Raw genomic sequence first — 58,108 nt, forward strand, 5'->3', positions numbered from 1 at the left:
CTTGGGAAGGAAAAGGCCGGCGTGCGTGTCCGAGCGTCGAGCTCATTCGCCCTGGACAAGCGACAGAGGTCCGTCTGTCCGCGGAACCGTTTCACTCAACCCGGAACGCCATGGAGGAAGGATTGTAGCGCAAGGACAAACACTGAGCTCGTGCGCTCGTCCGATTCCCTTGCGGTGCGGCTGGACGACAGGAGGTCGAATCACCTCGCGGGGACGCTCATAGCCTAGTACCCTCATCTCATGTCTTGGGAGGGCTGAGTCGGTTTGGTTGGGGGCCGGAGAGATGACAGGAGGTAATGTTTGTTGACCGCCAGAATTCCATCCTGCGCTTTAATGTTGTCCTGACGGGACGCGAGCGCAGCTGCCTGATCGCTCGTGATTTTCCCACCGATCTGTATAGGATCTCTATCGCCAGCATAGATAGCCTGGAGCGCTCGAACGCCTCGCTCGTCGGGCCTCCGCCGAATGGTATGCTGCTCGAAGCGCAATTCCCGCACGCCCGGCTCTCCAGACAACGTCTATCTTGTTACTATTGTGCACGGGACCGGAGACGAGGCGATAGAGAGTGAAAAAACGACACCGGTGCGATTCGCCAAAAAGCGCAACGGTCGAGCGATTCCCGAGAGAGAGTGCAAAGCGAGCTGCCAGGGGTCGAGCGTTGAAAGTGAGCAGGTCAGCCAGAGAAGCAAGCGAGAAATCAGAAACGGTGCCTGATTGTCAATCTTGCAGGTTGGGTTTCTCAAAGCGGATCGAAGGGTGATTCAGAGCCTGGATCCCGCAGCGAGACCCTTTCTGAAACCCTTTCGCGCCCCCGTCCTCCGAGTTGATCCCCCGTCCCCCCTTCTCTACTTTGCCAGCCATTTCGCCTGGGTTGTATACGAGTCAGACCCGCCTTCAGCCCTCGAGCGGGAACACCCATTTTACGCACTTGCCAGCCGCCTCGAGTCGAGCCCGCCCCGCTGTGACTCAGTTTTTTTCACTCATCGCCTTCTGCAGCAGCGTTCTCCTGTCTTTAGCCGATCTCGATCTCGCCGCCTGTTCCCGCCGCGCTCGCCAGTCGGGTTCACGATCGCCTAGTAGCACCCCTCAGAGGCTGTCGACGTAAACAGCAGGAGTCTCGGACGCACACGAGCGTCGCGAACGCAGCCAGCTCGCCGAAAGCATCCAAGTCGGACCTTCGTCGTGAGACTGATCGGCTCCCACCGCGTCGAGGCCACGGACCGCAGACTGCCCAGCTCCCACAACCACCGCGTACCCGGACCGCCGATGACCTATTTCGGCCTCGCGTCGCCGTTCACGATGACGGCTCCGTCGACCACCTCGTCGTCGTCCCCTTCCTCCTCCTCTTCTTCATCCGACTCGTCCTACACCTCGACCGAGTCGCACTCGCTCCCTTCGCACACAGCACAACCAGCCCCGCGGATACCGTCCGCCGATCCCGCCTACTTGTTCCCGTCGCGCTCGCCTTCGCCTATTCGCGCACCGACCTCGACTACTCCGCCTCTCCCGCCGCCTCGATCTCCCCGTCGCGCACCCTCGCCTCCGTCGTCGATCGACGCAGACTACCACTTCGACCCTTCGACGCAGCCGCTACCCGCGCCCCTCTCACCGCCCGCCAACTCGTTCGCACAAGCTCAAGCCGCCATGGCTGCAAACAACTCGTCTCACTCGCAGAACCTGATCGGGCACATTATCAACAACTCGTCCAAGGACACCCTCTCGCACCTCGAGTTTGTCTCGATCCTCGGCCTCGGTGCGTACGGTGTCGTGTACCTCGCGCGTGACATTGCCGCTCGGCCTCTCGCCCAGCCCGCGTCGCGTGCGCATCCGCAACTCGGCAACTTGCCCCTGTACGCCGTCAAGTGCCTCAACAAGGTCGGCCTCGACAGCCGCCAACGCGCGTTCCAGCGCCGCGAGATCGCCCTCCACGGTCTCGCGAGCCGTCACCCGAACGTCGTCTCGCTGCACAACGTGATCGAGGAGGAGACGTGCATCTACGTCGTCCTGCAGTTCTGCGAGGAGGGTGACCTGTTTGGCATGATCACCGAGCGCCAGCGCTACCTCGGCAACGACGAGCTCATTCGCCGAGTGTTCCTCCAGATCATTGACTCGGTCGAGTACTGCCACTCGAAGGGCATCTTCCACCGCGACCTCAAGCCCGAGAACATTCTCTGTCTCGACGATGGCAAGAAGGTCATGCTCGCTGACTTTGGGCTCGCGACGGGCGAGAAGGCAAGTGGAGACTTTGGCTGTGGATCGACCTTCTACATGTCGCCTGGTGCGTTCCTCTTCAGTGTCTGCAGGTGCGAGATGTCGACTGACTCGTGTTTTGTAAACAGAATGCCAAGGCGGTCTCTTCCAACGTCTCGGATCGTACTCGACCCCGCACAACGACATCTGGTCGCTCGGAGTCATCCTCGTCAACTTGACCTGCGGGCGTAACCCGTGGAAGCAGGCGTGCCCTTCAGACGAGACCTTCTGCGCGTACCTCGGCAACCCGGATTTCCTCCGCTCGATCCTGCCCATCTCGGAGCACACGAACCGCATCCTGAAACGTCTGTTTGCATTGAACCCGGCCGTGCGCATCTCGCTCGCCGAACTGCGCCGCGAGATCATGAGCGTCAAGACGTTCGTCATGACCGAACACGAACTCCGACATGCCACTCGTGCGACTCGCGAAGCCGCTCGAGCGTTCGCCGCGAGCTCAAAGGCGAACCAACAGCGTCAAGAGCAAGAGGACTACCGTCAGCAACAACAGGCCGAGCAGGTCCTGTACGAGGAAGGAGACGATATGGACGAGCTCGATGAGGAGCCGCCAATGGAAGTTGACGAGACAGTCGAGAGCACCTTCTCGACGAGCACTAGCGAGATCGATCTGCTCAACTCGCCCTACCTGTCGCCGTGGTCGAGTCAAGGTGAGCCTTGTCCATTCTTTCCCTTGCTGTTCTGCAGAGACTGACTTTTGTTCCTTCTTCTTTGACGCAAAGCAGGACCCTTCGAGGCCACTCCGACTCGACCAGAGCCTGTCACTCCGGTTGCGGCTGAGTCTTCGCGACGAACACCGCTCACACCGCCAGCGACTCCAAGACGCAGCGGCCGCACCGCGGCAGCACAGAATGCTCCCGCCGCCGCTTACCCGTCGTACTCGTCGTCTTCGACCCTCGCAACTTCGTCGAACGAGTCGTACTCGACTGCGAACAACCGCTACGCGACCCCGCCGCAACCGACAAAATCGGTCTTCTCGGCCTCGTCCGAGGAGTTCCCTCCGCATGCGCAGCAACAACAGGCCGTCGTCACTCCCCCTTCACCCGTGACGCCGAGTTCGAGACGGCGACGCTCGTCGGTCGTGACTCCTCCCCGTTCGCATCGTCGCAAGCCCTCGGCCGACTCCTCGTCCTCGTCTTCGGGCGCTTCGTCGTCGCAACCGCCTACGCCAACGGGCCCGGTTTCGTTCGCACACGCTCAAGCCGCTGGAATCGCGATCGATCCGTCCGCCGCGTCTTCGCTCAGCTTCAACCTCGGCAACGCCGTTCGCATCGCCGGCACTGACGATCACCACATCCTGACGTCCCACCTCGACGATTCGCTCAGATTCTCGAACTCGTCCTCTGCGCTCGACGGCGCTTCTTCGGTCGGGTACGCCGCATCCGTCTCGCAGTCATCGAACGGATCCAAGGCGTCGTACACGGCGTACTACCCGCTACTTGCCGATTGGGCCGACGCGGCGTCTTCGCAGCAAGCCAACTACAACGTCGTGTCGCTGCCGCCGCCGGTGATCCTGCCCGCGCCGGTCGATGTCAGCTCATCCGAATGGCCGGTCCCTCCCACCGCCACCGCCGCACCTGCACCACCTGCGCCCGGCTACTACACACGGGAAGAGAAGAAACCGGTCCGCCGACGCCTCTTTGCTCGCTCGTCTCCTCGAGTTCACTAGATTTATCCGCATACGGACAATCTTTCGCCACGAACATCGCATCTTCAAGATTCTCATCATGTCTCTCTTATCGCATCTCATCGTCGCTCTGTATCTCGCATCGCTTCTCTCATCTGTTCACTACTCGACTCGTCCTGTATCTACATCGAAAATGCCTCTTTTCACTGTCTCGATTTCTCATCACATGTCGTCGTTGTCCCTTTATATTCCCTTACATCAGTTACCCTTATTCACTCCCAAACCCCTTCTTACCGGAAAACAACACCAGTCCTACCCATACTCTTAATCTCTTCTTGTCTTTCCTGGGTCGGACCCAATTTTCGGTTGTCAAATCATTCTCTTGTCTTCTTTATCGATCTGTTGTTCTTTTCTTGTTGTCATCTCTCTCTCCTCCCTTGTATGTGGATTCGTTTTTCTACCTCTTTGATAGAATGGAAAAAAGAGATCGAATTTATTGAACTTATCCTCTTCAGGGACAGGAGCGCGAGTAACACGAGAGAGGAAGTTTGTCTTCACGGTCCAGTTTTTAGAATATAGAGAACTTGTTTTCGTACAGCTTCGATCCAAGAGTTCCACGGAAACGGGTTCACGGATCGATTTGATTTCAACATGGGTAACTGTGAATCACGGATCAGCTGCAGAAAGGGACATCCTGAGTCCTCCCCCTCTGCTCGGCATCGCACACCGTGGCACGATCAGATTTCGGTCACACCGAGGTTTCGTCGGGCGGGCTGATCAATCTTCGGTATGCCAGGTTGAGCGATAATCAAGACGTCTCGGTCGTTTCAAAACCGATTGTAAATGATTCGAATTCGAAACTCGAGACAGAGCGCTCTCGAAGAAATGGGAATCTGTTATCAACCGAGAATGATCCGCGTCGTCTTGGCAGGTCCCGGCGAGGTCCTGGTTGATGCGTACATGGATTCGAGTTGTTGAATGGCTCTGGATCGGTAGGCGAGAGTCTGGAAAGAATGTCGGGAGACTTGCGACGAGACAGGTCCTCCGTGGGTGTGGCTTGTACGGGCGTTCTAGAAAAGGCACTCGCAGGGCGTTGTGCGTCTACGTAGCATGGAAGACTTGAGGGCCGCGAGATCGAGACGCAATAAACTGATTCACTGAAGAAGAGAACATCGAGATTGCACGCGATCAAGGGGAAGAATCTACGCTCATTCCTTATACGCCGTCCTTGATGAGGTACTGCTGGAGACTCGAGAGCAGGGAGGCACCTGAGAGGGAGCGATTTTATGATGAGGCAACCCAAGGAATTCGCGCGCGCGTTTCGTTTCTCGATGAATTACAGTACATACTCACCTTGTTCAGAAAAGAGGCTATTCAAGACTCTCGTATTCAGGGAAAGGCAAGATGCGAGAAGAATTGCATTGACAGAAACAAACAAACTCCTTCCGAGAGTTTCAACAGAAACGAAAGGATCAGCCCAGTAAACCAACACACTCTTTTGTTTATAAAACAAGGTTAAGAGTTCATGGCGAGTGTGAGACCTCACATCGGTACTCCTCCCGCCTGTCCTCGACCAAAAGGACCCTCAACCCGGCCCAGCTCACGAGGAGCAGGTCCTGTAGGGGTCGAGGGGGCGAAGGACAGGGTGAGAGAGAGACGATTAGGCAAGACCACGAATGGAGAGTAACATCAGAGGAGTTTTGTTAAAACTCGGAAGGATGAAGAGAAAAAACAGAACGCGAGCGAGCGGCGGCGCGAGGTACTCGAGACGGAATTTGCGTGAATTCGACTCGAGATGCGAACGGCTTGTGGTTACCCACTGCCGAGCGAGGTTCGGCGCTTTTTTTTCCCCTCTGCGCGCCCGCCGCATTGCGCACCGCCAACACGCAAGCTCGCTCGCCTTTGCGCCCAGCTTTTCGCGCCGGCTCACCCGCAGTTCCGGGGCAGATTCGGATACTCGGAGATCCACCAAGAGTCGGACGATCGTACCGAGAAGTGTCGACAAACATCTCGCCGATCACACAACTCGCCCCTCGTTTCGTACTCAGGATCGGCAGAATCAGCAGCAGCATTCAATTTGGGATTCAGAAGAGCGTCTGTGAATGTAAGCGGCTCGTGGTCGTGGCCGGACTCGCTAGAATCAAATGTTCGTTCACTGATCAATCATCTTCTCCTGCTCTACAGCCTCTCTCTGTCGCCATGCTACTTCCTCGAGTGCTGCGGTGCAATGCTCTCAGTCGACTGCCTCGGTCTGCCCGACTCGCACTCGCGTCCGCTCCTTCGCCTCGATTTGCTTCGACTGCCACCGCCGCTTCCTCGCTCGACCTGCATCGCAATCGTTCGCCACTCTACACTGTCACTCCGTTACCTCCAATCCCACCGCCATTGCCCGCCGATGCCGCTGCGTCCGACACGCTTGGCTCGACAAATTCTCCTCATTCGGCTGACCCGGACCAACACACTCTCGACCATGGCCTGAGCCTGACGCAACAGTTCCCCGCCGCGAAGGAACAACTTGCCGTACTCAACGCGTGTCTCGCTTCTGGAGACATTGCCCGTGCCGAAGACGTTGCGAAACGCATTCGATCCAACTGGACGAAATCGGGCGAGATCGGTTCCATGTCGACCGTGTTGCCGTCTCGCGTTCACGCCGATTTCTTGAAAGCGTACTTTGTCAAGGCACTGCAACCGTTTGCACAAGCAGCGGATGCATCTGGAGCGTCGAATCGGACAAAATCATCAACAGCGACCGAAGGACGAGGCTCCGACGAGTCCGAGTTGCCTTCCCTGCTCGATCAGATCAAACATCCGCGATCGAGCGTCAACACGCGATCCAACATTCAGGCGAGCCGGTACATCGCGAAAGCGTGGGCGTACTTCGACAGCCTGCACGGACCCCAGTGGGACGCGTACGATCCCACGACTCGTCGTGTGCAACGAGGGGTCAACGGTGCGGTCGATGCCGCCGTGTTTGCCGCCATGTTCAAAGGTCTAGTTCAACTGGGGTCGAACGTGTACAACCCTTCGTCGTTGACCGATCCCGATCGAGTGTTTCGACCGATCACGTACCTCTTGCCGGCGATGCGCAAGGCCAAGGTCGACCTCGAAGCAGTCATGCGCGACAGCGTGTTTGATGTCGATTTGCCGAGTTACCTTGGGAAACTCGATCGAGAACAAGTACTCGATGCACTGCAGGAGACGGGTCGAGGTCGGGAGGGATGGGACGAATGGGAACGCGTCGTCGATGAAGTTCGAACTGTGTTGATTCGTATCAAGGAGGGCAGGAAGAAGGAACAGGACAAACAGCAAACTCCCGCTCCTGAACTCGCTCCGGTCATGTCTTCCGTCAGTTCTCTCTCTCTCTCGCTCTCCAACTTCTCCACCTCTTGTAGTACTGATATGTGTGCCTGCTCGCTGTTCAGGGGGACCAAGTCAACGTTTCGCTTGAAACGCTGCGCACGAACCTCTCGACGCTCTCGATGCCGATCCTCGCTGGCGACATGACGCCGACGACTCGACAACGGTTGCTCGAAGAATCTTCGTACGACGCCGCACGACAACTGTACCTGCACGAGATGGAAACGCTCGCGAAAGTCGGCAAGGACAAGGAGATTGGCATGCAGTCAAACTGGTTGCAATCGCTCATGCACGACTGGATGCGCATCCTCGAACGCGACCTCGTCAAAGCTTCGTTGGAGACGGGTCGACAGAGCCCGTGGGGCAAGGAACCCGACATTGAACCGTTCATGCGCCTCCTCGCTCCCGACAAGTTGGCGCTCATCACGATCGTCGAACTCATGCGATTGTGCGCCGGTAGTGGAGTCAGTGATGGAGTCAAAGCGGCGAGAGCGATCTTGCACATCGGACGAGCGGTCGAGAGCGAGTACCACGCTCAAGTGCTCAAACAAGGGTACACGAACAAGCAGTTTGAGCGCGAGATGGAACGACTAGGAGAAGGTTCTGGGAAAAGTACTCTTGAAGGTTCAGGATCTGGAGGCAGGAGCGCTCGCGAGAGTCTCGGGATCCTATGGAGGCGAGAACTCGCGAAGCGGGAGAAAGAGGGTGATCAGAGTTGGAGACCACAATGGACTCAAAGCATTCGCGCCAAAGTTGGAAGTATCCTCGTTTCGGCACTCATGGACGCGGCCAAAGTCGAGCGTTCGGCGAGACATCCCCGGACGAACGAGTTGGTGTGAGTTCTGCTTTTTGGAAAACCCGCTGACCCATGCCAACCCCCTCCAGAAGTTCTGACTTTTCGCTCTTGGGCACAGTACCGAGATCCAGCCGGCATTCTCCCACGCTTACCAGTATGTCCGAGGTCTCAAACTCGGCATCATCAAGGTCAACCCAGTCGTCGCCGAACGCATGGACCAAGATCCGCTCCGCGTGACTCTACACCCGAGGTACCTGCCCATGGTCGTCAAACCGAAACCATGGCTGACCTGGAACAGCGGTGCCTACCTCGTGCACAACAGTACGTCTCGCCCCTCCCTGGACACGAAATACCAGCGGGGTTTTCGAGACTGATTTCTTCTTACCTCGAATTTTACAGCTCAAATGGTTCGGACGAAAGACTCAGAAGAACAGCTGCGGTATTTGCAGCAGGCTTCCAACGCCGATACTCTCGACGACATTTTCAACGGTCTCGATGCGCTCGGCTCAGTTTCGTGGAAGATCAACCGCAAAGTGTTTGACGTCGTTTCGACCGTCTGGAATTCGGGAGAGGCGATCGCCGACATTCCTCCGAAAGATTCGCTCCTCGACCCGATCGAAGCCGAGGTCCCACCCGATGTCGACACCGATCCTCGTGCTCGAGACACGTACCGTCATCGCCTCAAGACCGCTCTGCAAGCTCGACGATCCGCGCACTCGAACCGCTGCGATCTCAACTACAAACTCGAGATTGCGCGAGCGTTCCGAGACGAGACTTTCTACTTCCCCCACAACCTCGATTTCCGAGGTCGAGCGTACCCGATCCCGCCCAACTTGTCGCACATTGGTGACGACATGTGTCGAGGTCTGTTACTGTTTGGGGAAGCAAAAGTGCTCGGGGAACGGGGATTGCGGTGGTTGAAGATCCATCTCGCCAATTTGGCCGGATTCGACAAGGCAAGCTTTGATGAGCGAGAATCATTCGCGATGCAACATCTAGAGGACGCCATGGATTCTGCCGACAAGCCCCTCGAGGTCAGTGTCTTTCCCTCACGACCCTTCTCTATACATTCCCTCACAGACGACGATACTGACCTGTACGGACCATTTACAATTCGTTCAGGGTAAACGATGGTGGCTCACAGCCGACGACCCTTGGCAGTGTCTCGCAACCTGCATTGAGTTGACGAACGCACTCCGCTCGGAGAACCCAGTCGAGTACGCGTGCGCTCTCCCGATCCACCAAGACGGTACTTGCAACGGTCTACAACACTATGCTGCGCTCGGAGGTGATCTCAAGGGCGCACACCAAGTCAACCTCGACGTCGGGATGCGACCGGCCGATGTCTACACGGGAGTTGCCGACATGGCGAACCGGGTGATCGCGATCGATGCCCAAAAGGGCGTCAACGAGGCAATCTTGCTCCAGGGCAAAGTGACGAGAAAAGTCGTCAAGCAGACGGTTCGTTTTTTTTTCAGCTCCATTTCGATCACATTACTCTGGATTCCTCGACTGTATCGCTGACGATCACTGATTTTGATTTTGCGTCCTACCAGGTCATGACTACGGTGTACGGCGTGACATTCATCGGTGCCAAGAACCAGATTCAGCGTCAACTGAAAGACCGCGGCGACATCCCCGCGGAGCACCTCTACATGTGCTCTTTGTACCTCGGACGACTCGTACTCGACTCGATTGGAGACATCTTCAAGGGCGCGACCGGCATCCAGACCTGGTTGAACCGCTGCGCTCGTCTCATCTCGAAATCGATCCCTCCTGCGCGAATCGAAGCGGCGATGCAAGCCGAAAAGACGAATGCGAGGTCGAAGAAGGCGGTTCCCCTCGGCCTCTCGCGAATCCCGAAAGAGCAGATGACGAGCGTTGCCTGGACCACCCCTCTCGGTCTTCCCGTCGTGCAGCCTTACCGCAAAGCCAAGAAACGTCAAGTGAGCCTGTCGTCTGGCTGACATTCTCCTCGTCAAAGTCAAGCGCTAATCGTCTTTCGAGTACCAGGTCACAACGACGCTGCAAACTATCTTTATTACGGATCCGTCGATCCCTACCGAGGTGGATCCTCGCGCGCAAGCAACTGCGTTCCCTCCCAACTTTATCCATTCCCTCGATGCAACGCACATGATGATGACCGCCCTCGCCTGCAAGGTGAGGCTTCTCGGGATTTCTGGCCTCACGCGTTTTCTTCCACCAAACTGATGTTCTCTCTTGTTGACCCTCGCAGGACAAGATCGCATTCGCTTCGGTTCACGATTCGTACTGGACACATGCATGTGACGTCGACGAGATGTCGGTGATCCTCCGTGACACTTTCATCGAATTGCACTCGCAGGACATCTTGGGCAAACTCCGTAACGAGGTACGGGATCCCGTTCTTGACCGATAACCTGCTGTGCAGGGCCCGCAATCGATTGCTGAACGATCTGTCTCGCCTTTGCCGTCTAGTTCATCACTCGGTATAACGGCCATGTTGTTCCGGTCGCCAAGATTCCTGCAGGACTGCGCTCTGTCGAGCCAGGAGATCCGATTCCTGCGCCGCCCGCCCCAACCGATCGCGATCTCTCGTCTTCGGCTTCGTCGAATGCATCGATCACGGACTCGTCAGCATCGGAGTCCGATGTGAACGCAGTCATTCAGGAACTCGAGGCGGAAGACGGTAGCGATTCGCTCTCGATCTTTGCGCAATCGAAGAAAGTGAAACGCGCCTCGTCGGGCGTGATCAAGGCTCCGTGGGACGATATCGAAGCCGACGAGGGAGAGGACGGGCCTGGCGCCGTGTGGAAGTCGACTTCGAAGAAGACCGACAGCAAGTTGGTCTACCTCGCCGACGTGCTTCCGCCTGCGCCCGGCAAGGGCGACTTTGATCTCAACCTCGTCCGAAGCTCGCCGTACTTGTAAGTTCATGCCCTCTTTCTGCTGCGATCGACTCGCTGTCTTTGCATCGGGCTTGCTGATCATTTCCGTCCTTGTGCCAAACAGCTTCAACTAGACTATGACTCACCCTGCTCGCTTTCGCACCTCTGGTGGACGGATACTGCACTGGCGCAAAGCTCTGGAATCCGACTGTTGTTGTAACCCTCTTCCACCATTCACAAGTAGCCGTACTGCTCTCCAATTGAGGAGTTAATCCTATCTCTACACGATCGACCCCGAACCCTGTCACCCAACTCTCTTGCTTGCCAAGCTGGCGGAGCCTGTTTGTCGCAACCTCAATACCCTTTGTCGTCGTTACTCCTTCTCATCTTTCTCGCGATTGCCTCTTTGCATGCATCTACAGAGGATATCACCCCTTTCTTTCAAAGCGACAGAATTCGATCGTTCCGTGTCGAGAGGTTTCTTCATTGCAGTTGAAGCATTGCAGAGAGAGGAGTTGCTGCATACTTTACATGCATCTCAGACAGGTCCATTCTGCCGAAAGGATCAGGTGACTGCCAAGGGTCGGGAACATATTTCTGAGTCGAGCTGGAATTCCGGTTTCGAGCTTTCGCACAGGCAAGCCGTTTTGCGATTTGCCGCGAACCGTTGGGGCGGATCACTGTTATTAGCTTTGTGAAGGGGTGCTTTCGCCCTGTACGTCTCGCCCTTCAAGCAAAGTCATCGGACGAGAACTCGCCCGTCATTGCGCGGTCGAGATGCATCCTTTCAAATCTGCAATCCAGAAAACCCCTTCGTTGCATTTTTATTGTCTTACAGGGCCGAAATGCAGATTCGATAGTAGTCTCGGTTGAGCACAACAAGTGTTCCTAGACTCCGCTCATTACTGAATCAAGAATCGACCGAGCGGGTGCACGAAATCAACGACAGGCTGAGCCTGAAAGGGTCGCACCGGCTCGTTCTTTTTCGCATTGATCTTGCAGATCAGGGTCGCGTTGATCCTGAGTCGCGTACCTCTCGCATTCTCGCTCTCTCTTCACTGTCGGATACTCAAGCGAGAAAATTCTAGAGCGAGGAGCTCCAATCAAGCTCAATCGATACTCGTCGTCCGAGCATGATTTGCTCGTCGTCTGTCGCTTAGCTGCAAGGTCATGGCCGGGCAACTGCAGTCGCGAGTCCATGCGAAGAGCTAAAAAAACGAGAGATTGAGGTGGCAAAATCCGGCAACACGAATTGACATTGCGATGCAAATTGACATAGGAAAGAAAAGCGAGACATCTACGTACGCGCGCGCGCGCCTCGCGTCATATCAACAGTCCATCACTTTGCACCTCGATACCGAACTCGACTTGAATCTGCTGGCAGAGCCCTTCTACGAGATCTTTGTGTGATCCTCATCCGGAATGGCCGCGCGCCGCTCGGCGTCCGCAATTGGCCGTTCGAATAGCGGTTTGAACGACGGTCGCAACGACTCGAATCGCTCCAGCGAGACTCGCCAAGACGCTCGGGTACACTTGGAACGAGATCGTGCAGGTCGTGTGCCAAGGATGGCTCGCATAGCTTCATCAACTTCGTCTTCGTCGTCTGCATCGCCCCCACCTCTTCGTCCTCGCCGCCAAACGACTCGACCACCGAGAGACCCGACGACAGAAGACGAGGAAGATGATCCCGATTTCGGCACGAGCCTGAGGAGAGAAGTCGCGCGAGACAGCGAATTATCGCACCAGAAGGGACGGAGACAAGTACCGGACAGACGCGACACAGACGACAACTATGGCTCGATTCGACGTACTGCGTCCGTCCCTGCCCCGGCGACGACCGCGAAGAGGAAAGGGAAAGCAAAGAAGGAACTGGATATCAAGCCAGAAGAGAGGGCACTCTTGCTTGGCATCGAGCCAGGGAAAAGCACCACGATGACTCGCTTTACCGCTAGGGGAAAACGGAAAACAGTCGAGAAGGAAACTGATGAAGACGACGACGACGACAACGACACGAGTGAGAGGCCCACGAAACCGACTTTTGATTGGGCTCGCAAGCGACGTGAGACGGAGAGGCTGCACAAGATCAAATACGAAGCTGTCGACTTTGTTGCGTCAGGTCAGTCTGTCTCTTGGGGAAAACATTGAGAACGTTGGCTTTGAAGGTGACGCTCATGTCCTGGCCAATCTTTAGCTGTGCAACGACCCGACGCGGAGACACCCTTACCCTGCGAAGTCGATTTCAGTCAAGAAGAAGTCCTGCGACATCTCAAACGGCGTTGGTGCAAAAAGGATCCGCTCGCGATGAGCGGTCGTCGGAAATTGCTCGAACAGAAATACAATCCGTTGATTCGGCTACTCAGTCAGTCTCTCTCGGACCCCTCGTACGTGCGAAGACGAGATCATTACTGACCATTCTGCAAGTGTGACAGATGTCAGGATCACCGTGATTGAGGATGGAGAAGACGCAAACGACGTCAAACCAGGCGATTCCGATCTTGCTTCTTCTTCGGACGATGATCGCTATTCTTCAGACCCGGATCTCGCCAAGAGACGGACTGAGAAGCGCAGATCTCGCCGCACCGCCGAAAATTACGTCGCTCGTCTCGCAAGCACGGACGACGAGGACGGTCACGAGCTCGCGGATCGGGAAAAAGGTTTGCAAACACAAATCAGCGAGATCTGGTCCACCGCCAGCACAACGGATTGGAACACTGATGGACTCGAAGGTGCGAGCGCAGTGTGGCCGGCTCCCGCATTCGCGTTTGGGCGTCAAGGAGACGTGTCATATGACGCGAGTCCCAAGATGGGAAGATCAAGCTCTCAGTGTGAAGACGTCAAACCCATCCTGAGCAAGTCCACGCGATCATCCCTGGACGAGCCTGCTATTCCGAGCGCAATCGAACTTGCCGACATCAAGTCACGCGTTGCGTCCAGCGTCAGAAACGTAGTTGCGATGAATGCCGACAGCGACGTCGACTTCGTCGAACCCGAGACTGAACCCTCCGACGTGGACGAGGCAGCAGTTGCGAATGATACCGTTTCGCAGATCTCGACTCTGACGCCATCCCAATCCGTCTGCAAAACTGCTGAGCAGATTGCAAGCGAGATTGAAATGCAGGAATCGCTCCTCCAGAAGCGGACCGACCTCTTACAATCGCAATCAGCAGCTTCCCAAGTCGCGTCCGGAATTCGAATCTATGCGAACGATGGCAGCGGACACGTCACAGGCGACGAGAGCGAGGAGATCGACGAACAGACACTCCGGATGATGAAGCAAGAGGCGACAAAAGTGCAAGCTGTAGACGAGCGAAAAGCGAAACTTGATCGCAAGATGAGCAAGCATCGACCAGATCCCGACGAAACGCAGATCAAGCCGCCAGAGGAAGTCGCGCAAGTGGAGGATAGAGGCGATGTTGCAGATCACGATTCAAGCGAGGAGCTCGAGGACGAGCCCGCGGCTTGGGAGATGACCACAAAGAAGGATATCAAGCGAGATACCAAGGCGAGCCGTCCCCATGGCCATTCAGCCTTGCGACAAGCACGCTGACGTTCTCTTGCGTTTCAGCCCAACCTCGTCTTGCCGTACTCGATCAAACGCGGCCGGCCCAAGTTTATTGTCGAGAGTCTCGAACAGCATCGAACGGGACCTCATCTCCTCCCATCTAACGGTAGCGAAGACGGTGAGATTCCGGCTCCGATCAACAAGTTTCTCAGGCCCTATCAGAGGGAAGGAGTCGAGTTTCTATGGGGACAGTGGCAAAAAGGCATGGGAGGCATTCTCGGAGACGACATGGTACGCATCTTTCTGCCCATAATCGAGAATCCCCAATTGAGCCTTGGATTCCTTCGATTTCAGGGTCTCGGCAAGACGATTCAGGTCATTGCGTTCCTGTCTGCTGTCATGGGTCCGTACTCTTTCTTTCCTGAGGCCTGTTTCGTCTATGAAGCTAAAGTTCATGGTGCTGCGGCAGGCAAGAAAGGGTTCAGCAAATTTGACAGTCACAAGCGCAAGAACGCAATCAATGCGAGCGATTCTGACATTGCGACCCCGTCGGACCTCGGGCCGACCTGTCTCATAGCATGTCCTGCATCGGTGCGGAATAACTGGGAGCGCGAATTCGCCACTGTGAGTCATCTTTGCTTCTCTCGGGCACGGAGAGATTCTGACTCGGCTATGTAGTGGGGCTACTTTGACGTCGCCGTATACGAGGGGACAAAGGAACAGCGAGCCAATACTCTACTGCGCTTCAATCGCGGCTACATCGATGTCTGTAGGTGCTCTCAATTGCTGCTACTTCTCGGCCATCGCCAGTCTGATCGAAACCGTGGATCATAGTGATTGTCGGGCTCGAGAGCGTTCGCGACCAAATTGAAGACTTTAGCCGCCTCGATATCACTCTCCTCATCATCGACGAAGCGCACCGTCTCAAGAACCCCAAAGCGTCCCTGACGCGGGCGTTTCACCAGTTCCCAACGCCATTTCGCTACGGGCTGACCGGGACCGCCATCCAGAATAATCTGGACGAGTTGTGGTGCCTTTTGACGTTTGCGAACCCTGGTCAGGTTGGGAACTTGAGACAGTGGTACGTCGATCGTAGGATCACGTCTCGATCGTCTGGATTACATTCCTGATACAAGCTCGTCATTCTTGTTAGGCAAGACCTTGTCACGAAGCCCCTCAAGTTTGCTCAGCAACGGGAAGCGTCGGAACAGGAACTCGCACTCGGTCGTTCGCGGGCGAGTGCTCTCGTCGGTCTGCTCTTGCCACATTTTTGGCTTCGTCGGTAAGCCCTTACACCGTCGTTCTGCGATCATCCCTGTCTCTGAAGTTGCCTATATGCTTGCATTCGATCTTGACAGCACAAAAGAGTCGGTTCAGCTGCAACTGCCGCGCAAGCGAGACAACATTGTCCTCTGTCCGCTCACCGATCTGCAGAAAGCTGTTTATCGTCGGATTCTCGAGGTTGACGATGTTCAACTCATGCTCACGGCCGACGAGCCTTGCTACTGTGGCGAAAAGGATGCCCAAGGTCTGCCGTATCGGAAGGGGAGCTGTTGCGAGCAAGGCTGGACAAAGGTGCGCCTGTTCAGCGTTTTCAAGCTGCCGTAATGTAAACGAGGCTCATTCAATTGTCTGCGTGCGAGCAGCTCATATTCAAGGTAACCTTGGTGTGATTCACCACTCATTCGGACATGACGCTGACATATCTGTTTCGTCGCGGTGGCAGTACATTGTTCTCTTTCAGAAGATCAGCAACCATCTCGCGTTGATGTACCCTGGTAAACTAGCTTTTGCATCTGTCGAAAAAAGAAGAACCACGAACTGAGATCTGTTTAACATCTAGACCGGTCGGAGGCCGAGAGCAATCCCGAAAAATATCAGCAGGATCTCCAGTGGATCAGAATCGCGTTTCCTGACGACTATGAGAAACGGAAACCAGGTCGTATCGCTTTCGCTGACCCTGATCTGTGCGGGAAGTGGACGGTGCGCTTATAGCTTCCGCTATCTATCATGGCCAACACTCAATCCCTCATCCACAGGTTCTCTGCGAGTTGCTCGATCTTTGGTACAGAAACGGAGACAAGGTTCTCATTTTCAGCATGTCACTGAAAGTCCTCGATCTCCTGTCGGATTTGATGGAGACGACATACTACAAGTATCTGGTCCTCGATGGCAAGACCCCGGCCAAGACTCGTCAGTTCTTTAATTGCTTGGTCCCCTCGCAAGCTTGCTGACTGGCTAGTCTCACTGCAGGCATGGATCTTGTTGATCAGTTCAATGATCCGGAAGGCGACAAGTTTGCGTTTCTCGTATCGACTCGAGCTGGTGGAGTTGGATTGAACCTGAAAGCGGCAAACAAGGTGCGCTAGTGGCTTTCTCCTGCCCCAAAGCTGATCCAGCTGAAGACATCAATGATCTTACCCCTACAGGTCGTCATCTTTGACCCGAATTGGAATCCTTCTCACGATCTGCAGGCCATGGGTCCGTGTTCTCTTTTCAGCACCGTCTCATTACGATCAGATGCTGATATTTCGACCCGACCCTCAGACCGGAGTCACCGTCAGTCACACTGTTTCTACTGATTTGATTCGAGACCAGACTTATCCGAATGATCACATGTGCAGGTTTCGGGCAGACCAAGGAGGTCGATGTCTATCGTTTGATAGGTGCGGGCACGTGCGTTATGGTTGCCTCTATTTCTCGATCTGGGACAGCATTGACCGCCTGATTAGCAAACAGTCTCGAAGAGCTGATCCTCAACCGCCAGCAATACAAGCGCGCTCAAGCCGGAGTGGGCTGTGCGTGTGCCGCTTTTCTCGCTCTCGCACCATGCTAGCTTCTGACCTATTTCATGGTTCGCAGATGATGCGACGTCTGAGAGGCGGCTGTACTCTGGCGTGCAAGGCGAAGGCAAGGAGAAGCAGGGGGAACTCTGGGGAGTTGCCAACATTTTCAAGTTTTCCGAAAACTTCTCGCTCCTAGAGATGTCGATCCGTCAAGTGAGTCCTTTTTTGTTACTTGATCGTGCTCCAGAAGGAGAGGCGCTGAGCTTTTTTTTTCCTGACATGTAGATGCAACTCGATGAAATGGAATACGCGCTCACGACCGAGCTTGACGACGACGACGACGATGACCTGGACAGACGACCAGGTGTGACGCCAGACTATGGCGACACTGCAAATGCCGAACACATTGTCGCGCAGGTGACGGGACTGAAAGCAAAGGACGAGAAAGAGAAAGGTGCATCTCAAAAACGCCAAGTCTCTGCGCCGGAGTACGCGGCTGACCGGTATTTCTGTATCGCAGATCTGACCCCGGCTCAGATTGAGCGTGCACGAAGACACGAGGAAGAGCAAGCCAAGATTTCCGCCATTCTCGGAGGGCGAATCACGGTCCAGAGTGATGCGACCCTCGGCGGCTCGAAAGTCGAAGAGTTTCGGTCGCGCGAGGCCCTCAGAGTGCGGGACCCTTTCTTTCTCGTCGAGCGGGCTCAACAGAGAGCTGATCATCACATGCAGATTGCGATGGGCGCGAAGCCTCGAGCGAGACCTCGACAGTCGACCGTTGGCCCTGCTCGAGCGATTCGTGGAGCTGATACGAATGGCGTAGACGCACGCAAGGTCAAACGTCCCTTGTCGAGCGACGAAGACGAAGACGACCTGCACGCGGCAGGAACCAAGTACGATCCATACAAGCGCGGCAAGAAGGTCCAAGCTGCTCCCTCGCGCGCATGATTCGATCCCATCTCCCCTTAGCTCTTTGTCGACTTTTCTACCACCCTCCTTCCCTTTCCCCTCCTATTCTCCTGAATCTCTTCGACCTGTCACTCGCAATCGTCATTAGACATGGCGATTGCATTTCTTTCTGCTGTTCCTTGGGGGTCTCTGTCCTTGTTGTTGCTTCCATCTTGGTCTCGCTTGCTCGCAATCCCTTTGCTTTTGAGAATCCTGACAGCGATATCACTAGAGGGTACTGAAGGTTTGATTTCAAAAAACGAAGAGAGAGAGAACCGAGAGAAACCAGGTGACTCAGTTTCTATATACAGAATTTGCCCAAGGGATCCCGAAAAAGCACTTGCAAAGACACTAGCCTAGTGCACGAATCTCTCACCAAATGAGGTAGCCTATAGAGAAAGCAGGTGTGAGCAAGAGGAAAAAGAAAGAGAGTGCGAGAGACAAAGATTCTCAAGTCCCGCAAAACTCACCTCCGTCAACGTAGTTCGAGGAACCGGTCGTGTACGACGAGTACTTGGAGAGGAGGAACACGGCAGGAGCGGCCTGCTCGTACACCTCGGAGAAGCGGCCGAGGGGAACTTCCTTGCACTGGTTCGCACGGAGGTTCGCGTCCATGTGGCTCGTCTGGTCCGTCTTGATGAATCCAGGGTTCAAGTTGTTGACGCGAATGCCGTGAGGCGCCCACTCGGCCGCGAGGCAGCGCGAGAGGTTCGACACGGCACCCTTGGACGAGTTGTAGAAGACTTGGGTGATGGGCGAGTTGACGATCGTGTCCGACATGGACGACACGACGACGATCGAACCTTGTTGACCGCGCTTGATCCAAAGGTTAGCGGCGGCTTGAGCCGTGTTGAACACACCGAGGACGTTGACGTCAAAGACCTTCTTGAAGTCGTCGGCGGTGAGCTCGAGCGCGGGCTTGACGACCGAGATACCCGAGTTGGCGGCGACGGCGTGGATAGGTCCGAGGTCCTTCTCGATTTGGGCAAAGGTCGACTTGACCTTGTCCGAGTCTCCGACGTTGCACTGGTAGGCTTGAACCTTGCCATTGTACTTCTTGGCGAGGTCGGCAGCGACTTGTTCGGCGTCCTATTTGTCCGAGTGGGAAAACACGTCAGCTGTTGCTCCTGCAAATGCGACCAAAAGAGGTTCGAGCGTACCTTGGCCGAGTTGTAGATCATGGCTAAACAATGGCAATAAAAAGACACCGAGCCGGTTCAAGAGAGGTCAGGAGAGGTCAATGACGACGACAGAATGGTATGACGTACCGACGGTAGCGTTGGCGTTGAGGAGAGCCTCCGAGATACCGAGTCCGAGACCACGGTTACCACCGGTGACGACGACGACCTGTCAACGATGCGCGATCAGCATGCGATCGACAGATAACTGGGCAATCGAAAGTCGACTCACTTGACCCTCAAAGTCGATCGCGAATCCCTTGTTCTCGGGCGAGAAGGGGTTGGGGGGAGGGGGAGCTTGCGAGACAATCTTGGTAGTCGACATGGTCAAAGGTGTGTTGAGTGGTGTGGTGTGGGGGAGAGACTGCAGCGACGAGACAAAGCGTGAGTGCGTGCACGAGTGACGTGGCAGGGTCCGACAGGGCTCACGTGTTGGGATGCGACGGGTATGGGAAAGAAAGAGAGAGAGAGCAGAGCAGAGGCCGCGCGCCGAGGAAAAGGAGGTTCGACTCGGTGAAAGAATCGTGCACGTCACTCGGTTTTTCGGGAATTCGCGCGCCTTGTCTGAACTCTGGGGACACAGTCTGGGGTACCGCGCTTCTCCTCTCGCATTCGCTCACTCTGATCGGTCTCAGCGAATCCAAGCGACAGCCTCCTCTGACGAAACCACTCGACAGTCGAGGGATCTCGATCTAATCAGCTTGCACCTTTGGTCGCGCCCACCTCTTCCGTAGTCTTTGCTAATGTAGTCTATGTTTTCACGAGATATGTAGCCGAGAGCAACAGGAAAAAAAAAGAAATCTCCCCCAAGGCAGTGACACGTCGTCATCCTTCGACAGAGTTCCGATCCAATCCTGCGATCTTCCTACACCGCCTACAGTACATACGATTGTTCACGTCTCAATGATCGCACCTCCTCCACCACCTCCACGCGCGCGCACTCCGCTCAATGACCGCTCGAGTTCTCCTTCGCCGAGTATTCAATCGAGACCTTCGTCACCCAACTTTCTCTCTCAATCAACCAACCGATCTCGACCTGCACCGACCTTGTCCCTCGGAGCTTTGTTGAACGATGTCGAAACCCTGAAACACCATCCTACATTGTTCGCTTCAACCGAGTTTCAGCTGGTCAAACCAGATCAAGATCCAAATTCACCTCGCATTACACTCGAAACTCTCCAACGTGATGACAAACTCGTCGATCAACTTACGCGGGAGCAAGCAGTCGAACTCGCAAACGAGATTCTCGGCAAAATCGAACACGCGAACACCGCCGTAGATCAACTCTTGAACGAACGTGACCGCGGTCAGGGTCAAATGGCGCGGGTCGATCACGTTGAAGAGTGGACCGAACGCGTTCGTCAAGGGCTAGGAGTCTGAGGTACATCAGTTTTCGCGACTCTTCTGTCTTTCGATTGCCCTGCTCATTCGCCTTTTTCCCCTTGCTCAACAGCGCAAACAGCTCGCTAGTTTCTGGCACAATCGTCAACACCTGTTGCATTAGCCGACCCAGAACTCCTCGACAGAAACATGCTCACCGGTGCATCACTCCAACAAATCGATCCGACTCTGCGGCTTACTCGATCTACTGCATGGACCGGGGTCAGGTTATCCTGCATAGTACAGGACTATGCAAGTCCGGACAAGAGCGCGCTAATGCCGACGGGAAACAAAAGATCTGGAACATCTCATCCGTAGAATTCCTTTTGACCTGCCAACCGTGCTTTCGCAACGCTCGCAAATCTTCAACTCATCTTTGCTCTCTTACGCGCCTGAGACCGGCGACAAGATTCTGCTTCTGAGATAAGTGCGACGATCGTGAAACGAGTGGCAGAGGCGAGACGTCGAGACTTTGTCATCTCGACAGTTGGCACTTGACACTTTACCCTGAACACCTCGAATACTACTATGCCGCTCTCACCCCACGGCTGAAGCAATTTTCCACATAAAGTCAGGGCAGATGTCGGACAAGGAGGGGTTCCCGTCTGTGTAGAAGAAGGATTCTGAGATCTTCTCGAGGGGGCCTCTGCGGCGTCCGTACGTCCGGCCATGACTCCCCTTGTTCTTCTCCATTCCACACTCTCTTTGTTCCATCGCGGCAACTTGTCCTCGACAGCGCGATCCCCCTCCCCTTCTTCGAAAGGGGTCGCATCCGTGAATCGCCTTTCATCTACCGGTTCCTGTTCGGCGAGCAAAGCTTCGATCTGGTGCTCGTCACCGCTTTGGCTCAGCAGCATGCCTTCTTGCTCCAACAGCGACAGTTGTCGATCAAATGAAGTCGCTGGCGGTGTGGCTGGCCCTTGCACGAACAGCATGGATTACTTACAAGGCGCACGGCGGTTCCTTCTAGCTCCGTAATCACCTAGTGCAAGTCCCACCTTTGCGTCCTCTTTCCACGTAGTCTCACCCGGGCACGACTTCTTCTTGACCTTGTTGAATGCGAAGACGCGACGACAGCACAAGACGCCCATCGGATGGGAACGCAGGCTGGACACAAAAAAGCATCGCAAATAACGATCTCGCCTGAACAGTACGCATTCATTCTCATCTACTGTATGCCATCTGACTCGGTTGTCAAAGTCCCATACTTCCCCAGCTCGAGCATAGTCCTGCCTCGCTCGCTGCATGGCTTGTTGGCTCTCGGCTCGTCTTTCAGCCTGCGCTTGCAGACGTTCTTGCCTCGGCTTTTTGGCGAGGATCTCGTGAAAAGGCCTGTCGGACTGGCCGGGCTTGTTCGAAAGCGTGTATCTCTCGGAAGCTCCTTCGAAGGCGTCTTCATCGGCTTGCCAGTCAAAAGAAACTCGGTCGAAAGGGAGTGCGAGGGATTCAGCAGCTTCATTGCTCAACCTTCCAGCGGGGCCCACGATTCGCAACGTCATTTGGGATTGCCTCTTCAGGTGTAAGCAATGAGGCTACTGAATCTCTCGCAGTCCGATTCGAGCGAGTCTCTTTTGCCGATGAAGACGCCCTGGAAGGTACTCACGAGGGGTCCAAGCTCTTCAACAAGCCCGACCAGTTCGACAAGCCTTTTCACGAGATTCCCGCGAGAAAGCGGAGCCAAGAACGTCTGCAAGCGCAAGCTGAAAGACGAGCCGAGAGGCAATGAGCGACGAGGCGTGCATGCCCGCGGGAAAAGTATCGTTCAAAAATTGACTTTTGCATCTCATATTGCATACTGTAATGCGGCACATTTCTGTTGATCGATCTCGTCCACGATGCTTGACAAACGTGCGAGATCGTTTGGCACATCGAAGATTCTCTTGGGCTTGTCAGTTGGCCGAGCCGCCAGCCAACTCGCTCGCCTTGCGCCTCGCTCGCCTCGCTTTCTGCGATGTCGTGTCAAATGGATCGGATGAGTCCGTCCTGAGGCAATCCGAGCTGTTCAACTGCCGCTGAGTCGCGCGGCTGCTCGGGTTGGAGGTGCCGGCGCCCTGCTCTTGATCTTCCGCGACCGGTGCGCCTAGCCACTCCGGCTTCTCCTCATGGCATGTAGAGCAGTCTTGGTGTGCGAGTCTGTCATGGGAGAGTCTGACATCGGGATCATGGGATCATGGGAGTAGAAGAGAAGAGCACTGATCAAGGGGGCCTCTGCGTCGTCCGACCGTCCGTCGCTCGCCTTGTTCTCCCCCGCAGTCGAAGCTCTTTGTCTCCTCCCTGCACCTTGTCACAGACAAAGAGATCTCACCGGAATCCCGCTCAGCGAGCGAAGCGTCAATCTGTTTCCTTCGCCGCTCCGACACAGCAGCATGCCTTCAAGCTCAAACGGCGACGGACATCGATCAAATGGAGTTGTTGAAGGAGCGGCTGATCGGCGCACGACCAGCTCAGACCGTTCAGATGGCGCACGCCGGTTCATTCGAGCCGTGGCGCATCACAAGGACCCGTCCCGCTTTCGCGTCCTATTTCCGCGTACTCTCGCCAGGGCGCAGGACTTTCTCGCCCTCATCGATGCCATGGAAGCCAAAACTACCGCTCAAGAAGCCGAGCCGCAGGGAACTGAAGCCGAACGCGCGACCGCAAAAAAGCGAACCGCGGACAAGCGGAACTCTCAGCTGTAAGCAGCCATTCTATACTCTATGTCATCTGACTTGGTTGAATCGAGAAATCGAGCTGTGAGCTGAAGAGCAAGAAGCGGCCCTCAGGTCTTTGGCGCCCACGAAGAAAAAGCGAAAAGAGAATAGGCGCCACTCGTCGAGTCTCGCATTAACTCTCTTGGGCGAAGACACCCTCGAAGTCGCTGGAGGAAAAGAAGAGGGGGTTCAGGAGGAAGAGGCACTTGACTCCTCGAGGTCAAGCGGTGAAACGTCCGTCCCGAGGGATCCAAGCCCATCAACAAGCCCGAGCTGAGATGTGAAACTCTTGACAAGTGCGCAATCAGACGACCCGACCATCTCGTATCCTCCACTTTCAAGAGTCTCGGCAAGGCATCGCGCTCGGGCGGAAGGCGAGACAAGGAGGAAAGGAAGGAATGCTTGATTGACCGCGTGTTTTCCGGTTTGGGATTCCTGGTCACTCTATCTTGAATCTGTCTGTGGAGTCTGTCTGTTGCGGTTGCTATAATATATCTGTCGGTTGTCTGATTGTCTGAAGAAGAATCCGCTTGATCATTCTGCAATGTGTCTGCCCTTAGAAGTGAGCGAGCTGCAACCGTTAATACCGTATTGAAAGCTCTAGCCTCTGTACATGATTATGAAGAGCCCACATCCTGAGAAGTACATGCGGAGCAAGAGTATGGAGGTCGACTCTCTGCCAGTCGCGTCCTGACTTGTTTGCGCCCTGACACTCCCAACACGTATGAGATAAGATTACATGAGCATGTATTCTACACGGGCTGTTCGGTCAAGAAACAAAGCGGACAGGTCAGCCAAAGAAGGTCTGTTTACATGAGAGCGGTTTACTCACCGTCAAGAGCGCCTCATTGAGCCGGAGCAGGTTGTCAATGTTGGTCATCGAGATCCTCTCAAACTCATAGTAGGTCTCGCGCGCGACACCACCAATGTGAGCTGTGAGCGTCACATTGCGCTGCAGTTACTCAACAGGATCGTCAGCGATAGTACCCATAGCCGTCGTTGCTGCGTAGCGAAATGTGCTCACCATGGCAATCAGCTCGGGGGCGACTTTTGGCTCATTGTAGTGCACGTCGAGACCAGCGCTGATCAGGTGGCCCGATTGAAGTGCCGAGATGAGAGCTTTCTCATCGATGACGGCTCCGCGGGCCGTGTTGACGATGCGCGTGCCGGGCCGCATCGCAGCCAAGAAAGAGGCATCGACGAGGTGATGAGTCGACTTCATATAAGGCACTACACATCGAGGGTTCCAGAGGACAGGTCAGTAACGGAATCGACGAGGGGCGAGTTCGTCAAAGAGCTCACCTGAGAGCGAAATGCAGTCTGCTTGTCCCGCGAGCTCGAGCAGGTCGCCTACAAATTCAGCTCCAAGGCGTTCCTCCACTTCGGCACTCGCGCGCATGACGTCGTAGTACTTGATCTTCATCCCCAACCCAGCCTTGCCAGCTTTCCTCGCCACCTCCTTCTGAATCGCTCCAAGTCCAACGCATCCGAGAATTTTGCCTCTTGGGTTCACCCCAAGTTTCGTGATTTCGTTGTGCACTCGGTCAAAGGTTTCCGGATCGCCCGTTCGTGCGGCCCACTCGGCGAGTGATGTGAGGCGGAAGGTGGCCAGAATCAGAAACAGGGCAAGGTCCGAAGTGGCCGTGTCGCCCGCACCGCGCGAGTTGGTGAATTGAATACCACGCGCCTTGAGTGCGGGAACGTCGGCATAGTCGTAGCCGGCTCCACCCGCCGCAAACAGACGCACAGACGAAGGGAGAAGCGAGACCAATTCGGTATTCCAGGGTGAGGGCGTGTTGCCCGATTCGACTGCTGGTTTGAGGATTGCCGCAAAGTCGCCAAACCTATCGACCAAGGACGAGAACAAGGGGAAAGGAAGGAGAGGGGGTAGTCAGCACAATTCGAGCTCGACATTCGCGCGAGTCAAGGGGAGGTTTAGAAACTGACTTGTTGGCTCGGAGCGCCTCTACAAACTCGTCCCTGGTCCGACTCGTGTCGGCGACCACGTCAAAGTTGCGTTGGAATTCTTCCCACTGCTCAGTCTGGTACAGCGGCGGTTCGCCGAGGAGGAGCACGCGGGGACGGGCGGAAGACATGGTGTGGGCTGAGATTGTGTTAAGCGCTGATCAAGCGGAGGGTTGCAGCAATCGAGGCGAGCAACAAGGCAGACGAGGTGTCGTTTCGGCAGCCTCGCGCTGCCGGTGGTGGGGCAAACACGCATTGGGCTTGCGGCCGATTGTCGGAACAATGTCGGGACAATTTCGCCGCGGCTGATCTTTGATGCTGCCCCGCGCGGAACGTGATGTGTGTGGGCCGCAGTTGCTTGGCTGGCGAGCACTCAAATTGTGAAGTGTTTCTTGCCACGAGTCTCTGAGAGAGAGCAACCTTTCGAAAATGTTGACAACGATTACTTGTCTAATTTAAAATTCTCATTCTTATTCTGATTACAATTGTGCCTTGCGATTTCTCGTCAGCTTGATCCTCAAGACCCTCCACCCGAGAAACGGCCGAGACTGTCGTGCCAAAGTTGCCGTGCCGAGATGTGCCGAGAGACGCAGAGGCGGGTCAATGATATCGCGCAGTGGGGCAGTAGATGAGCACGTGATGCGATTGCAGGCGATCGCGGCTCGAGCACGAGAGAATCTCGTTCTCTCGAGCCACCTTGAAGCTGCATCGACATGATTGCATCGAATCAGTCATACCAGATCGACTAATAGAAATTTGTTGGGCGATCCTGCTGAACCGATCTGAGTGGTCACCCAAGCGAAAACTAAAGCTGCGAATCCAAGTGAGGAAGCGTTGATGCTGACCTACCTTCGCCGCCTCTATCGACCGTCATGACGAAAGAGACCGAGAACTTGATGTCCCTAGCTGCTAGGCGCCAAGTAGGTCAAAAAGATCAAGTTGGAGCTGTTGGATGGCTTGATTTAGTTTGTTGCGAGAAGCTGAATATTGATTCAGCAGCTCATCGTGAGCCCTGACGGTGCGCAGCTGCGGCGTAGAGATAGACACTGTCTGTGATGAGCCAGCCGTGTTGACGCGACTCTCGACAGACCTGTTGACCTTCCTTCAGCGCAGCTAGACAATAACGTCGGCTTGCCTCGCGCGCGCGCAAAGTCACGGAATTACTACAATTCATTCCCCTTTTACAGACCTAACAAATGGTAGAACACTGGTCTGTTCAGAACCGCTCAAGCCAGCAATCCAACAGGGCGCATCTCTTCTCTTGCGTCACCACTCGCACAGCTTCCCGCATGGCCTCCTCGACCTGCTCCACTCCACGCACTTTCCTGCTCCACGCTCCACCCGCCGCAGTCGCAATTCCTCCATAGTCAGGGTTGAGCCCGTCCTCCGGCCCGAAACTGACATTGAGGTCCTGCGGAGGGGCGCGCGAGCCGACTCCATTAGGGTGAACGCCGAGCATGGAGAGCTTGGGAGATTTCCATCCTCCGTTGTTGAGCACGATAGTGAGATACGGCTACAAAGACGAACGTTCGACGGTCGTCAACTTCCCGAGAGACCCAGGTTGAGCGCGACTTTTGGAAAGAGCAAGGTGCTTACGGTGTTGTATCGGCGAGCCATCCAGTAGGCCGCACTGGGCACACCAAACACAAACGATCCATCACCAACAACGACGGCAATGAGGTCCTTGGCGTGCTCGGGGAAGACGTCACCGGCGAGCTTGGCTCCGATTGCGGCGCCCAAAGCCCAGCCGAGAGAGGAGGCTACAGCAGTGCACCCAAAAAAGTCAGTATGCGCCCCAGAGCAGTCACAGATCAGATCAAAACACTTACCTCCAGATGACAGACATGTTCCGGGCTGAGTAGGCTTAAAGTGGTTCCAGACATGAGGGTAGTTCGAGATTGCCTCGTTGCAGACGAGCGTTCGCATTCCCTCGCTCGCCTTGCGCAACGCTCCAACAATGACTGGCGCCGTCAATTCGCCCTTGGCCGATTCGAGCTCGACCAATCCTCTATCGAGGTCCGCGCGTTTGGCGACGAGAGCCTCGCGGCGAGCGTTGACGGCATCGGTCGAGAGAATGGACGAGTTTGCTGTGAGATAGTCTGTGATCTGCTCGAGGGCGATGGCAGCGTCGGCTTTGGCGCGGAGTTGGGCGGGGAAAGCGTGGAACGCCATCCTGTCCTTGAGCGGGTCGCAGTCGATGTGGAAGATCTGCGCCGCTGGGTTGGGCTTGGTGTGCATCGGGACCCTGCAAAAGACAATGTCAACTCCACGTGAACACGGCGAGGGTGCAAGTCTGATCGAGGCTGCTTACCAGGGTACGTCACTGTCGAGGATGAGGATGAAATCTGCCTCCTCTACGAGGGGGTTGTGCTGGCCGAAAGAGACTCCGGCGTGGGCGTAGTGGTTGAACGGGATGTTGACGGTAGAAACGCACGAAGAGAACACTGGTGTGGCTGTGAGTTCGACAAGTCGAGTAAGTGCTTCGACGGCGGCGTGGTTGCGGCCGGCGTAAGTGGTGACAATCAGCGGCTTGGTGGCTTTGGCAAGGGCGGTGGCGATACGGGCCACAGCTGTAGAGCGAGGACGTTCAGTCTCGAAAGCAGGGAGAATTTGACCAATGATTGACCAAGCGCTTACAGGTCTTGTTGAGCGGTGACAGCTCGATCGGTGACCACAGCTCGGTCGTCCGCACGTCGGGCACCTCCTCCTCGATCAAGTGCTCTTCTGTAATCTCGCGCATGGCCCACAAGTAGACCGGTCCCTTTGGCTCGCTGTTCGCGTATTGAAGTGCACGCAACGCGACCTGCTGCAGGTTTTTGCCCGTTCGAATTTCAGCGACATGGCGCATGTATTGACGGACGATCTGAGGTTGGTCGACGGCGTTTTGAAGGTAGTGAATGAATTCGTTACGACTGCCGGCGAGCTCGTTGTCTTGGGTGAAAGGTGAGGCCTACAATCGAACGGGGGTCAACTAGGTTGCGAGTTTGCGCGAAGGGGAGTATGTGCTCACGCCTGCGTAGATCAGGACTGGAGTGCGGCAGGTGCTGACGTTGTGAACTGCGCCAGCGAGAGCTTGGGTTCCGCAATCCTGCCAGCCGGGACAAAGCGGTTAATAACGCTCAGGATACGTTGCTCACGAATTACTTACAACGTGCACGATCACTGCGGCGGGCTTTCCCGTCACCTGGGCGTATCCTTGCGCGCACGAGAGAGCAACCATCTGCAGCGCTTGGAGAATCAGCACGCCAATTCCAAACTCGACATTTCACCAACTCTTACCTCGTTTGGGCTGGTGATGATCTCGGGCGATTTCTTGCCATCTTTCTGCCTCTGCACGAACGCCTCGAGCAAGGAGGGGTGGTCCGACCCGAGGTTGACGAACGCGTGAGTGATCCCCGCGTCGACCAAAGTCTGGAGCAGGATGTTTGAGGCTGTGAAGAGGCGCGGCGCGAGTTCGTTCTTGTCGTTCGCCATGATTGAGGTGCGATTGGTAGGTCACAAGAAGGGGGCCGCTGTTGTGGAGTTGAACAGAACGCGCAAGTACTGCGGTTGGAACGCGTGGCACGAGCTGTCCTTGGGGTGCTGTAGGTCCTCCTGGCCATCCGGTACGCTTCAACGAAACACCGGCGGAACTGACCCCCGCTTGTCGGCACAAAGTCGGCACAAAGCAGCCCGTACGGTGGGGGCCAAAATGTGAATCACCTTTCATCAAAAAAATCCGGCCGCGACTGCCGGCCGGCGGCACAACCGAACAAACACTTTCCCCGGTGTGATCGCTGCGGTTCCTCGGTTCTCTTGACTCTCGCTCAATACGGTGAAAGCACGGTAAAGCTCGACTCGATGATGGGCAGCCAGGAAACAAGCATACAAGATGCAGTAGAAATGATAAGATTGGCAAATTACAACGATACGATGGACCGCCTTGAGGTGCGGCAGCTGCTTCGATGTATAATTAGGCAACAATCAGTCACGGGTGGTCTGGGCGCAGCGGTCGCTTGTTCTGCCGACGTTCAGCCCCCACCGGACGAGCTGCAAGGGCTCCCAGCCTTGACTTCATGCGGGGGCCAGTGCAGCCGGTCTTTCGATGAAGCGATCTGGGTTCCCAGGAGCCAATCACATTGCCCAGAAGCTCAAAGGGGCCTTCCCACTTGTGCATTGAGGGAAGAAGCGGGACCTGAGACAATAAGAAGTGCAGTGTCCCCGGACTCGAGACTCTTCTCCAGGCTAATCGTCCGCTTTCCTTCCTTGTTCCATACCCCGCACTCCACATACTCCGCAGAGTCTGCAAGCTCCGCCGTGTTCTATCGCCATAGTCTACCCCGAGACATCCGAAAAAACTTCTCCACTGTCCAGCATGCCACCCAACGCTGTTCTCGAAAAGGCAGAGGCTTATCAGTTCGAGCACCTCGAGGACAAGGGAGAAGCTCACTCACTCGAGGCTAACCCGGTTGTCGATCTGAACGCGGCCGCTACCAAAGCCCTCGTTCGCAAGATTGACTGGGTAATCCAGCCACTGTTCTTCCTGATCTACCTCATTGTCCGTTGTTTCGACCTGCTTCTCCTGAAGGGAGTCTGGCTGATCTCGTCGCACTTTGCAGACTTTCATCGACCGGGCGAATGTCGGCAATGCTAGGGTGAGTTGGTGGCTATTGCATCGTACCCTTCCAGGTTCTGACCCATGATCACCTATTGCCCAGGTCGCCGGACTCACCAACGACCTCAAGCTAGTCGGGTACCAGTACAATATCTCGCTCACAGTCTTCTACAGTAAGCGGAACGATTCGGTTGTCCCCATCCTATCTCCATAGTCGGTTGTCCCCATCCTATCTCCATAGCTGATCACCACCGCTCTGCATTCAGTCTTTTACGCGTTGTGGGAGATCCCGTCCAACATTGTCTGTCGTGCGCTTGGAGCCAAGCGATGGGTCGCCCTGCAGATTGTCCTCTTTGGGGCTGTCTGCCTTGCAACAGGTTTCATTCACAACTTCGGACAGTTCGTGGTAAGTGTTTGCGAGGCCTATAAGCCTATTCCATCCAATCGCTAACTCCTACATCCTGTGCAGGCTGTCCGGATCTTGTTGGGCTTGGCCGAGGGGGGAGTTCTACCTGCATTGTCGCTCGTCCTGTCCCGCTTCTACACTCGTGCCGAGTAGGTCATCTTGACTTGCACTTTGCCACCGCCGCCATCGCTGACACATCTTTTCACACTACTTAGACTCGTGTTCCGAATCGGTATTCTCGTCTCGGCCGCTTCCCTTGCCGGTGGATTCGGCGGACTGCTTGCCTCGGGCTTCATCTCGATTGGGCCTATCCGTGGTGTCGGCCTCGCGTGGAGGAACATCTTCCTGTTCGAGGGTGAGTGACAACAATCGGAACCTAGTCAGCCGAGATATGCTCAACCTTCAATCGCAACCTTTTAGGTTTGATCACCATCGTGATCGGGATTGCGTCCTACTTTCTCGTTCCGTCTGACCCGCAAACCGCTTGGTTCCTCACCCCCGAAGAGCGCACCCTCGCTGTCGAACGCCTCGTCGCTCGGACCGGTCCCGCCCCCGCCCCGATCAGCAAGGAGACGCAGAGGAGGCTCACATTTTCCGCTTTCACGGCACTCCCCACGTGGCTTTGTGCGTTTGGGTACCTTGCCACCAACGTCTCGGTCCAAGGTGTCAGCCTCTTCCTCCCGACCATCATCAGGGCTCTTTACCCGGGCCTGCCGACAGTGCAGGTTCAGCTCCGCACGGTCCCGCCTTACGTCGTCGCCTTCTTCTGGTCACTCGGCCTCGCCTACCTTTCCAACCGGATCGACCGTCGCGGATTCGTCATGCTCTGCTCGTCCCCCTTTGCCCTCGCGGGATATGTCACTTTCGTCGCCACGAACCTACCCGACATCCACGCTCGCTACGCTGGCGCGTTCCTGTGCATCCTCGGTGCTTTCCCTCTTGGCCCCTTCTTCCTCGCTTGGGCCGCCAACAATGCCGCCACCGACACTGAACGCGGAATCGCTTCGGGCATTGTGCCGGGTTTCGGACAGTTTGGCGCCATCATCGCCACGTGGTCCTACCTCCCTCACGACGGGCCGAACTACTACACGGGCAACAGCATCAACATTGGATTCTCGATCCTGTGTTGGAGTATCACTGCGACGACCCTCACGTACTTGATCTGGGAGAACCGTGCGCGACGTGCGGGAAAGCGAGACCACCGCCTCGCCGAGGTGAGGGATGACGAAGACGCACCCGCCGTTCTCGGTTCGCGCCACCCTGCCTTCATCTACTCGATCTAGATGGGTTCTGTCGAGTGAGGTGATTCGTCCCGATTTATCGGTTACTCCGTCACGCAGCGCTTGTATTCGGGATTCTTACTTTTGTTGCTTTTGCTATCTTTGAAGGCTCGGTCTGTAGTTTTCCGTTTTCTCTTTACTGTCAAACATGTTTCATCTGTGCAAGGAGATCGCTGATTGGATTTTCTCGTGAGAAACGTGTCCTCGATGCGCTCACTGGCATCTTGAATTCGCGCGTATCAAGTCGAGAATAAGCAATTTGCTGACATTGACAATCACTGCAGAGTCGTCGATAGCCAACTCAATGAACAGTTGTCGTGCGGTTCCTTTGAAGCCGCGCTGATCGAGCAAGAGGGGAAGAGTCATGTTTCGAAATGGTAGCGAAACACTATCTGAACTTGCGCTATTCAGAACCTTGTGGTTCTTGTTAGGTAAAGGTTTTCCGCCATCTCGGTGTGAATTCGAAGGCTGGGCGGTCATTGCAGTTTCTGATGAGAAACGAGGGCCAAGAGCTTGAGGAGCGGTATCTTTCCGCAAGCATGCTGATGCAGACGAGATTTATCCGCACAAGACGGTCTTTTTTTCACTTTGATTGATCCAGTTGCGTCAGGCAAGAGTATCCCGAATATGCATAATGCAGTGCTTCGCAGCTGCAGGGGCCGGATCGGCTGAAAGAAGTAGAAGACATACGCGTGTCTCATCGCCTACTCCGTGGTGGACCGCTTCCTCTCATTCGCGAGCCTACCGACATTGACCACTGTGCATAGCCAAGTCAGTCTGTGATTCGCCCGTGTCGCCGTTCAGCAAGTAGACGCGGCGTCTGGTTCCGCCAAGTGGGCCTGCCAATCTCTCGATGGAGGCTCTCCAAGCCGTGCAGCCAACGAGACGTTCCCCGTCGTCTCAGGTGGGTGACACCAAACCGGCCAGGCAGCGAGCTTGCACCGCCTGCCGAGCGATCAAGGTAGGCAACACTCCCCGCATTTGATCCGATCCTGCTGTCAACACCCGTCAAGAGTGGTGCTTACTCTCGAGCGGACGATCTATAGGTCAGATGCAAGCGTTCAGATGAGTCCTCCGATGGGAGCCGCTGCACTCGGTGCACCCGACTCAGTCAGCCACGATGATCTTTCGCGTCGAAGTTGGCAACGAATGCTGATCATCTCTGCCTTACCCTCTCAAGACCTGGCTTGTCAATTTGTCAAGTCGCGCCCGCCCGGACGCAAGGCTACATCGTGAGCGCTTCATCCGATCAAAGTGTCAAATCGAACGATTCGCTCACGTTGGATTATGACATTGACAGGACCATCCCATTCCAGCTGCCGAACCCGGTTGATCCGAGTTTGTCCCCGCTGATCCCAAGTACGAGCAATCTCTCGGGCCCACCGTCAGGTCCCCTGGCCGTCCCTGCCGCAGCCACAGTTTCAAAGTCAGTCGATCACCTTGCCAAACAACTAAATCGCTTGATCCTGCGAGACTGACACTCATGTTTTTCAAGCTTGAGGCAAGTCGGTACCCCTTCTGATGCTTCCCCCGCGTCCGAGAGTGCTGTCGTGCACTCGATCGAAGATGTCGTCAATGCGGCCGAGTGCAGGGCGAGCCAGCTGGTCCAGTCTCAAAGCGGCACTGCGACCCTCAGCCCCGATCCGATAGACCTGAGCAAGTGCTACATTGTGTCATCTCGAGAGTTGTCGAGCCGGTGGCGCTGACGCTCGTGTCCGTTCTCGCAGTGATTCTGAGCGCGGTAGAGGCTCAACGCCTGTTCGACGTGCAAGTTGTGACATTGTCCACTAGTCACCGCTCGTACAAGCCCTGATTGCGATCGGTTCTCTGCTCACAGATTCTACTCCGACCTCAACCCGTGCATCAAACTTCTCGACATTCGTCTCCACACGGTTTCTTCACTCCGGCGGACGACCCTTCACAACGCCGTACTCGCCGTCTCATCAAAATACTGTCGCCCCGACCTGTACCCTCTCCTGCTCGCAGAGGCAGAGCGCCAGGTGGGCCGGGGTATGGCCGAATGCAAAGGCGGGATAGAGCTCATACAGTCGATTTGTATCCTCGTCTTTTGGAAGGTGAGAGCGGTATTGGCGCAGTTCGTCCGTCCGAACGGTAAAGCTGAGCTGCTTCTAATTGAGTACAGGCTCCGAGCGACGGGACTGGGTGGCTCAAGATTGGGTTCGCCATCCGGCTCGCTTTCAGCCTCAAGCTGCACGAGAGGCGAACAACTCCGTTGCCGAATGATCCGCATGAAGCGTGGACCGTGCTCGACCGGGAACGCACCTGGTTCAATCTGACATGTAGGACTTTCACGCTGGACTTCGCGTGGGGCGAAAGAGCTGAGCTGAGCTGATATTATGCGGTCGATCGTTGCAGGCTTTGAACGAACCTGTCGCAACTAGTACGTGCCGTCGGCCTAAATTCGCGTCAGAATCGCTCAGACCTGACACTTTCTCGTTCTCAAGTCTCGAGAATGATGCCGAAGGGGTGCACGTTCCCAACATGTGCGGCGATCTGGTCGGGTTCAATCTCGACCAGTGGCTGCTTGACACCACCCTCTACGGCTGTCCGGAAGACCGCCTTTTGCTGCTATCGGTCGAGTACATTTCAGTCTTATCCCCTCCAATGCGGCACAGGGCTCATTGTTGTGATCTGACTCTGCAGGATGGGCAACGTCAAAATCGTTTGCGACGCTCTGCGCGCGTCCCGATCCCCGCAAGCCGCCAGAAGCCTTGTCAGTCACGCAAATCGAATGCTCGCTGAAGCCCGCACAAAGTTCTTGCCACCACGTGAGCCCCTCGAATCACCTCGAGAATCCGAGTCCATTCGAGCGTCTAATTCCTTTTTCGCGTGTATGCAGTTGCGCCCACGGGTGATGGCGCGTATCGTGCGTACCTGCAGCAGACAATGTCGTGGTTGTGGATGAATCAACGCGTGCAGGGCGGCTACCTCGATTGCGCTGGGGCGAAGGACCCGATCGCGCTGAGTGCCTGGATCGCGGCGACGGCCGAGATTGTCGAGTGCAGCTGCCAAGTCGTTGGGAGCGACCTCATGGCCAAGATGCAGGACGCACCGGCCGTATTGCTGTTCAGGCTAGCCGAATCGTTCGTCAAGGTAAAGTGACCAGACTCACTCCCCATGAGTCAAGGAAGGGGCTGACTGTCCAACCGTTGGAGTGACTACAGTGGTTTCCTTTGTTTGATCACCAGACACAGGTGACAGTGATGGGATGGTTGATCACCGTGTACGACGCATGTAGCGGTGCGAAAAAAGGTGACGAGACGTGCGTAACGGCTTACATCGAGCGATTCTACCGCGTCGTTATACGCTCGCTGTCGGTCAGCACCTCTGTTCCCCCAACGCGCGCGCCTTCGCCCGGCTTTCCGCCAGCGACCGACGAGCACCAGCAGGATCAGCGACAGGATCAAGCAGAGAGGAACGTCGAACAAGTGCCGGTCTACAACAATCCGTTCGAGAGCGTCTTGGGAGCGACGGTAAGCCAACGCCCCTCGCTGTCGATTCGTGCCGCAGTCACTGACCCAAGCGTCACCATGGATGACGATGTGCGTCATGTAGGGATTGGAGATCGTGCCCGAATTACAGCAAGCTGGTTTCGACCCCCTGACGTTTGATCCGTTAGCGGGCATGCCTGCGATGGACGAAGGCTATTGGGCGACGCTACTGCCGGGGTTGGACAACAACGGATGGGCGTGGTTGCACGACGGCTAGCTCGCGATAGGATGCAACGAGCCGGGACAGTTTGGCCATTGACGAAGCCAGCAATCTGCCCGTAAGCGCCAGTAATAAAACTCGAGCTCTGAGAGGTTCCACACCTATGCGTGGGCGCAAGAGCCTCTAGGTGAGTCGACCAAAGTCAACTCTGGCGATTCCTGGGCTCGCGGGCCGTCTCCCGAGATGATATACATTTGACAGTAGATGCGATTCGAGTAACAAACTCTGTCTATTCATGACACAACGAACGAAGCAATACTACAAATGTGCTATACAACCCTTTACAACCCTTTCCACCTGAACGAGCTTTTCAGCTCGATCGTCGCATCGTCAACCTGCGCCTTGTCCGCCGAGCTGGTCGCAACCGCCACTCGGAATTCGCCTTTCTCGGCCAGCCAGGTAGACTCGGTGTCGTCCCACATGGAGAAAGCATACTTGTCCAATGCTAGCGTGACGACCTGAGACTGACCCGGTTGCAAGAGCTTGGTCTTGGCAAACGCTTTGAGCTCGCGAATGGGGCGGCGGAACGAGCTGACCAGGTCTGAAACGAACACTTGGACGACGTCACGACCAGCGAGGGAGCCGGTGTTGGTCACCTTGACCGAAACCTTGACCGCGAGATCGTCGGCGGACGCGGCGGACGTAAAACCGGAAATCGAGAAGTCTGACCAGTCGAACGAGGTGTAACTGAGCCCGTGGCCGAACTCGAACGTGGGCGTCCGCTGGGTCTCGAGTACGCCACGATAACCAACAAAGACTCCCTCGCCATAGAGGGTGCGACCCGACTCGGAACCCCAGTTGAGGTGCGCAGTGCATTGATTGATGGTCTTGTAGAAGGTGAGCGGCAGTTTGGCTGAGGGGTTGACCTTGCCGAACAAGACATCAAAGATACCGTTGCCGGTCTCGTCGCCACCAAACCAACTCTGCAGCAGGGTGTTGGCCTTGTCGACCCACGGGAACGTGACGACCGATCCGCTCTGATTCACGATGATCGTGTTCGGGTTGGCGTCAAGTACGCGGCTGACCAATTCGTTCGTCCGTCCTGGCAAGTCGAGTGATTCCCGGTCACTCGCCTCGGCCTCCCAATCCATCGAAGTTCCAATCACGCACACGACTGGGCCATCGTTGGTTCTCGCGAGCTCGACCGCCTCGGCGATAGAGTCGTCTTCGTTGATGTAAGGGGCACCACCGAGACGGAAGGCGGCCATCATGAGTGCCGGCTGTTTCTTGTTGACGCTCGAGCCTTTCGTCACAGGGCGAGGCACGTTCGTGTACTCGACCCGAACCTTGTAGGTGTTCCCGGCCTTGACGTTGATCTTGACCGTTTCTTCGATAGTGCCGAGTCCGTAAAACGACGATCCGGGGGTTTGTTCGGTCTCCATTCCGTTGTCGAGGACGAGCTTGTCATTGATGTAGAGATACGCGCGCCCGACGAGCGACACGCCAAACTCGAATGGTCCCGTCTGATCGGGAGTGAACCGTCCCTCGGCAGAGACGTAGAAGAGGTCACCGAGGCCTGCAGGTTTCTCGTCGTTGATCCGGAGTCGGGTGCCTTTCATGACGTGTACCGCAACGGGCTCCTTGCCAGCTTCAGGAGGGTCGTTGTAGAAGGAAAAGGTCCAGCCGGGCTTGCCGTCGGCGGTGAACAGGGAACCGTCCATCATGGGCAGGAATTTGTGAGCTGTGAAAGAGGGCAAGTGTCAGTATCTCGGAAAGTTCGGAAGCAAGTCCAACTGCAACGCTCACCATAACAACCCGGGGCATACTTGACCTGCGCTGCTGTTCCTTCGAGCCCGGTCTGGATTCCCTCGAGTGGCGTGACGACGTAGTTTGAAGTCAAATATGCACTCCCTCCACCCGAAACCGTCCTAACTTTTGCATTCGGACCGATGACTAACACGGACTTGACCTCGTCTCTTGACAGGGGCAACACTCCCGACGAGTTCTTGAGCAACACGATCGCCTCTGCCGCGACTCTCCGGTTGAGTGCGCGATCGTCCGGGTTGTTGGTCGGCTGCTCAGGGTCCGAATTGTGGCGGACGAGCTCGATATCGGCTTGCACTGAGCGCTGGACGAGCTGGAGGATCGCGAAGGCGCGTGCGTCGATTGCTCGTTCGGTGATTTTGTTGGTCTGGAGCTGTTTGATGGCGAGCTGTCCTCGGAATAGCGCAGGGCCAGGCCTATGAATGATCATTTGGCTTAGTTTGCGGTTCGGACCAAGAGCATGGACCGGGAGTAGACGACTTACATTTCGAGATCGAGGCCAGCTTCGATTGCGAGATCGGTCGAGTAGGTCCCCGTCCAATCCGACATGACCATTCCGTCAAACTTCCACTCGTCCCTGAGGATGCCTTGCAGAAGGCTCTTGTCCTCGGAGCAAAAGACTCCGTTGAGCCGGTTGTACCCAGTCATGATCGACCATGGTCGCGAGAGGCGTTGAGCGATCTGGAACGGTTTGAGGTAGATCTCGCGGAGGGCGCGGGCGCCAACCTCTGAGCTACAGCTCATGCGCTCGTGCTCGGAATCGTTGCAGACAAAGTGTTTTGGACATGCTCCGATCCCGTTGTCCTGCAGACCGTTGATGTAAGCCGCGGTGATGTGACCCGACAGGTGGGGGTCTTCGGAGAACGATTCGAAAGCCTGTGAACAACAGAATCTGCGTCAAGCTCGGGCAACTTGGACAATCTTATTCGGAACAGCTCACCCTTCCATTGAGCGGATTTCTTTGAATGTTGCACGTCGGCGCCAGGAGCAAGGAGGATCCTTTGGCTACACACTCCCTCGCGAGGAGACCACCGACTTGATTGATCAAATCGGTGTCAAAGGTCGCGCCAAGAGCGGTCGCAGCGGGAATGCATGTCGCTGGAGTTGGATTGAAGTGGGATGACCCGCGCACACCATTCGGTCCATCGGAGCACTTGATCTTGGGCACGCCCACGCGCGGTATCGGGACAGTATTCCACCAGTCGGCGCCGGCGAGAAGGGAAACTTTTTCGGCGACCGTGAGTGAGTCGAGGACCGCGTGCAGGTCGGCGGAGGCGTACTGCTCGAGGCTGAGTGGAGCAGCCATGTTGATGCCGTGTGGGGAGCGTTGTTAGGAGAGCGGTGAAGCGTGAGGTAAATTAGGCGGCATCATGATCAGCAGCCAGATCCGCTTGGCCCCACGGCCGGCCTATTGGGCGGGGGAGGGGATCGGCACGATTTCGGCGTCGCGCGCGTTCGGGCTTCAATTTTGCTCTCGCCGACAACCCGCCGACAACCCACCGCCCACTGCTGCTGCGGTCACGCGCCGGATTGGGTCTCAGCTGTACAGTACAGTGCGGTACTGTACTGTACGCCCGAACGGGAGAGCGCCCCGACCGCCGACAGGCTCTGTAATGTTTTATGCTCGATCGAAAATCAGCACGTGTTCTTCGGCGCAGCACCAGTGCTGCTTGAGTTGCCTCTAGCTGTTACTGTATTGGATCTCGACTGTGGTCAGCGTGCCTCTTCTCGATCGTGATCTCTTCTTTGCCCCACCCCGTGCGCGACGCTCCGGTTGCACCGCCTATAGACCGACATTGAGCCGGCGACTTGCCGGCGTCGCGATCGAATTGGGCTCCTTCGACTCCGGAATCCGGGCCCCCTGATTCTTTTTTATGGAGCAGTCGCCTTGCTGCCACCTTCCTTCCTCTTGTCTACACTCCACATTCGATCATGCACTCCGGCGGGACCCCGACGTACCAAAACTGGCAAAACAACACCGTGAGTTTCCCTCTCACAGAAAACCAATAGCACTGGCGACAGCTGCATACGACTAGTTCTTGGCACGCACGCAGTACTGGACTCTTTGAGCTGAACCCCAATAACACACAGGATCCGTGCTGGTGGCGTGATCGTGGACTGAGGGTGCGCCCGGTCTCGCTTCTTCTGCTCTGTCAAGCGCGTTGCACTCATCGCCCGCATTGGTATTTAGGTCAACACATTGTACTGCGTGATCCTCTTCCTGGGCCTAGCCACCTCTGGATACGATGGCTCGTACCTGTCGGGACTCCAGGCCCTCGCTACTTGGCGAAAGTACTTTGGCCATCCCGACTCGAAGACTCTCGGACTCCTCACCGCATCCGCCTACTTCCCGACTTTGCTGGCCCCGATTCCTTTGTCCTGGATCTGCGACCGCTATGGACGTAGGCCGGCAATCCTCATCGGAGCCTCCTTCATTGTGAGTGCTCATGCGATCGGGGTCGACTGGTTCCCCTCTCTTCCGAGTCGACGATCGATGTCCAGACGCTGACGTGCTCTCCTGCAAAAGGTTGCCGGTGCTATTGTCGGCGGGCTCTCGCAATCACTTGGCATGCTGATTGGTGGACGAATCATCGTCGGCTTCGGCAACGTCTTCCTCTTGGTCTCGACCCTCTGCCTCTGCAACGAGCTCACTCACCCACGACTGCGTTCGGTCACGACTGCCTTTGTCCACACTGTCTACTACGTCGGATCCATCATCGCCGCCCTCCTCACCTTCGGCTTTGGCTTCAAAGACAACTCGTCGCTCGGCAACTGGGTCTGGCGCGTGCCCGCCCTGTTCCAGGCCTTCACTCCGATCATCCTCATCATCTGCACTCTCCTCTTCCTGCCCGAGTCTCCGAGGTACCTCATCTCGCGCGGGCGGAACCAGGAGGCGCTCGAGTTGGTGGCGCGATTGCATGCCAATGGCAAGCTCGACGACGAACTCGTCGTCAATTCGATTCACGAGATGACCACGGCGATCGCACTCGAGCAGCAGTCCAAGGGTACCACTTGGAGGTCGATGCTTGCCACCAAGGGCAATCGCCGCCGCCTACTTGTCATCACCGTCATCGCTAGTGCCACTCAATGGCTCGGTCAAGGCATTTTGTCGTGAGTTTCGTTTTGCGGCTACCACTTGGGAGTCTCTACATCTAGCTCATTCGCCTCGTTCTGCTTGCTCAGCTACTACATCGCGCCGGTTCTCAAGACCGTGGGTCTCACCACTACTCGCTCTGTCACCGGATTCAACCTCGGCCTTTCGGTCTGGAACTGGTTCTGCGCTTCTTTGGGAGCGTCTCTGGTCGACAGGGTTGGCCGACGCCCGTTGTGGATCTACGGTACCTTTGCCTTCTTCGTGTCGTACACCTGCTTCATGATCTGTTCCGCCCTCTACGCCGAAAGGCACGACAAGCATGCTGCCAACGCCGCCATGTTCTTCATCTTCACTATTTACGCCGCGTAAGCACCGCTTACCATCTCAAAATTCCTTGTGTTGATGCTCTCGTGCGCCGAGCTGACCTGTGCATTTTCGATACCTGCTTGTCTATCATTGCCTCTCCCGCCCTTTTGCGAGATACAGCTACAACATGTCGTAAGTAGTGGTTTTCATGCGGTCAGGAAGAGGTACTTGAAAGTTGACGCGTCTCACTTGTCCATTTGGCAGCTACAACCCGCTCTCGTACTCTTACGTCGTCGAGATTCTCCCCTTCTCGCTCCGCTCGAAAGGAGTCGCCTACTTCAACGTCATCCAAACGCTCGCCGTGATCACCAACCAATACGTCAACCCGATCGCCCTCGCCAAGATCCACTGGAAGTACTACGGCGTCTACGTCGCCATCTCGTTCGCGTACGGTATTGCCGCGATCTTCCTGTACCCGGAAACCAAAGGACTCACTGCAGAGGAAGTTGGAGCCCTGTTCGACAAAGGTACCGAAACGGACAACCTTGCGATCATTACCGCCAACCGTGACGACCTCGTCAAACGCAGCAAAGAGGAAGTTGAAGAGATCGAAAAGATTTGAAAGGAGTGGTCAAGAATGGCAATAGCAGGGAGAGAGACTGGGCTATCTTTGAGATTCTGTGACTGCATCGGGGAAATTCTGTGCGGACTTGTGTTATGTTATCCAAATTGTGATTTTTACGAATTCTTTAGCCTTCGAGTCAGATCAAAACCGAACCGACTCTTTGTGATCTTCGAAACTCGGAAATGTGCGTCTCGTTCGATACGCGATGTACTGTAGGTCAACCCTCGCTGAACACCTTTGCGGGTCATAAGACTTCTTGCGGAAAGAAAGGAAGCTCGTTTACAATCTAGTTCAAGTTGATTAGGTCTTTGTCAGCGCCTTACGCGAAATGCAATTACGTCCAGGATATCAAAGGAATTGTATGGCCTGAGGAAATGCAAATCGAAGATGAGACATCAACAAATTAAATGAGTTTCAACCTGACCTGATCACGACACTGTTTGAGATGGCGACAATAGCCACATCAAGTGCAACAGATTGGCCTTGGCTTTCGGACCTTCGACTTACCAGATGCGAGAGCCATGTCAGTACCGGAAGCCTACTTCTTCCTCTTCTCTCACTACTCACTATAGCTAGCTCTTTCTGCCCCCTCTTCATGAACTACCTCTACGTTGCCAACAACATCTTCTTGGCGGTGCTTGTGTTTGATGTGCCGACACTAGCAACCTTTCATGCTCGACCCCAGCCTCAGACCTCCATCACCTGTTCTGCGCCGAACCGATCAACTGGCCCGCTGCGCTTCTCAAATAGGAGACGGGTACAGACTCGACATTCATGCATCCTGACTGTGGGGGGTGCGAGATGATCGAGACGGCTGCTTGGCGATAAAGCTCGCCTAATCGTATTCCCAGATACGACTCTCGAGCTATTCCCATGATTCGCTGTCAAACAACTGAATGTGATTCCTTGGTCGAAGTCTTGTAGACATTGCCTTCGACACATGAGCTTGTCGACGCTGCGGTGTTGTGGGAGCCTGCCGGATGCGACCCGAAAAAAGAGACAGATGTAGCTGAACCTTACGCTGACCCTGAACGATGAGAGTTCGAGCAGTCAACGCGTGAGTTAGATCCTCTTCTACCGCCATTACCTGTCGACTGCTGGTTGGGAGCTTCAGGCTCAAAAACAGCTTGGCAATGCAAAATTTGATCGACGAGGGAAAGTACAGGTGCACGACAATCCGGATGGTTCACGTGCTTGACCGATTGGAACAGTCTCGCCTTGCCGCGATGCCCACGTATCGTTCGAGGTGGGGCAGACGCCTGCTACATGTAAATTAACGGGCGTTCGATCGGCGGGACAACGTTGCCCCGACCAATTATTTTAGCCACTCCGCGCGGTCAGCGGGTGGGGGGTGGTTCTCGCCCGCACTGTATCGCGTGACTATCAGCTACCTGCCGGGGAATCGGCAGGTCGAGACTCTGAGGTCAGGATTCTGTTTTTGGGTCTGAAGAACGAGGCTCTAGCGGCCAATAGCGACGCTTGAAATTTGTCCCGTGTCGCGCTTTAGTTCTCATTATTGGTCAAAGATATGGCAGAGCGGGTTCCTGAGGAGTTTGGCTTTGCTGCGATAAATGTTCTACATAGAAATTGGAGAGCAAAGATCTCGCACAGAGTGGGCTAGGCGCCATGAGCTCGCAGGCCTGTACTCCCGTTAAGAAAGGCCATCTCTCGCCGAAAAGGTTCCAAGACGAGGTTCGCAATTTGTAGAGCGTGTTTCGCAGACAACGCAAGTGTCGTGAACGAATTCTTTGCACCTCTTGAACACGCGCTCTCGACTCGGGTTTGAACGGGAATGCACACGGGGCCACAGATTCACTAGACTACAGCTTTCGATCATGACTAAGCCGCGAGCTCCACTTCCTGCTGCTGCGGGGCCGCCTGAAGCGCCTTGCGTACCCGTCCTCCTTCGAGCACCTTCTCGGACGCCGCTGCCGGTGAGATTCCGGCTCCGATCGCCAAGTTGAGCGCTCTCGGCTCGGGTCTCGTCACCGTGACGGCAAACACGTCTGGTCGCGAGTAGTGTCCGACGGCATCCATGGCACTCTTTGCGACAAAGATGTCATCAAGGTCGACGTCGGCATACAGGACCGTTTCGGCGTCGTGCGCGGGTTCTGAGCACAGCGGTTGACCTTCGGGACTGAAGATCTGAGTGTAGCCACCTCCGACCGGGATCAGCTCACGAAGGTCGTCGTTCCCGGCAACGTGAATGTCGATGTTTGCTTGGGTCAGAGGAGACGTAGATGCAATCACGAAAGTCGAGGTTTCGACCGCGTAGGATTGAATGATGGAGGAGTTGGCATCGCGCGAGAGCGAGTAATGAGGCATTTTGGGAGGGAACGCAGGCCAACTTGCGCAGTGAATCTGACGACAAAGACATGAATCAAGTTTGTTTCCCGGAGAAAGCCCGAGGGACGGGTCAGAGAGAGCGCGTACCTCTTCATGCTGGGTCGCCATGTTGTGCTTGATCAAGAGTTGAGTGTGTTCCTGCAACTCGGAAACGTCAGCCTTGACGAAACGAGACGAGCAATGGATGTACTCGACCATCGAGCTTACCCAGCACTGCAGAGCTCCAACCCTTCCAATCTCGGTATCGACCACGACCAGATCCGATCCCTATTGTAGTGAGACAGATACACAAGAGTCAGTCTATACCTTCGGTTCGATCATTATCAAGTCCCTGGGACCGAGACTGGACTCACATTTCCCTCTCCAAAGACGACGCGCTCCATGATACTCGGTTTTAGCTTGCGCCTGCTCACGACGGAACCGTCCGGACCAAACATCCACTGGCTCATGTAGAGCGAGCCGTGATCCCGCTCGGCATAGCCAATCACGGCCCGAATCCCGAGTCGGCGGCAAGTGAGACTGAGCAGGTTCGCCTCGGGCCCATTGGCGGTCAAGGCGCTGCGCTGGTAGTAGGGTTTGGTAAAGTTGACGATTTCTGCAGTGGCGTAGGTGGTCAGGAACCAGCGGGACTAGCGTCGAACGAGGCTGAACGACTGACCGCCGTAGGGATGGAGCCAGATCCAGAACGGGTAGCCCGAAAGGAACAACTCGGAGAAGACGACCAACTGAGCTCCTTGTTTGGCTGCATCTTCGAGGATGGTGATCGCTTTTGCCACATTCGCCTGCGCGTCGAGTGTGACTGATAAATCGACGCCCTTGATCAGCCTAGGCCCCTGATAACCCGGTGCGGTAGTTGGAAATAGCGTCAGGACCCTCACCCGAACTGGCCTGGACGGCGGCAACTTTGAACTGGCGACGGGGCGACATGATGAGTGGGTGGGATGAAGCAGACGGGGTCGATCTGATTGTCGGAGTTGATAACGGGGGCCAACCCGGAGAGACCGGTGAAACCGAACAGACAGATTCGCCGCTCTTCCCCGCTCGCCCTTGATGCATCAGCGACCTCCGCCCGCGGCACCCGCCGTTCGCACGATGACCACGCCGGCTGATCCCGACTCGGGCGCACAACATCGACAGCTTCAGGAGGCGCTGAGCCTGCTCGAGCACGTCTGGGAGAACGAGCAACGCGTCGTCGACTCGCGCGCAGCTCGGAGGAGCACTGGCAAACCCAGCCGAGTGGGACAGACAGCCAAGGCGTGTGTCGGGTGCCGCAAGGTCAAGGCGAGGTGCCTCACCCCGGCAGGCCGCGTCGATTGTGAGCGGTGCAGCGGGGCAGGCTTGGTGTGCGAGTACCCGAGCGAGCGGCGCAGGGGCCCCAAGAAGCAACTCTCAAAGTACAGACGCTCCAGAGTTCACGACTTCGGGAACGCGCTAACCTCGTTCGGACCCTCTCGGCAGGAATCAAGAGTTGATCCTCCGAATCCAGACTGCAATACAGGCCGCCATCTCGGGTGGGGCAACCGACTCTGTTGCAGATTCAGCTGGGTACGCGCACGGGAACAGCGAGAGCGAGTCAGACCAAGAACAAGATGAGCACTTGGCGCACAAGTACACTCGATTTCAGCCCTGATTCGAGCGATGCGTCGTGCTGACCGCGCCACCTTCTTCCTGCCGCTCACAGCGAGGTCGACGAGCTGAGTGTGCTGCTCCGCAATCCGCTCGCCACTCTCGCCGCCGCCGCGCACCAGTCATCCGCCACCCCGCCGCAAGCCTCGTCCTCGCGCGAACTCGCAGCAGGACCAGCAGTGTCGTACTACGACAGTGGTACGCCGACTTGACGTAAATTTTGAACTATGGCGCAGATATTGACTGTTTTTGCGGGTTCCAGGAGTTTACCAACCTCGGCCCGAGGCGGATTTCTCAGTCGACCCAGTCCTGTGCGGGATCCTGACCCACTCCGACCTCGAACGGCTCGTTCATCTGTACTTTGTTCACTTGCACCCCTTCTTCTGGCATCTCGACCCAGCGATCCACCATGCCGAGTTCCTCAGACTCAACTCGCCCTTCCTCACCTCGGCCATCTGTGCTGCTGTCGCCTCCTTCGACCCGAGCTCGGCCAGGTTTGCAGCCACAATTCATCAACATGCTCACCACTTGGCAATCAAGGCCTTTGCCGAAGGGCAAAAGAGTATCGAGGTTGTACAGGCCTATGTTCTCCTTGCGTGAGCACAACCTTCTCCCTCGGAGAACAGCGTGTCATAGCCGAAATCTTGCTGACTTGACGCATGAATATACAGCCACTGGGCCCAGCCCGAGGCGAGCTGGAACGAGGACCGCGCCTGGACTTGGCAGGGAGAGGCAATGTAAGCTCTCGCGCGGGGGTTTCCGTATCATTCGGTGAAACCAACCTGACCGACTCCTGCTCTTCCCCACGGCTGCTCTTCCCCCTCACAGGCGAATCGCAACAGAGATCCGACTTGACCTGCCTATCGACGTCGGCGCCTTGCGCTCATATCGGACTATGGGTGACCCCTTCTCGGAGGCCGACTTGGAACGATTTCAGAGAAGCCAGTCTATAACTTGGTCACTCCTTTTCGCAGGCCAGATTGCGTGAGCGATTCCTGGTATCGCTGACCCTTTCCGTGCTAACCCGAGCTCTGATCGTGTAGGATGTCTGTCCAAACCGGTAGAATGGACGCCATGACTGGTTTGAGTCAGCCAGGAGGTGAGCAGCTCGCGATATTCACCTTTGTGACAGTTCCTGTGGTAGGCTGAACCTCGAGTCAGGCCTCAAGGGCACTCCCCCCTTTTGCGCGCCCGACGCGCCCGACTACCAGTACCAGGCGAACGACCACATCAACCGCATCTTTGCTCGTGCGCTCAATCTCTGGGCTGGCCTGCGCAACGAGCGCGCGACATCTCGCCTGCATCGCTCGTTTGTCTCGTTCTGGAAGCCCGAATTGCAGGCCTGGTCGGAACGCTGGACCGCAATCAGTGAGTGCGACCCCTCTAGCAATCGATCATCCCCTCCCACAGCATTCTGACGAAGTATTGTCGGGAGGGTTCTGTAACAGATCCGTTCATGCAGATCCTGGCCGAGAATTTTGGGATTGTGCTCAACCTGATCTCGCTTCAGTTTGCCGGTGGATCGGTACATGCGATCCTGAGCGAGTGCAGGGCGGCAGCCATCAGGACACTTAACAAGGCAGCAGGCTGGCAAGCGCAGGATCAGAGGACCATGCTCAGCTACGCGTCAAACTTTGTGATTGTCAACATTGCGTGAGTCGGACAAGAAAGATCGTCGCGCGCACCAACACTCTATGCTGACTCGCTCGAGCCTCGGTGCATCTTGCTTGTTTAGCTATGGGGCGGTTCTCCTTTTGCAGGTGAGCAAGGATTCAGCTAGGACCAGCCTCGAATACCGTCCCTTGAAAATCCCCCCGTTGACTCGTATTCCTGTCCGCTGCTCAGCTGTCGCACTATTTCGACCGCGGTCTTGCACCTGGGCTCCAAGCCAGTTGCCTCAACGTCGCCGACATCCTCGATCGCATAGGCCGCGACCGTGTCAATGGGTGAGTAACGCTGTCATCTTTTTTTTTGCATCGTCAAGCCAAGCTGAGATTATGGAAATCCCCGCAACTGTCCACTCCATTTTCGAACTCAAAGACGCTCGATCGCGACTCTCCACGCTGAGCGTATCAAGGCCCGAATCAAGGCCCTCGCGCCGCCCTCGCCGCCTCTGCCACTTCTGGCTCCCTCGGCTGTACCGCCCGTGGCGGACCACGATCCCACAACCGACCCCCGCCTGCAGGTCAACCAAGTACCGACTCAACCTATCAACCTCTTGCCAGACATGGGAGCCGGGGCAAGCTGGACGGCGGACGAGGGAGCGGCCTGGGGAGCCGGGTTCTCAAGCGAAGCGCTCGACGCGCTGTCGTCGATGATGAGCGACCCCATGTTGGGCGGATGGTCGTGGGGAGATGCCGCCGGGCTTGAAGGGCAGGGGTTTGTATACGAGTAACATTGATACGAGTGACTCCTTTTTGTGAATTTCATGTTGTACCAGTATAGTCTGCCTCGCTGCTCACGAGATGTAAACGTAGCTACCCATTTCCAAGAATCAAAGACGCACGTCAAGAAGGCTCGGTTGCTGTAGCTTGAGAGCTGGAAACCTTTGCCTTTCAAGCGGAATATGTACATTCAAAAACACTGGACTACTGGAAGAGAATTGGGTATGAAGAGACCAGGCGAAGTTTTTGCCTTTTCCTACCAGAGGCTGTACCGATTCCAGCTTTGCTTTGACCCTGAACGCATCAACTGGACCCCGCACTGACGACTTGGGACAATCTACAACTCGAATGCAGCCCGTGCTCTGTCGACCGCGGCAACCATACCCAAAAGCTCAGCCTCGGTATGCTGCCGCGGGCTGACGAGCTGCAATCCAATCGGCGCTCGGCTGAACATGCTTGGAGAGTCTGCAGTTCGAGAGAAGCGCAAAAAGTGGTAGTCAGTGTCTGGAATGGGTAGCGAATGTCTCAAAACAACGAGCTCACATGAGTCCCAGTGAGCCTGATCAGAGGTGTTGTACGCTGGACCTGGTAGCCCCCGTGCCGTGTCCTTGATCGGGTCGAACGTGCCGACCGGGATCGCACAAACGGGCAAGTCGGCGAGCGACCAGATCGTAGTCCACGAGATGAGCCTGTCGAAAGAGAATGCATCGTATTCGGTCAGCGGAAAAGCGTCGACAGGACCCGTGACGTGACGAGAGGGAAGGGCTCACTCTGCTGCTCGGGGCTTGCCGGCTGGGGGCATTGCGAGATGAGGCGCGGCCGGGCACAGGATCGCATCGACCCGACGACCATCGTCCACGTCAGACTGAGCCCACCGCCGGCGGACCTCTTGGCGGAAGGCGTCGCGCTTTTGCACGAGCTGCGACAACTCGTACACATTTTTGGCCGACGACGAATTGAACGGGAAAGCTTCAGGTACAATCGGCTGCTCAGGTCAAATTGTCTCGTGAGCAGTGTTCGCGATCGCTATCGACAGAGTAAAGATCAACTAACCTCTCGCGATTTTGCAACAAAGGACTGCAGATCGGCCCCGCCATCAGCTGCAGCCAACTCGCCAAACAATCTCTGCACATGCACATGATCGAAAGGGGTCCACTCGATGACTGTTTTCATCAAAGACAAGACACCGATCAGCCTCCATACGCGGAACGTCACATTTGGTAATTCCTAGTCTCGACTGACCCGTGTGACCAGAGTGGCGAAGAGCTGCTACAGTTTCCTCGAGGGCGCGCTGAACGGGAGGGTGATTATGCACGACTTGGTCGTCGTACACGACTGCAATCTTGAGCCTCTCAGATCGAGATGGGCAAGTCCAAGCCTGGAACCGGCAAAGATGCTAGTCAGCCTCGTCCGTTTGCCAGACACGAGTTGAGCTCACCTTCTCGATGACAGTCACATCGGACAACCAGGGCTCTGCCCCGATCACAGCTTGCATGAAAGCCTCGATCGTACGCACGTCCCTCGCGATGGGCCCGATCGTCGATTTGATGCCCTCGAACCCTTTCATGACGTTGCTCACATCGCGGTAAGGCAGGCGACCCGTTGTTGGGCGCAGACCGTACAGCCCGCAGTAGACTGACGGCTTGCGAATCGAGCCGCCAAAGTCAGTCCCGACGCCGACGAGGGAGCCTTTGAGCGCGACGAGGGCGCCTTCTCCGCCCGAGGAACCACCACTGATGAGGGAGCGGTTGTGTGGATTCAGGGTGCGCCCAAACACGTAGTTGTTGGACTCCTCAGCCTGGCAACAAGAGGCAAGTGATCAGACAATCAATGCGGGTGGGGTCACGTGATAGCCAATTCGAGTTACCATTAGAGTTTGAGGCACATTAGTTTTTGCAATGATGACAGCCCCGAGTCGCTCGAGGATCTCCACCAGAGTTGACGCGTGCTGTGCAGGCTGCCCCACGAGTGATACGAATCCTAGCAAGATACGCCAACAGCGACTCAGCCCTGTCCCGCGACTGGTACCGACACGAGATGCGATCAACTCACCCATGGTCGTGTCCACACCTTCAATGTTGAACTGGTCTTTGAGCGAGATGGGCCAGCCATGTAGTGGGCCGACCAGCTGCCCTGTCCGCGCGAGGTGCTCATCCAGCACGCGCGCATGAGAGAGGGCAGAGTCGAACAAGATCTCGGTCAGGCAGTTCGTCTGATTGATTTCCAGAGTGAGTCAGGGCAAATTCTCGGTCAAATAAGACTCGCTGGTGCTTACAAGTTGGTGGGCGATTGCTGCTCGCTTGCAGCTGGCCCGTACGACGTCGGACGCAGAGACCTCTCCCGCGAGGATCCTCCCTCCGAGCGTGCTTCCTTCCAGCGACTCGGTCAATTCGAGTTCGTACTCGCTCAATATCCCGGACTCGCTCATGATCTTGTACGCCTCCGTGTCAGGTGCGAATCGGCGCAGATAGGCTGGCTCGATGGTCCACTCTTTGGGCATCAGCCGGGCCTGTTCCGCCTTCTTGGCTCGCGCGATGGCCTGCAACGCTGGTTCAGCCGGAGGGTGGCGGGCGACAGGGTCGTGGACGGGGATCGTATGGGTCGTGAGCATTGTAGGCGTGTCGAATGGCAAATAACAGCAGCAAAGAGGGAGCAGAGCAGTCCACAAAGAGGGGTTCGAACGCGACCCGTCACGAGGATGATCTACGGGCAAACTGTGACTGACATTGTGCCGTGCTATCTGTACGACAGGTTGTGCCGGGCCCCGCATTTGTCACCGGAGGATTCGAGCATCCCGTTTCGCCGACGCGGTCCCGGCTTTTGTGGGGTGTTCTATCAAAATCCTATCTCTCTTCTCTCCACTTCTCTCCTTCCTCATTCACTCGACTTCCGCTTCTCCAATTGCTAGTCTACTCCAATGGGACTCTGCATTCTCGAACCACGCGGCCTAGCCAACACTACCGATGCCCCTGACACAGCTTTCCTCGAGGAGGACAAGGACGTTGTCCATGATGCCTGGAGCAAGCACGCTCCGGACGACCCTGGCCTCGGTGAGCAGTCTATGGGTACTTACCCACTCGAGCGCGACATGCCGCTGACTGAGTGCTTGGTAACGGTACAGTGCTGGTGCCGACTCCGTCGGACGATCCCATGGACCCCCTCAACTGGAGTTCGATCAAGAAAGAGACTTGCTTCGCGACTCTTATCTTCGGAACCATCCTTGCAGGGACGTGCGGCCCCCTCCTTTCGCCCGCCTTTGTCGAGCTGGTCACAATCCTCAACGAGCCTATTGGCAAAGTTGCCCAACTCGCAGGCAAGTCCATCTCTGTCTTGTCAGCCATCACGTGCACCCGTCACGAGATCCTGACCCTGGTCGCGTTCATGCAGGCTCGCTCGTTCTGACGATCGGTGTCGGAAGTTGGTGGTTCGCTGTGATCCAGCAAAAGTTCGGCACGCGGCCAGCCTTCCTCCTCGCGAGCCTGCTCCAGTTGGTGTCAATGCTCTGGGCAGGTGGATCAGGCGCCAACTATCCCAGCCTCCTCGCTTCTCGGGTCGTGCAGGGCATTTCGATGGGATGCTACTTCAACTGCGTACCGAGCGCGATCAACCACATCTTCTTCGTCCACCAGCGCGGCAAGCGCATGGCTGTATGGAACATCGCTTTGGTCGGAGGCGTCAACATCGGACCGGTCATCTCGGCTCAGATCATCCAGCGACAGGATTTCACCTTTGTCTTCTGGTGGCAAGGCCTCGCTGCTGGGCTCCTCTTCCTCATGACCATCGCCTTCGTACCCGAGATGTACTACGATCGTTCCTACTACGAGGCCGAGATCGACGCGAGGCGCCAGCGCGCCGGCTCGTTCGACACGGAGAAGGAGAAGGACGAGATGGCCGCCACCGCCGTCATTGCACCCGCCACGGTCGACATCCATCACTCGCAGTCAAAGTGGGCAGCCTACAAACCCTTCTCCGGCTCCAAGAGCAATCAGTCCATCTTCATCATTCTCTTCCGCCCCTTCCTGCACGTCACCTCGCCCGCAGTCGTCTGGGGAGCGCTTACTTTCTCGGTCGTGTTCAACTTGCTACCGATGGTGTCGGTCATCTACTCGCAGTTGTTCTCGGCACCGCCTTACAACTTCTCGACCGGCGCAGTAGGTATCATCTCGGGTATCCCCCCTTTGATCGGCACCTTGATCGGAACGGTCTTGTCTGGACCGCTGTCGGACTTTTCGGTCAAGGCCCTCGCGAAGCGCAACTCGGGAGTGTACGAGCCAGAGTGAGTCACCCCGAGCCCATTTAGCACAGCGCCCGGCTAATCGAATCCCTGTTCCTCCGATTTGCTCAGGTTCCGCCTGATTCCCATGATTCCCTTCTGCGTGTTGAGCGGAATTGGGCTGTTTGGATGGGGTCTTCAAACTTCGAGCTCGTGGGTGGTCCCGGCCATTTTCATCGCCATCTTCCACATCGGTGTTTCGGCTGGAACGATCTCGTGCATCGGTTACGTTTCCGACTGCGCGCGCGGAACCGCCGCCGAAGCCGTCGCGCTCGTCGTCCTCGTCAAGTCGTTGATTGGGTTCCTCATCATTCTCTGGATCAACGCGTGGCTCGCCAAGGTGGGTACGCGCATGTTTATGATTTCGCTCGGATCGCTCGCGGTGGCAATCAGCTCGCTATCGCTGTTGGCGTGGGTATTTGGAAAGCGGGCTCGGACGTGGTATGCGAAGACGAAGATCGGACAGTTGAGTGCATGAGGATCACGTGCGTGGATTTGCAGGTTCATCAGGTTTCACCCTCTCTCGACTCTCTCCTGTCTTGTTTTGACTCCTTGTCACATTGGAATGTATTGTCAACAAATGATTGCTGTCTGAACCAAAATTGTTATTCTGGGACCCAGCTTGATCGCGCTACGCTCGTGCGCTTGCTCGGATGTACTTTTCCATGTGCGATATTGCGACTGCTCCGACTGTGACACACGAGTTGTTCCCGTTTGAATTGTCTCCGCGTACTCGCTTTCGCTCTTTCAAGCGGCAAGGTCAAGATTCACTGTACGGTTCCTTTATCCGTGCAATCCCGGGTCCTCGTACCTCGATTGTCAAGATCCAAGTTGCGATTTGAAACGCCATGGATCGCATGCACGTGCTGTGAGACGCTGCCTGGATGCATCGAGGGATTCTGACGACGAGCTTGGGTTCAATCACGTTTGCTCAGCACCGGGACGAAAGGGGGAAAGAAGCTATCTGCGCGTCCTGTGACGGGCAGTTTCCCCTGACAGAGCACTCTCCGGAACGCATGAAGGCTTGGAAGGTGCGATAGGGAGGGCGAGAAAAGACGCCTGCAGGAGGCGGAAGAGCGCTAGGGGAGAACTCGCAATGTTGGTGACGCTTTGGAGACCGAGCTGAACCTATTCTAGCACCCATGTCGAAGCGAGTCAAGACGAAACAACGGAAGTAGCAACCCGAGCGTGCGGGTTAGCAGTTGAAGGGGGATCTGAGCGGTCCCAGGCGCAAGTCGGAGATTGCTTTGGAAAGGACCGGGCATGGCTCACTCATGACCTACAACCCCTCGACTCAAAGATTCCGCCGAGCTTGTGACTCTAGTCAAGCGCAATTGGCGCTATATAAGGATGAGAAGCGATCACTACTACGTGCGACCACAGCGAGCGACTTCAAACCCTCGATAATACTGCCGTCTCGAACCACAAAGTCTCGCTCGCTCTGTTCGCGACAACCCGAATACACAACTGCGAACGACCTTGAGGGGCTGACTGGCACTCGTAAAGAGCACTTCTCGTATTCGCGTGGTAGACGGGCTTTACTACCACTGTAGTGCACAGTACCATCGTTGCGAATGCGCAGAGAAGGGCCAGTCGCGTCGGGATGGGGGCGGGGCTGCCAATTCGGGACAATGATGAGCCGTTGGCCAGGCGGGGCAGGGCGTGGGGGCACAGGCGTGTGAATTGGCTCGCGCCCGGAAGAGAGTGCCGATCAAGTCCAAGACGAGAGCTGCTAGCTGCTTCTCGGCGCTACATCTACGACTCCCTTCGACATGGTCAAGCTGGTTGGCATCAGCGCGCGCCCATGGGTGAGGGGCTCGAGGTGTGCTCGAGTGTTCACCTCGTCGGCGAAACTGTGCGGACGATTCTCCGGCGAAGCCCCGCTCGCCCCGCCCTTTGCCTCCACCGCCACCACTGCGTCTCTAAATGGATCCCACCGTCGCCTCCCACCTCACCATGTTGGACCAAGCTGGGTCCAGCGGTCAAGCCTCGCCGGAGCTGGACTAGTCGCCGCCCTGATCGCCCTCGCCCTCACAGCAAGTCAAACCTTGGCATCTTTGCAATTCAAACTGGCTGTTGGATACTGACCATGCTCCCACTGGTAGGCAGACCAACTCCGACTGGACGCGCCGGCTGATTCGAGTGAGGAAGATGACGTGGTGGAGGCTGAAGCAATAACGGCCAACAAGTGGGTGGTGATTGAGGACGTAGTCTACGAGTGAGTGATCCGCTTGCCACTGATTTGGGACTATTCGTCATGCTGATTGCCACATCCTCTGAAATGTTCAGCGTTTCGTCGTTTGTTGCCCAGCACGTGAGCCTCAGCCGGACCACCTCTTCGATCGAGAACCTTCTGAGCCTGAATGTCTCCGTCTTCTTGTCAGCCTGGCGGAGCAGAGCTCCTGATGCAACACTTCGGAATGGATATAACGTGAGTAATAATTTTGTGCCCGTTTGGGCCATTTCTTTTTCTGACCCGGCTCTCTTTTTCTGGAGCAGCCCCTTGTTCAACCTGATGCACGCCTCGGATGTGCTGCCCCGAATCCGCAATCAGATCCGGCGCGTCGGGCGCCTTGCTCCCGGCGCTGTTCTGGAGGTGGCAGGGGTTGGGGCCGACATTGAGGAGGCAGACGAGCGGCGGGCTGAGCTGCCACCCGTCGAGGCTGTAATCAACATCAACCAGTTCGAGGCGCTCGCGAGGACAGTTCTGGGCGAGGATTCGCGCGCGTTGAATTTCGTCAGCTCGTACGCGGACGATGGCGCAGGTCAGCAGCGTATCTCGAGCTTGTTTCGAGGATGGCAGCTGAAGTGATTCGCAATCCTGCTTGCAGCGTACCAATCTACCTGCTCGTCGTGGTCGTTCCTGCGTCTACTCCCGCGGGTCTTCCGTCCGGTCGAGATCATCGATACCTCTACCACCTTCCTCCCCTCCTCCTCGCCGATTCCGATTCCCCTCTTCTACTCCCCCACCGGCGCCTCGTCTCACGCCCACCCCGACGGCGAGCTCAACGTCACTCGCGCTGCGGCCGTCACCGGTATCCCTCAGATCGTCTCGACCATGGCCTCAGTCGCGTTCGCGGACCTCGCCGCCGAGCGGGACAAGCTCAGACAAGCAGGGCAGGACAAGGCCGAGTTGTGGTTCCAGCTGTACGTCATGAAGGACAGGAAAGCGAGCGAGTTCCGGCTCAGACAGGCGCTCGAAAACGGCGCACGGGCGATTGTTGTTACGGTGGACGTGGCTGCGATTGGCAACCGGGAGAAGGACGTTGCCGCACCACCCGCCAAGACGAGGGAACGCAAGGCTGGCGGGCCGACCGAGACAGGCGTGGCTGCGCAGGGCGCCAGGCTGTTCGACGGTGAGCAGTCGAACGCCGGATCCGCATCTGTTGCCTTTGAACCAAGCTGACTTGCTCACCACTGTCCCCGCAGCCGATCTCACCTGGGCCGACCTTGACTGGATCAAACGCCACGCGCCTGGCCTGCCTGTGATTGTCAAAGGCGTCTCGACCGTTGCCGACGTCCAGCTCGCGCATCAGCACGGTGCCGCTGGAGTAATCCTCTCGAATCACGGCGGGCGTCAGCTCGACAGTGCACCGCCGCCGCTCGCTACCCTCGTCCGTCTCCGGCAACAGCAGCCTAACCTCCTCGACGATCCCAAGTTTGAAGTTTACATTGACGGCGGGGTCAAGCGCGGTACAGAGTACAACGCTTTGTCGCTCCTATCTTGCATTCCGGCGTAATCACTGACTAGCTCGACTCTGACTGTCGCTCAGCGTGCTCAAGGCGTTGTGCGTAGGCGCGAAGGGGGTTGGAATTGGCCGTGCTGCATTGTACTCCTCGGTGAGGTTAACTGCGGCATGAATTTCACTTGAGCATCAAAGCTGATATGCTTGTCATGTGCAGGCCTGTTATGGCCACGAAGGGGTCATTCGCGCTACAGATAGTAAGTCATCTGGATATCGATGCTCTCCCTCTCAACCTGACCGCTAACTCCCTCGCGCGACCGCTTGCCCGCAGTTTTGACCAAGGAAATTACGACCGGAATGCGTTTGCTGGGAGCCAAGTCGGTGAAGGACTTGAAGCCAGAAATGGTAGAGCTGCTAGACGGGCTGGTAGGAAAGCAACTCTGAGCTGTAATTCAACATGGTTTCACTCGACTGCCGTCGCCAAGCGATATACCGTGCTTGAGCACGCAGTGGCCGCCGCAGGGCTTGGACCGCCCTCACAAGCCTGTTTTGATCGTGCAGACGACCAAGATTTGTTGGGACACAGCCTATGGCGAAGCGTCAGCCTGCGCGCGGTCACGAGATTCCGGATGTCTTTCTTCATCCACAGGTTACGAGGTCATGGCAAGCACACTGGGTCTGCAAAACTCGGGTTGATATGCTTTGGCAGAGGTTTCCAAGGGTGTGCTAGATTGCGCTCTTGACGCGACACAAGCAGCCCGATTGATCTGGAGAGGAAACAGATAAACCCTAGTGCGCGATCGTTTCTCGACGCCAACCTTTCTAAAGGCTCTTTCGCTCCAAGAGTAAAAAGCAAGTCTGCCTAGTAGCTGAGCTCTGTTTCTACCGCACTAAAAAATCGTCGTTTCGCTCGTTCACGAAGACGGCTTTGAAGTCGCTGGTTTGAGAGGTTTGCAAAGAGCTTAAAGAGTCAAGAGGCAAAAAAGTTCGACTACTTTGGGAGAAGCAAAAATGCCCAAAAGGTCACAAACAAACCCGAGCCAGTCTCTTGAAGCTGGTCCTGGGGCTACCAGCTGAGTACGCCGTTGGCGGTCCCGAAAGAGGCTGCGACAAGACAGTCGGAGACGGAAAGAGCAGGTAACACGAGCAAAAGAGCTTGGTTCGCGTCCCGGGGTTCAAGCGTTTGGAGTAAGCTCAGCCGGGAGCACGCGTGTCCGTGCTCTAGCGTTCTCGTCAGCGCGATCTCGAGGCAGTGAGGCGGCTGACCAGTGCAAGCAACGTCGCGGAGAAAGACGAAAAGAACAGGTGTGGCAAAAAGTAAACGCAGCCTGCGCTTAAGCGAGCAAGGCAAGGCAGAGCCGAGCAAGCACGGAAGCAAGTCGGAACAGGAGCGGAAGAAAAAGACCAACAGGGCAAGTCTTGCTCGCAACTTCACAAGCGAAAAAGCCTTAAACACTTCTCGACAAAACAACCTTGCGCTAACCTGAGCCTGCTTTGCAGCCGCCCTTGCGTCGCAAACGTGCGTGCGCTGTCGTTGCACGAGCCTTGAGCGGCGCAAAGAGGTGTCTTTGTTGGCTGCGACCCGAAACTCAAGCAGCTGCAAAGCTAGCAAGAGCTTCCGAGACGCTGCTGCGCTTCAACGTCTGCTACGGCTCGACGTCGACGTTGTAAGTTGAACTGGCGTCAAGTGCGCGGGAGGACTTGTGAGAGGACTTGCGAGGTCAAAGGGGAACCAGCAACTCGGTGAGAAAAGTCACCTGTGCCAGTCGCTTTGACCGAGACGTAGTAGCTCTAGGTCAGCCACGTCAGCCACGTGGTTGCGAGCGAAGAAGAGGCGAAAGAACGCCTCGAGGTGGAGTTTGGTCACAACGTTCTCAAGCGAGCTCGAGCAGCGAAGCAGTGGTTCTTGCGGAGCCGACAGGCGCACGAGGGGAACACGGACACACAGCGAGACAGCTTGTTCGCTGTGAACGGCTCTACCCTGTGCAAGAGAAGGAAGCGACCGGGGAGAGACGCAAAGTGAGAGGAAAGCCAAAACTGGACCGTGAGGTCTGTCGGACACTGTCGCTTTCAGCGTTGTTGTGACGCGCTGCCGAACCAAGGCTTCAGCACCGTGCAAAGGAGAAGTCGTCACGAGGAGAAAGAAGAGACAGCCGAGGTAGCAGAGCGTCGGTCGAAGTGGTTGTCGCGAAAGAGGCCACGTTGACAGCCGTGCCGCCGGCTGGTTGGGGTTCACGCAAGAGGAAGACGGTCGTTGAGTTGAGAGAAGGTGGCGAAAACTGCGTGTGCTGTCCAAGTCGAGAGTTGAGAGTCGGGACCGAAGAGCGAGAGAGGGAGAGAGTCGAGTCTCAAGTTGGAGGGTTCCGAGTCGAAGACAGCGTCAAAGCAAGCGAAAGCTTGACCGGTTCCGAAAGCGAGCACAGGAGCAGTTTTCGGTCAGGAGTTGTGAGTACCGGCGAAGAGCTGAGGAAGCGCAGTGTCGGACAGAGCGGTGAGAGTGAGCGCAAGCGTTTGCGTTTACGTTTGCGGCCACTCTAGAAGCAAGTCCAGTCTCCAGGGTTAGGGTTAGGGTTAGGGTTAGGGTTAGGGTTAGGGTTAGGGTTAGGGTTAGGGTTAGGGTTAGGGTTAGGG

At 56.2% G+C, this 58,108-nt stretch overlaps 16 protein-coding genes across 16 annotated transcripts; 10 read left to right on the top strand and 6 right to left on the bottom strand.

The window, feature by feature from the left end:
• Positions 1–1,266: 1,266 nt before the first annotated feature.
• Positions 1,267–3,934, top strand: JCM15063_000031 (serine/threonine-protein kinase; the record flags this gene model as incomplete). Its single annotated transcript, XM_076680896.1, has 3 exons — positions 1,267–2,278; positions 2,340–2,915; positions 2,991–3,934. 3 exons carry the CDS (start codon positions 1,267–1,269, stop codon positions 3,932–3,934), a joined length of 2,532 nt encoding a protein of 843 aa, XP_076531974.1.
• Positions 3,935–6,091: 2,157 nt separating this feature from the next.
• Positions 6,092–11,046, top strand: RPO41 (DNA-directed RNA polymerase; the record flags this gene model as incomplete). Its single annotated transcript, XM_076680897.1, has 10 exons — positions 6,092–7,237; positions 7,315–8,084; positions 8,164–8,366; positions 8,445–9,079; positions 9,168–9,506; positions 9,602–9,991; positions 10,059–10,205; positions 10,282–10,416; positions 10,503–10,951; positions 11,037–11,046. The coding sequence occupies 10 exons, from the start codon at positions 6,092–6,094 to the stop codon at positions 11,044–11,046; spliced, it is 4,224 nt and encodes a 1,407-aa protein (XP_076531975.1).
• Positions 11,047–12,478: 1,432 nt separating this feature from the next.
• JCM15063_000033 (DEAD/DEAH box helicase) lies at positions 12,479–18,148 on the top strand (the record flags this gene model as incomplete). The annotated part of the gene is made up of 21 exons (XM_076680898.1): positions 12,479–13,028; positions 13,104–13,271; positions 13,342–14,324; positions 14,478–14,705; positions 14,769–14,817; positions 14,884–15,038; positions 15,093–15,183; positions 15,249–15,495; positions 15,568–15,696; positions 15,773–15,989; positions 16,141–16,192; positions 16,258–16,397; positions 16,454–16,607; positions 16,668–16,774; positions 16,844–16,895; positions 16,962–16,973; positions 17,039–17,090; positions 17,154–17,212; positions 17,277–17,413; positions 17,486–17,654; positions 17,721–18,148. The coding sequence occupies 21 exons, from the start codon at positions 12,479–12,481 to the stop codon at positions 18,146–18,148; spliced, it is 4,179 nt and encodes a 1,392-aa protein (XP_076531976.1).
• A 372-nt stretch (positions 18,149–18,520) lies between these two features.
• On the bottom strand, positions 18,521–19,651 carry JCM15063_000034 (uncharacterized protein; the record flags this gene model as incomplete). Its single annotated transcript, XM_076680899.1, has 5 exons — positions 18,521–18,537; positions 18,619–19,237; positions 19,309–19,331; positions 19,417–19,495; positions 19,559–19,651. 5 exons carry the CDS (start codon positions 19,649–19,651, stop codon positions 18,521–18,523), a joined length of 831 nt encoding a protein of 276 aa, XP_076531977.1.
• A 578-nt stretch (positions 19,652–20,229) lies between these two features.
• On the top strand, positions 20,230–20,706 carry JCM15063_000035 (uncharacterized protein; the record flags this gene model as incomplete). The annotated part of the gene is made up of 1 exon (XM_076680900.1): positions 20,230–20,706. One exon carries the CDS (start codon positions 20,230–20,232, stop codon positions 20,704–20,706), a length of 477 nt encoding a protein of 158 aa, XP_076531978.1.
• Positions 20,707–24,148: 3,442 nt separating this feature from the next.
• Positions 24,149–25,492, bottom strand: JCM15063_000036 (D-mandelate dehydrogenase-like dehydrogenase; the record flags this gene model as incomplete). The annotated part of the gene is made up of 5 exons (XM_076680901.1): positions 24,149–24,157; positions 24,229–24,348; positions 24,421–24,626; positions 24,699–25,240; positions 25,344–25,492. The coding sequence occupies 5 exons, from the start codon at positions 25,490–25,492 to the stop codon at positions 24,149–24,151; spliced, it is 1,026 nt and encodes a 341-aa protein (XP_076531979.1).
• A 1,085-nt stretch (positions 25,493–26,577) lies between these two features.
• Positions 26,578–28,835, bottom strand: JCM15063_000037 (uncharacterized protein; the record flags this gene model as incomplete). The annotated part of the gene is made up of 8 exons (XM_076680902.1): positions 26,578–26,874; positions 26,958–27,121; positions 27,191–27,606; positions 27,673–27,931; positions 27,999–28,311; positions 28,372–28,449; positions 28,510–28,581; positions 28,641–28,835. The coding sequence occupies 8 exons, from the start codon at positions 28,833–28,835 to the stop codon at positions 26,578–26,580; spliced, it is 1,794 nt and encodes a 597-aa protein (XP_076531980.1).
• Positions 28,836–29,715: 880 nt separating this feature from the next.
• JCM15063_000038 (uncharacterized protein) lies at positions 29,716–31,644 on the top strand (the record flags this gene model as incomplete). Its single annotated transcript, XM_076680903.1, has 7 exons — positions 29,716–29,898; positions 29,960–29,995; positions 30,059–30,128; positions 30,222–30,361; positions 30,425–30,510; positions 30,577–30,716; positions 30,782–31,644. The coding sequence occupies 7 exons, from the start codon at positions 29,716–29,718 to the stop codon at positions 31,642–31,644; spliced, it is 1,518 nt and encodes a 505-aa protein (XP_076531981.1).
• Positions 31,645–32,706: 1,062 nt separating this feature from the next.
• JCM15063_000039 (fungal specific transcription factor domain-containing protein) lies at positions 32,707–35,370 on the top strand (the record flags this gene model as incomplete). Its single annotated transcript, XM_076680904.1, has 11 exons — positions 32,707–32,873; positions 32,942–33,067; positions 33,137–33,313; positions 33,479–33,716; positions 33,785–33,941; positions 34,018–34,042; positions 34,107–34,241; positions 34,306–34,430; positions 34,502–34,755; positions 34,827–35,135; positions 35,218–35,370. The coding sequence occupies 11 exons, from the start codon at positions 32,707–32,709 to the stop codon at positions 35,368–35,370; spliced, it is 1,866 nt and encodes a 621-aa protein (XP_076531982.1).
• A 284-nt stretch (positions 35,371–35,654) lies between these two features.
• Positions 35,655–38,443, bottom strand: JCM15063_000040 (beta-glucosidase H; the record flags this gene model as incomplete). Its single annotated transcript, XM_076680905.1, has 4 exons — positions 35,655–37,054; positions 37,120–37,553; positions 37,622–38,013; positions 38,078–38,443. 4 exons carry the CDS (start codon positions 38,441–38,443, stop codon positions 35,655–35,657), a joined length of 2,592 nt encoding a protein of 863 aa, XP_076531983.1.
• Positions 38,444–39,069: 626 nt separating this feature from the next.
• On the top strand, positions 39,070–41,159 carry JCM15063_000041 (uncharacterized protein; the record flags this gene model as incomplete). The annotated part of the gene is made up of 7 exons (XM_076680906.1): positions 39,070–39,117; positions 39,229–39,261; positions 39,329–39,574; positions 39,665–40,248; positions 40,321–40,596; positions 40,718–40,729; positions 40,802–41,159. 7 exons carry the CDS (start codon positions 39,070–39,072, stop codon positions 41,157–41,159), a joined length of 1,557 nt encoding a protein of 518 aa, XP_076531984.1.
• Positions 41,160–43,001: 1,842 nt separating this feature from the next.
• JCM15063_000042 (carbon-nitrogen hydrolase family protein) lies at positions 43,002–44,435 on the bottom strand (the record flags this gene model as incomplete). The annotated part of the gene is made up of 6 exons (XM_076680907.1): positions 43,002–43,523; positions 43,596–43,646; positions 43,716–43,775; positions 43,862–44,103; positions 44,167–44,307; positions 44,387–44,435. The coding sequence occupies 6 exons, from the start codon at positions 44,433–44,435 to the stop codon at positions 43,002–43,004; spliced, it is 1,065 nt and encodes a 354-aa protein (XP_076531985.1).
• A 123-nt stretch (positions 44,436–44,558) lies between these two features.
• Positions 44,559–47,529, top strand: JCM15063_000043 (uncharacterized protein; the record flags this gene model as incomplete). The annotated part of the gene is made up of 12 exons (XM_076680908.1): positions 44,559–44,902; positions 44,967–45,053; positions 45,190–45,332; positions 45,397–45,730; positions 45,806–45,871; positions 45,963–46,118; positions 46,178–46,233; positions 46,296–46,502; positions 46,583–46,787; positions 46,870–46,894; positions 46,980–47,080; positions 47,175–47,529. 12 exons carry the CDS (start codon positions 44,559–44,561, stop codon positions 47,527–47,529), a joined length of 2,079 nt encoding a protein of 692 aa, XP_076531986.1.
• A 326-nt stretch (positions 47,530–47,855) lies between these two features.
• On the bottom strand, positions 47,856–50,129 carry JCM15063_000044 (uncharacterized protein; the record flags this gene model as incomplete). The annotated part of the gene is made up of 9 exons (XM_076680909.1): positions 47,856–47,983; positions 48,062–48,207; positions 48,289–48,503; positions 48,572–48,681; positions 48,761–48,896; positions 48,957–49,316; positions 49,386–49,498; positions 49,571–49,730; positions 49,794–50,129. The coding sequence occupies 9 exons, from the start codon at positions 50,127–50,129 to the stop codon at positions 47,856–47,858; spliced, it is 1,704 nt and encodes a 567-aa protein (XP_076531987.1).
• A 306-nt stretch (positions 50,130–50,435) lies between these two features.
• JCM15063_000045 (uncharacterized protein) lies at positions 50,436–52,269 on the top strand (the record flags this gene model as incomplete). The annotated part of the gene is made up of 4 exons (XM_076680910.1): positions 50,436–50,568; positions 50,640–50,831; positions 50,906–51,794; positions 51,864–52,269. The coding sequence occupies 4 exons, from the start codon at positions 50,436–50,438 to the stop codon at positions 52,267–52,269; spliced, it is 1,620 nt and encodes a 539-aa protein (XP_076531988.1).
• Positions 52,270–53,563: 1,294 nt separating this feature from the next.
• Positions 53,564–55,921, top strand: JCM15063_000046 (FMN-dependent alpha-hydroxy acid dehydrogenase family protein; the record flags this gene model as incomplete). Its single annotated transcript, XM_076680911.1, has 10 exons — positions 53,564–53,831; positions 53,901–54,009; positions 54,081–54,105; positions 54,176–54,222; positions 54,291–54,556; positions 54,623–55,147; positions 55,221–55,491; positions 55,565–55,631; positions 55,695–55,734; positions 55,809–55,921. 10 exons carry the CDS (start codon positions 53,564–53,566, stop codon positions 55,919–55,921), a joined length of 1,731 nt encoding a protein of 576 aa, XP_076531989.1.
• Positions 55,922–58,108: the final 2,187 nt, after the last annotated feature.

The sequence above is a fragment of the Sporobolomyces koalae genome, assembly GCF_050403365.1.
Source record: "Sporobolomyces koalae JCM15063 DNA, S_koalae_JCM15063T_v1_ctg48, whole genome shotgun sequence".
NCBI classification, from domain to species: domain Eukaryota; kingdom Fungi; phylum Basidiomycota; class Microbotryomycetes; order Sporidiobolales; family Sporidiobolaceae; genus Sporobolomyces; species Sporobolomyces koalae.